This window comes from Lepidothrix coronata, unplaced genomic scaffold, assembly GCF_001604755.1.
Source record: "Lepidothrix coronata isolate B3197 unplaced genomic scaffold, Lepidothrix_coronata-1.0 Scaffold198, whole genome shotgun sequence".
Classification (NCBI taxonomy): domain Eukaryota; kingdom Metazoa; phylum Chordata; class Aves; order Passeriformes; family Pipridae; genus Lepidothrix; species Lepidothrix coronata.
In genome coordinates, this window is record NW_016690378.1 from 1,535,424 (window position 1) to 1,603,632 (window position 68,209).

Below are 68,209 nucleotides of genomic sequence, written 5' to 3' on the forward strand. Positions count from 1 at the left end.
ACAGAAGCCAGAAATCAGCACTACACTCATTCAACACTCCTGATATTAATTCTTACAATGTACTGACAGCAAGAAACACCTGATCCTGAGATATCACCAAAATTATCTTAAAATAGTCAGAGAGAGCAAACACAAACACCAGTGACAGTCTGACATTGGTTCTGAGAAGCAGATGGGAGCTGGGTTTTAACTACACATCTCTGTTCAAACCAATCACTAATGCATCATTTACTGTGTCTCATTTGCCTAATTAAGCAAAGCTGGATTTCCCACCCCATGAATCAGTGTTATGGACATGCAATACAGTCAGAAAGGGGAACTAAACCACTGGCTTTACCCACTGGCTTTACCATCAAAGCATCAGGCAGAAGAGAGCTGACACAAACGAGCACACACACACACTGAGTCAGCCTTCAGCAGGACACACAGCTGCCCAGGTTAAAGTAGCACGTTCCCAAGTGCCAGGAATGGGAAAAAATATAAATCCAGGCCAAGCCTACCTCCAGGAGCAAGGGACAAGCTGTCCCAGAGCCCTGTGCCTGCACAACAAAGTCCAGTATCTGTATTAGTTTGTGCCTTAGGACAGCCCTGGATATACTGGGACGTTACTGGGAACTTTTCCTTTACACATTTTGAGCCCCAGATCAGCAAAGGTCTCACCCATCTCAGTTCTGCTTCGTCTCCTTTCCAGACACCCCCAATCTCAAAACGTTCCCATTTTCCTGACCCACAATCCAAACAACCCCAACACACCACCCCCAGCCTCTGTTCTCCCTGGAAGTGCTGATCCCAGCACTGGCTCCATCACTGTCCAAGTGCTGAAGCTGCTTTAACACTGGAGGAAATGCAGTTTTCCAAGCAGTAAATAGATGAGTTCCTTCACAATGCACCCCCAGGTGACATCAGTCACCCTCCTGCATGGAAGGGTGCATTATCTGGGATTGTGTCACACACTACAGGACAAAGCCACTGTGCAAAACCTCGTTATTACACTATAAAACATTCCTGTCTCCACAAACTGCTCCTCACAGCACGGGGCTGAAAGGCAGCTCGTGCAGGCCTGGGAGTCATCACTGCTCCAGAGGCTGTGCAATGGAGGGATGTGGGGGGACAGGAATTAAGAAAAAGGAAAAGGTTCCACAAACAGGAGCATTTTCAGTCTGTTCCAGCCTGCAAAAAAGGGCAGGATCACAGAGGCCAGAACCAACCCCCTGAGACAAACCTGGGTGAGGAGGGGCAGCGTCACCGACTCCTTTCACCTGTTCCTAGGGGAGAAAGAGCCACAATCTCACTTCCAATGCTTTCACAAGTGTAAGAGACTGATGTATTCCCAGCTATCAAGAGGCATTTTGAATTCACCTGGTTCCCACCTGCATCCAGCAGACAGATTCACATCATTTACTGAATCTACAGCAGCAACTTTTCTGTGATAGAGTGGAGCAGACCTGCTGTAATTTATTTCAGGATAAATCAATAAAAGGTTAATTAAGGTTAATGTTTAGTGTTTTGGGCTAGGCAATGTAGTAAAAATGTTGAATTTGCCCTATTCAGTTTAAAATTTGGCAGCTAGTGTTTTATAGTCACTTGATTAATCTCTTTTAAAATTAGTATTTCCAATAATGGAAATCACATTGCCAGTTCCATTCACTTCACCCTACAGATGCACAACTCAAAGCTAAACTAGTCAGTTTAGCTTTTCATTTCCCATTCCAAGTCTTACATTAAAATTTCATCATCTTGCAATATTCCTGTCTGCTTAAAAAAGTCTATTCATACATTTGATTCAATAAATAATGTATTTGATATAAAAATAACAGTGAATGCCAAGAAGCTGCATAAACCATTTCTCTCTGCAAAACCATCCTCTCAAGTCAGTCCCAGAAATACATTTGAGGAAGGAATTTCTGTTTCAGAAAATTCAAGGCAAAATAAAACATCAGTTTTATTGGTTTTAGGCAAGGAAAGTAAGATCAGTCCATGAAGTTCAAATTAATTGTACTATGAAATGTATTTTGTTTTGGTACAATTTAAAAACTCCAGAATGTTTTTTGGTTTATCTCCCAACGAACTTGCAAAAGCAGAGGCAAGCACAATTTGCAAACATTTTAAGGCTTTAACATTATCTAGCTTGTTAATGAATAAAATCTCATTTTAACATGTTTTTTTTCACACTCATAGTTACTCTGTAGCTACACACATTGCACTGAAAATAAATAGGATTTTTTAAATTTTAACTGAATTATTCAGGAACTCAAGTTTAAGGCACTAGAAACTCAAGTGTCATGTTTCAAACGTCTGGAAATCACCATATTCGTGTCACTCCACTGAACCAGGCCCTTCACAGGCCAGTTCCTCCCCTGGCACTCAGGAGTTGAGTTACACTGGTGGTGACTCGGCTGAGGTGGCAGGACTACCATGGCTGTCCCTACTCATCCCGGGCACACCCCTTTAGCCAGCCCCAGGTGGGACAGCTCTCAGGAGCAGCTGCAAGAGGCAAAAAAGAGAAGTGAACCCCCCCACTGGACTGCACAAACTCCCGCACCGGTCACCGCGCGTGGCGGAAACCCATCGGGCAAAATCTGTGCCAAGATTCATTTTTTTATCCGAATGGCCTCGTCTGTGAGTTGTTCCCACGTGCTGTGGCCACCCCTTCCCCCGGGCAGACAAGTCTGTGGTTCACAGAGTTGAGGTTAAACCAGCCTGGTCTAACCCGGGAGCTGCTCTCCGGCGTCCCCGCCTGCTCTGCTTCCTCCGGGGGGAGGCACTGCTGGACCTGGGACGTGCCGAGGGGGGCAGGGGCTCCTCAGCTCCTCTTGACACTCTGGGCAGCGAGTCCTGGAAGCCAAATGAAGAGGGTATTAATCAAAGAGTGCCACAGTGACTTTGATGAACTCTGGTGAGCTGAACAGGCGTTTTGCCCCTTGTTTTTTTGTCCCTGTGCACGCTGGTTGAGAAGAAGGAAAATGTTTCCCAGTGGTGATAAATTTTCGTTTGCTCAGCCCTTGATAATCATCAAACCCTTTAGAGGTGGGACAGCAATTTCCATCTGTGCAACTCCCAGCATCTCCAGGGACTCTGGAGGCTGTGCTTACCAGGTGAGGATGGGGAGAAGGCCTCTCTTCCAGGGAAGCTCTCAGATCCAAACTGCTGAGCCTGGGGTTGCTTGGGGGGATGATGTTTTCCCAGCCAGCCAGGCAGTGCTGTGAAAAGAGATGGAAATACTCTACCCTTTTGTATCTATTGTGGCCTAAAAATAGTTCTAAATAATAATTTCTGCACAGGGAAGCTTTAGCAATTGTTAAAATAATTAATTAATTTTTGAGGAGTCTTATATGACTAACAGGAAAATGATGAAATCTCTAATGAAGCAAAACTGTCCCTCTCCTCTTCCACCTTTCACTGGCTGGTTACTTCTAAGCTGATCTCCTGCTTTGTGAACTCAAGCACCCGACCTCTCTGAACCTGTCTCAACTGACTCATCCAGTTCCCTAAACCTCAAAACTAAGTTTCCTCCCACCTCTTCCCTGGAAATCTTGAGGCCAGGGTCAGATTAGCAATACCACCTAGCACTGGTTACTGGCTGGAATACAGGACCAGCTCTACAATAACAGTTTGAAATCCACCCCTTGTCACTACTGATCACACTGTGTATGCTTCATGGATGCTCTCCTTCCAGACTCCCTCACACCTGTGGAAGGAAACACAGGCACTCTTAGGTGTGGATCACCACGTTGAGTCAGTCAAATCTGCCCCAGAAGGACACAGCTCCACGTGGTACTTTCCTTCATGCAGTGTAAAGCACTGGAAGTATGTCACACACTCTGTGCCACTTCCACAAAGGCACTAACTCAGAACACACCAATGGGTTTGCTGCCTCAGTGACACAGGTCAGAAATTTTAGTGGAAACCCTGCCAGGGCAATGAGTCACAGATTTTCTTTCCCTCTCAAAGCAATGCCCAGCCTGGGCTGTGCCACCAGCCAGAACAGCAACTCACCGAGGGTAAGGCCAGATCGTCTGCTGGCTCAAAGCTCCTCCTGCGATGGGCTTTGTACTTGTGGGCAGGCAAAAGGGTATTCCTGGGAATGCTGACCCTGCAACCACACAAGGGAAGTAAGTGCCTGCACCTCTGACAAGGCAGAGGAAATCTGCCTTCCCCACTCAGAATCCAAGGGTCTAATCCCAAAGTGAACCAAGTAAAACAGTTTTGGATCAGGGCATTAGACACTTCATGTTCAGACTCTGAACCAAATTTGGTTTAAACAGGCATTTCTCATTGACTTCAAAACTGTTTGTGCTCATGGAAAAGATCAGTGAGGAATTTTTAAGCAAGTTGTATCTCTGCCTTGAGAACAGCAACCTTCTACAGAGCTGTTGTGATGCTGTTTTCTCCTTCACCTGATCAGCTTTTTCTTCCCTATTGTTTCCTTGAGTTCTGCATGTTACAAGGCAGTAACTCCTATTTACCTGACATGGGCTGGCTCTTCCAGTGTCCCTGGGGGCTGGTGGGCACGTGGGATCTTACACACAGGGCAGGCAGATTCTGGATCCACAGGGACAGGGAACAGGCGCTGGTTTAACCGGTAACAGTAAAAACCTGCACAGAACAACAAACCACCAAACTTCACATTCCTTGTTTGTCAGAAGGTTCCTCAAACCAGCCAACAAAGCTGTGTTCTACCACAGTGCCACACCTGCATTCTATAAGAAGAGCTGCCTTTCCTCAAATATCTTTTACATTTCCTGTTCCCAAGTAAGTTCCTAAAAAGCAAAACCAAAACTTCAACCTCAACCTAAAAACAGAACATTAGCCAACTATGAAAAACCCTGACAGATTAACATGACAGTGATTGAGAGAAGACTCAAGTGCCTTTGGAGTAGGAAGTTGAATCTGGTTGAAGAGCTGTAGCTGAAAATAACATTCTTCCTTGTCTTGCATGATGTGCTGCTCTCTCAGGATGACAAAGACTGCACAGTTGTTTTTTCACAGAAATTGGAGTAGGAAGAAATGTGATCTTACACTTATGGGAACTGGTTATCAAATCTGGTTCTTGTTCAGGAACTGTGCAATCCAGAGCCTTGGGCCTAAAGAAACACACAGAGAGATCAGCTGGTGACAGAGGGGAGGGTCCTCTGAGCAGCCCAGCCTTTTCCAAGCACACATTTATGCCTGGGAGGTAAATAAAGGCCCTCAAAGCCACCCTTACAATGTCCCACTCCAAGGCTCTCATTACTGCATTGCTGCTCCAGCCCTTCCCCATCCCCACTTACTCCAGGTCCTGCTCATCAATACAAGCTTCTCTGTTGGCCTGTCGGAACTGCTGCAGCTCAGCAAAGTATTGCTCAGATTTTTCTGTTACTGAAGACTTTGTATCAAGGAGCCCTGAGAAGGCCAAGGAGACAGGAGAGTTCAAGGGTTTATCAAATTTTGGAAAGCACCAAACCCAGCCTCACAAAAAGCAGTCAGAACAAAATAATGGTAATGAGAAGAGCAGGCCATGATGTCAAACCACAGATTAACTGTGTGGTTTGACTTCCTTATTTCATTCCAGTTATTTGGTATCCTCCCTGACCCCACGAGGCTTTGCCATTTGCTGCCTGGATTCTGGATTCTCTCATACCACTGCCACTTCACCATTCCAGGGAAACACAGGTCATGTCTGGACAGGAAAAAGCCTCTGACAGAGCTGCAGCCCCTCTGCTGACACTTTCTGCACGGACTCGAGGACAGCAGTCCCACCACTCCTCAACTTAAAGGGGTCATAAACTGTGTTTTAACTCTTCATACCACCCCACCCTGCTGAGAGCTTTGCTTCAGGGTTAGGATTCACCTGCAATCCAGTCATAGCCCAGGAAAGGACGGGCAGACCAGCTGCCCACTGGTGTGGCATCTTCTTCAGGCTCAGGCTGAAAAGTCACATGATGAGCTTTCTTCTGGGAAGAAAACAATTCATAAAGACTTCTTAGTCATTCAGTAGGACATTCAAAGGTACAGCTGAGGAAACAACTGGCAACTGCTCAAATGGGACAGCTGTGACTTAGTTTGAGGCTGGATTCTATCTGTGCCTCTACCAGTGATTAGCTCAACAGCCCTTTGCCTTCTCAATAAATACAACAGAAAGAGGGGACTTGACAAGGTATAAGGCAGGATTTTTCAGAGCTTTAAACAAAATACTGAGGCCCCTCAATGCACATCCCCAAAGATTAGGCAACCTGTGCTGCCCTGGAGGATGATCAGGGGCAGAGCCTGCCCTTCACATCCGGGGGAACAAACTCTGCAGCAGCAGCACTGCCCCTGGCTGTTCTCCCTCAGCACATGGATCACACATGCAAACACAGGCAGTCTCACAGTCAAGTGTGACAGTTTTCTGGTCTTCATTTCACTGGCTGAGGAAAGCAGGGCCTGAACAAACTGCCAACAGCCCCTGGCTGCTACACCCAGGAACAGTTCCAGCCCCAACTTCCCATTTACACAGTGGGAACGGGGCAAGTCATGTTCTCCTGGCCCTTCTTCCCCATCCTTCTGTTGACTCAGGAAAATAAGCAAAGCACTGGTTTGACATTTACCTTCAACTCTTTGGCCCGGGATGTCACCAGGACTGATTTAGGCATCGTGGGCTCTCTGCTGACCACGTGCTGCTCACTGGGCTCTTCATTTTGCACTCTGCTCAGTGATGGGTCTGGATGATTCTTCTCATGGAAACCACGGAGCAGAGCAGACTGTTTTCTGTTCTCTCCAAGTCCCAGGAGGAAGGATTCCTTCTCTGGACTTCCTCGAGCATGGCCATCCCCATCCACTCTGGAGGCTTCTCTGCCACATGGAATGATTGCAGACACTGGAATAACACTCTTCTCTTTCCCAGGATAGCTGGAATCCAAACCTGCTGCTTCCTGTGCCTTTGCTTGTTGTTGCTGTAGCTCTCTGTCCCTGCTGCTGTGTTTCAGAGGTGAACTGAGGGCTGCTCTGGCTGTGCGTGCTCTGGGTTCCACAGACACCACCACTCCAGGGTCAGCATCCACCTGATTCTCCTTCTGTAAGGACAGAGACCCTCACAACACATGGCATCAGTCACATTACAAATACCTTTCATTAGGACATTTCACTCACTAAGTGAAAAATTAACCTCTCGTTCTAGTCTGCTCACCCCTTTAAATTCCTGAGGGATAAAAAGAAAAATCCTACTGTTGATTTGTGAGACCTTTTTATTTGGAGAAGAAAGAGATCCACTTCCAGCTAAATGCAGCTTTTCCCAGTTTGAGGAACCACGAAACTTTCAGCCCTTTTGCTTACAAGAAACAAAAGGATTTTGTTCCACAATGTTCATTCCTATTTTAGATGAAGAAACCTGCATGTCTTAGGCAGGAGCTGAATTATTTGCAAGGAGAACAGACTGAGACCACAGGATAAACAACAACCAAAGGGCAGCTACTTTTCTAGCAGACTCCCTATTCCACATTCCAGTTTCTACCAGCTCCTCCATGTCCATATGACTCCTTTCCCACACCACAGGCAGAGCTGCTGTCCCAAAAGGCCCATTTGCTTCCCAGAATTTCTAGCACAGACACCACACATACCCCTCTCCTGGGCCAGGGGACAGATCCCTCAGCAGTTCTGTGGCAAAGAACAGATGCTGGAAGGAGTGGCTTGCTGGGAACTCTTTTCCTGATCTCCTCCTGCTTTGTTGTGAGCCTTTGCAGAAGGTCCTGGTTGGCCTGACGCAGCCTCTTCAGAAGCTCTAAGTCCATCCTAGACAACCCTTTTCCTGTAAAGCCAGAGGAAGGGGGAACCACACAAATGGAAGAATTAAGCGAAGAAGCAGACACGGGAGAAACCACCTTCAGGGGATTTTTCCTAAAACCCACTTACAGCTGTTGAAATGTTGGAGTGTTGATCCCTTCTCCCGAGAAATCAGCCAAACTCCTTATGCTAAGAACCAGCACCTCCTCAAGCTTCTCTCCCCTCGGATGGACCGTCAAGTATTTTGCACTCAGAAACTGGGAGCTGACTGAACAGAGACAAGAAACTCTGACAGAGGAAACAGCACACATGAAAAAGTCACATCAAAAAGCTAAATAAGACACATTTGGTTCAGAGGCTGTTAATTAGGATATTCTTATGCAATTCTGCTTTAATGTTCTTTTGAACATTGAAATTTGTATTTTGATAAACCCAGGATGTTCATAACTTCAAGATATGACTAACCAACATGAATGCATTTGCTACATCCAAAAGAAATACTGAGTCAAAACTCTCCTCCATATCCCCCGGGCAGGAAGGCTCCAAAAGGCTCCAAAAGGCTCAATTATGACTCAGGACAAGGTCTTGGGCAATTCCAATCCCATAAATTAACTACCTTAAGTCCCACAAGGGGGTGAAAAGGAGTTAATAGATAAACAAATAAAGTCTAGTTTGACTGGAAAGCTGTCACACTGTTCAACATCTTCACAACATCACAAGCTCCTCTAAATTTGCAAAAAGCGGATTTTTAAATAAAGCAGAAGCAAACCCTAAACCCAAACTCCCACGTTGCTTTTGATCAGATTGATGAATTATGTTCTCAATAAAACTATATGGTTTTCTAGGACATTTCATTCGGAAAGATCCCTAAACCCTTCTCCAAAGCTCATCTGATTTGTTTTTGTGTTTGCTCCCTTGGCAACCGGACACGGAGAATCAAACGTGGTACAAGGGCACTAGGAGGAGTGGAGAGCAGCGCTAACAAACAACAACATATCTTCTTGCTACAGGAAATAAGTGAGAGGTGCGGTACGGGACAGAAAATAGAAATATCGCTGTTGAGGCACTAAATTTGAGAAAACTTGACAAGAACCAGCGGTTCTCGCAGCCTCCCCAGGACAAAGCTGACAGCTTTGATGAGCACCCTCTCACCACCGCTCACCGGAGAGCAAACACTCCGAAAACAACACCGGCCAAGGGACTTTCTGGAAGGGTTTTACCAGATGAGGTCGACTCTTGGCACAACCTACGAGAAGCTCAAGTTTATGAAAACCTGCTCTAGCCCGAATCCTCTGTGAGGAGGAGCTTCGCTTCCCGCAGTTAAAGATCAGTGACGGTTGTCTCGGGAACCGAGACCGAGCTTCCTGCGCGGAAGCTGTCCGGCCCCGCGGGCTGTTCCGGGGCAGGGGCGCTGGTTCGGCTCTCCCGCGCCCACGAGGAAGGGGAGGGAGCCCCGAGCATTGCAAAATTCCCCTCCCTCTTCCAGAGGCCGGGCTGGCAGCGGCGAGCCCTCCCTCCTCCCCCCGCCCGTCCCGCCGCGTTCCCCGTCCCACCTGGGCCGTCCCCGCCGCTCCGGGCCCCGGGGGCTCCGGGGGCTCCCCCGCCGTGCCGGTCCCGCTGCAGCCGCCGGGATTCCCCGTTCCGGGCCCGCCCCGGGCTCTCCCGGCATGCGCGGGGCCGGCACCGCCCGCCCGGGCCCGCAGGGGAGGCTGCCCCTCGTAAGGCGAGAGAACAGAAGGCACTGACCGATACAGTCGCTGGCCGTTGGTTCCTCCGGTGTCCTCGAGAAATCGTCGATTCAATACCGACAGTTTTAGTGCGACTAAAACTTTCAGTGTCGTCGGTGTGAGGATAACACGCAGCTGCCGCCGAGGGCTCAGGGGAGACCTCATTGCTCTCTACAATTCCCTGACGGGAAGGAGGTTCTTCTCCCAGGGCTCTTCTCCCAGGCAACCAGCAGCAGGACAAGAAGGCACGGCCTTAAGCTGCGCCAGGGGAGGTTTAGGTTGGACATCAGGAAGAAATTCTTTCCAGAGACAGTGATGAGACACTGGAATGGGCTGCCCAGGGAGGTGGTGGAGTCACCGTCCCTGGAGGTGGTTAAGGAGAGACTGGATGTGGCACTGAGTGCCATGGGCTAGTAGGCAAAGTGGTGCTGAGTCAAAGGTTGGGCTTGATGATCTCAGAGGTGTTTTCCAACCTTGCTGATTCTGTGATTCTGTGAAAGGCAGTGGAAGGATTGTAGGAAAATTTATTTCCAAAGTCGAGAACACTGGACTTAGGAGAACATTAATCCTAATGGCACTTCAAACACCCTTCTCAGGGCTTTTACAGTTTCTGCCCCTCCCTCTGTGGGGGGGCCTTTGTCATGTGTGCAGGACTTATCTTTTTCTCATGCCAGGGAGTCTTTCTCGGGAATGCAAGAGGAGAAAACATCTAAAACTGTCTCTGGGGAAAGATGCCTCTTCTAGGCAGGAAAGCTTCCTTAAGCAAGATAAGCTCTAATCTCCTCCCCATAATTCTTCAAGAAGGGTTTTCTAACCTTACAATCAGTCTCCTTGTTAACTTTCGAAGTAAGAGCACAGAAGGTGGTCACTGGTGGCAAACATGCACCTCAGTACCACATGGAACACACCTGAAATAGATGTACTTACACTGGAAGACTTTGTGTGTGTCACAACACTCAGGACACGTCAGGAGAACTGTTTTTTCCAATTCATTTTTATTTTGGTTTCCATTGTTTACAGCACTGTTACAGGACTAATTCATGCAAATTTATCACCTTAAATACAGCAGAGAATAAACTCGCTGGTAAGAGTATTTTGAAGAGCTCCATCAACGTAACGCAACGGGAAAAGTAGCAGCAATAAGATAAAAGTGCATTTAGCTGACCTTCTTTAATGGGAGTTTTGGGGGAGACTGTTTTTGGAATTACCTGTTTTACAGATTAGTTTAGCCTTCCTTATTAAATCAGAAGAGAACAGCCTCCTCCCGACAGTGTTCATTCCTCCACCACTCTGAATTAAAGAAGTGCAGCTGTTAATGTGTTTCAGAGGAATCCAGCTCATAGGCCTGTCTGTTAAAAGTTTGATTCTCTATCATTCAGGCTTCTAGGGACAAGGGTTACACACATATTAAAAATTCTTCTCTCCCCTGTTAGCAGTTTTGCTTCTGAAAAACTCCACGTGGTTCTTTCCCCCGTTCTGCAGGTTGTGTCAGCTCTGCAGTGAGAACACACCACCCAAAGCTGAGCAGCATCAGAGGCACACACAGCACCAAGACTCCAGGTTCCAAGAACCCATCAATCTCTTTTCCCTTTACAGATAAGACACTGGCTTAAAGATAAGCTCATTTATCAGATTTCCCCTAAAGGCCTGCTGAAGAGATGCTGACAGGTCTTCAAAAGCAAGGTCAGCATTTCAAGTAGTCATGAGCTGCTGAGCAATAGTACATCACCCTCTGCCTCCACCTGGCACTGACAATTTCCTGGTGTATGAGGGATGTGCTTAATGTTTTAACTCAGCAGAAGAGTACATAGCTTATAACTGTGTATGTGATAGCTTGAGAGACCAGAGATCCAAATTAATTCAAATAATACCTCCAGCAGAGTAAGGGATGATCCACTTACTCCAGTATACTTCACCACACGCCCAGAGCACAGACTTCCAGAGGCAAGGACTCAGATTTCTTTCTTGCTCGTTCTCAGATCTGATCCAAGCTATATTTATGTCCTGGTGGCTACCTGAGGAACCCAGCCAAGGCCAATGAAGCCTTCTGATAAAAACAGCTTTTTATTTGAGCTGGAGTCGAGGCTGTCTACTGGAAGGGAGAGGTTTGTTTTCTTTCTGCATTCTGGACACATAAGAGTCTCACCACCAGCTCCAACACAAAGTACTTCAAGTCTTACTGCAAATCTCAGAACAGCCTTACCTAAGATGTACTTACTGACATTTCACTATTTTTACTCCCTCAAGTATCAGGCAGCTTCTTTCTGGACCTTCCATGACACAAGAAACAGGGGACTTGTCACAGGCACACCTGAGCAGGAATGAGAAATCCTAAGGCCATTTTCAAGGGAAAAGTCTCATTGTCAATAAGAACACCCCACTGCTCAGTAGTTCTAAATGCAGTCCATATTCTATGTGTGTGATGCTGAACAGATTTAGGTTGTCACTAACCCTAGAACTACAGGATCCGATTCTGGATTCCTCAGGCATTTTGTGGGCAACAGAAAGGTTATACCCAACACATGGCAAAATACTGACCCACAAAGAGGAAAAGAAACTTTCCAAACAACAGAGGAAACATATCCTACTACTCCTAAAATCAGTGAGAATTTCTTCTCTATCAATTTCAACAGGAAGAGACTCAAATCCTTACAATTCCCAAATCTTATATTCCAAATTCATAACTGCTTCAGGGCAAAACTCAAAAATTCATTTCATCTCTTTGCAAATAAAGAATGTCTTGGGGAAAAAAAAAAAAAAAAGTTGCATTAACCCATTCTTGCCCTGGCATGAACTACAAGGGCCACAACTCCCCCCACCCCCGAGGAGCTGTACCTGCCAGCTTGTTCTCATACTTTTAACAGAAGAGAAACATCATCAAATCCTATTGCTGCCCAGACTGAGACATCCTGTGGGAACTCTGCATGAAGCAAAATCTCTTACAGCGTGTAATCCACGTGCTGTTCTTGTGGCCAGAGAGTGGTAATGGAATTCCAAAGGCCTGCTTCCAGAAACACAGCTGTGCATTTCCAAAGAAAACCCACATTCATTGACTTAGCTCGTAAGGCAGTTCATTACATTCTGTCAACTGGCTTTTCCTTCCTAGTTTCCTTCCTCAACAAGCAGCCAAATTATCGGCACTACCTCCTTCACAGGAACTAGTTCTGTCTTTGCAAACTACTTGTCCGTGACAGGAAATGGGCCAGACTGTTATTAAAGAGCTCTTAAGAGGAAGAAACTAACTCCAAAGCCACTAAGCTTACCAAAGCAAAATCTTAATCCCTCTTTCTCTGGAAGAGGACTGGGTTTTGTTCAGAGGTTTAAGCATACTGACAGCAATAAACCTTTCTATGAAGGGACATTGGGATTCTGTGTCAGGTTCTAGAATAACAGAATATTAACCCAGGAGACAGGCCTGTGTGGGCTATAAATGCATTGTGAAACCACCACCACATCTGTGTGCATGTTTAGACAAACAGCTGCTTGTCACTCACACCCCCACCTGGGGCTTGGAACTCAAAAGCTCTGTCTTTATGTAGTAAAACAAATGACTCCATAAAGAGGTGTCAGAATAACTTTTTAACCTGATAAAGATCTTTCTTGTTTGCTTTAAATTTGTTTAAAGCAAAATGAAGTGCAGCAAAAGCCCCCTGTAAATGTATGAAGCACACATTCCTCCTGAAGTAGCCTGGTCTCACAGGAAGGAAAAAGAAGAGTTATTAACAGCTAGTGTTTAGAGGTGGGACACAGAACAGGGAAGCAGAATCCTATTGTTCACACAGCAACTGGAAACATAGCAATAGGCTCTTGCTCATTCCCTTTAGGGAATTCCATCACCCACCATGTTCTCTGCAGTAATTAAGAGAGCACTGAAGGGAAACTTTTTTTTTCTCTCCTTCCCACACTATCTGCTTTGCTGCAGGTACTGATGTGTGAACATGTTGAGTTCGCTGTCCAGCCAACCCGCTTTGTTCCTGCAAGGACAGAAAGTCTTTGTTAGGTGAAGGAAACAGCTCTTAAGCCAGTCAGAAAGAAGTGCCACTAAAATGAGTACCCAGCAAGGCATGGAGTGCCAGAGATCCACTCCAAAATGCTGTTGCCATTCCTCAGGTCAGGAGTGCTTGCCTGCTTTGAAGTTCAAACTGAGATCTTGGACACAACTTCAGATCAATCTTACTGTGTAAGTAAGGAATGTTTGAAAAAGTCTTCCTGGCAGCCTTTGCAGTGTAAAGAAATCAGCACACAATTGTGTACAAAGGTGAGGGTGAGACTTATTTGCATGATTTTGTAACAGCTGAAGGCGTTTGAGGAGTAGAGGACTGTATGTTTTGATAAATGGAAAGGAACTGTAATTCCAAACAAATCGAAAAGAGGAAGGAAAAGATATTTTGTGAGACAGAAGCTTTAAATGACTGTCCATGGGAAAGTACCAAGAGAAAGAGAACACGAGTTGGTAGGGAAAGGTCTGCACATCAAACACTGTGACAAAGACAGAGTGAACTCAAAACTACAGCTCATCTGAACATCCCGGGGCAATCACAGGAAAAACAGTCATATGGAATAATCAAATCTCACCTGAGCAGTTTTGCTTTGCTCTGCAGTGAATCCAGAACTTCGATTTTTTTATTCATGGCAGAAATTTCCTGCTCAAGGTTCTCCCGTGTGACATCCACTTGCTGACACAAATGAGCAAACGTTCCAGCAAGCTCCCTAGGAAACAAGAAGAGTTGGGTGTGACAGAAAGTAAGATCAAGCAGCAAAGTCAAGGACTAAATCCTTTTGATGTATAGTGCTGATGGTGCTGGCTCAGATCTTCATCCTACCACCTCTGCACAAGAATATGTCAGGGCATCTTGATTTGAGACACAGAAATACATTAAGCTCAATGCTTAATAGCACCCAACCACTACAGGTTTAAAAAAAAAGCAGTATTCTTTTAAAACACGTGTCGTTACACATTTTTAAATGTGGAATTCAGAATGAAGACTTGTTTTAACGAGGAACAGCATAAAAAAACCCCAAATAACTTAAGGTTTTATCTGAATATAGGCAACTCACTGTTGGACTTGGTGGCTGCAATTGGAGCCTGTGTAGCTGACAATGAGCTGCAGTTTCTCCCCAGCATACTCCACAAACTGCCTCTTGAAAGCTCTCTCCTTTGCTTTTGTGGTCCAGGTGAGGCGCTCATAGACATAAAGGAGCCCATAAAGGCCAAAAGAGAGAGCAATCAGTCTCCAACCCACAGCCTTCCAGACCTAAAAAAGCACAAGGAAAAACAAATTCCACAATCATCATCTCAGCTTGATGCTGACTCCTAACAGTGCTGCACAGAGCATTGCAAAATCAGCTCAATATCTATACTCCAATGGAAGAGCAAAGGAGAAAGTATTTCCCTATCTGTGAACAGCAATTATCTACAGGATTCAGCAGTGCAAATGCTGTTCAAGTCAGTGCTCCAACTTCAGGTACATAAATGCTGCCCAGAAGGCCAACATACCACACCACCAACCACGATGATCCCCATGGAAGTCCGGGAAGTTAAGGAGGCCAGGCCAGTCACCATGGACACCATGAGCTCTTCCTGGGTCATAGAGCCCTGAGGCAAAGGAGGCAGACTGGGATTTGCTGGTGTTAAAGGGCGTTGAACCTAATTGGAAAAGCAAGGACAATACAAAACCAAAGGACAGATAAGAGAAGGCAAGCCACTGTTCTTCTCCCCCCACCCCCCAAACAACCTCAGCACCACTGAAATAACAGAAGTCACATCTACCCCAGTACTCAACAAGGTATCTTACCTGGTCATTATAGCCCAACAAGGTATCTTACCTGGTCATTATAGCCCAACAAGGTATCTTACCTGGTCATTATAGCCCAACAAGGTATCTTACCTGGTCATTATAGCCCAACAAGGTATCTTACCTGGTCATTATAGCCCAACAAGGTATCTTACCTGGTCATTATAGCCCATCAAGGCCCGACGACCATTCTTTGGTCCCAAAAACCTGTTCACCAGCATCGTCCATCCAAGAGAGAAATGGAATTCTATGTCCTCTTGGAAGTCAGCACAAAGCTTGTCACAGTTCAGATCATAGCTGAGCATGAAGCACTGTCGGGGAATTAACATGTCTATCTGGCCCCGCAGGGAGACTGGGAGGAGGGGCTTTAAACCATCTGCACAGACAGAAAAGAAAAACATGGAAAAACAGGGCTGTTGAGTTCACAAGAATTAACTGCACTTGTATTCTGCAATCAGGGTGTTTATGGCTTCTTCCATCCTCCACAGCTAGTTTCCTTAGTATGTTAAATTTCATAAGCCAAGCATGTTGCTAGTGTTGAATTACTATTCAATTCTAGGTTCTTCAGATCAACTCAGGAGGAAATCTTTCCATGGACCCTCCAAAATTCTTACAGGTAGCTGGTGAAGCTTACAGATTACCAATACCTTGACAAACAGAATCTGAAAGCAGTTATAAGTCTTTAGGCACCATACTCCCATGAAATCCCATATTGAGACAGGCACCTAGTTACAAGTCATTCCTGTTTCGTTAGGATTTGATCTGAGAATCAAGTTTCCAAAGCCAAGATTCCTCTCTGCCATGAGGATTATGCTGACTGTACATATTCAATAGCAAATCACTGCACCAGTTCAGGCCCAGAACTAGTCCTCTACACAACAGTATTAATCAAGATGGAAACAAAGGTGATACCAGCCGACATCAGCCATCAGATTAACAAGGAACCCAGAACACCGACCCAGTTATTTTCCAAGTCAATTCAAGGAAAGAGAAAGGGGAATATTGCCAGTGGAACTGACCTATCATTTCTTGCTGCATTGTCTGCAGGGAAGCTGTGATTGCGTTGGAGCAGCGCTCTGACATGTTACGGCCCAGGCCTTCCTCGATGTGCTTATGCAGCTCCTGACAAAGAAAGGGTTATTGAGATTAGAATAAACATAGGTAAGAGGCAGGCTGCAGGTGCTAGAGCTTGCTAGTTAAAAAAACCCTCCCAGAACAGGAGCACACGTTCTGTCTGCCCACTGTTCTAATATTAATTTCATTTTTTCCTCCCTTTTTCAGTGAAGAGGAAAAGGCAAATCAAAAAAATCTCACGTGCACTCTTTAGTCTAGGAAAAGTTCTGTTCGGTCTATATAATGTGATACATCATATGGGTATCAATTTATCACTGATATTATTAAAAAACTAAAGCCTTAGCTCGTATCCTTGTTGGAAGGATGTTAACCATCCCAGTGAGCTGGCATAATTACTGACTCAGAGCTAAAAAAGGCCTCTTAAGTTGCTTAAGCAACTGGTAAGAAGCAAACATCACTTACGGTCTTGTACACTTTAAGAACTACTTGAGATGGATGGAAGTCTGCCTGGTATTCATCTACCAACACTGAGAGCCGTCTGATTTCTTCTGCCATGGCGTTTGACACCTAGAGAGACAGCACAGGACAGAAAACAGAGCTTCTGAAAGCATTTCTTCTCTTCCCATCTGTAACCCCCACATTTTTAGTACTTCAAAGCTTTGTCAGCACTGTGTATTCTCCCCACCATGCTGTTTCAGACAATCTAGTTTTCCACAGTCACTCCTCCTTACCTGCCTCTCCACTTCTTCTGTGATCTGTTTGATTTTCCTCTTGTAGTCTTGAGTCAGGAGCTCCAGCTGTTTGTCAATAAAACCTAAACGATCCTGTCGTTCCTCTCGCATTTCCAGACAGTAAACTCTGGTGAAAAAACAACCCTGTCCATCAAAGTGTCAGAGAAATGCATTTTTGATCTATAAATATATTTGAATTTCAGCACTAAGACAGATTCTCCCACCCAGTAACACGTCAGTATCTGCAATACATTATACAGCTCAGGATAAAAGGTCCTCTTCCCAACACCTTCCCAGTTCACCAGTACGTGTCCTTCCCACTCCCAAACAGCTACGTTCTGCTTTGCATTTCAAATGCTCATGGTTCCCTCAAATGACTCCCAGAATACTTTAGTTATGGAAGCACCAAGCCTCAGCTCTCCTCACCGTTGTTCCTGGGCAGCAACATGCACAGAGTCCATGATGAGCCGAACATCCTCTGCAATCTGCTTCGCTCTCACCGTGTGCTGCTCGAATTTTGTTTTTACTGCTGACTGGGAGATACATTCCTGTAGACAAAAGGCAGCCCAAGATCAGCAGCACACTGACACAACTTCTCCTTCCCATTTGATCTGTTTCCAAAGTGTGTCCCCACCAGCACAACATAATGCTCACCTCGAACCTTCTCTCGAAGTTCTGAAACTCAAGCATTCTTACTTGAAATCCATCAGCCAATGCTCCACCTGAGAGAAGGAAAGCACAGAACAACCACTTCAGTTTTGCAAAAGCAGTCAGGTGCTGGACGTCAAGAAATGCTCCTGCTTTAACACTGAAGCCAATGCAAAAGTGCTGCTAAGTCGCCTCTTCGATTGCTCTATTATTAATTTGGCCCCAATTTTATTCATTCTTTGGAACAAGATATTCTCTATTTTCCTCAAGTTAACAGAAAATTTCTGCTAGCTTTCCTTACCTCCCTCTGGCATCCCTTGAGCCTTCTGAATCCTGGCATTCAGCACTTCCTTTGCAGACACAAAGAAAATGCGATCCCCCGCCTGGGCTCGATCCACCACCCCCAGCTCATCCACCAGGAAGCTGGTGCAGCGCTCCATGTGCTGCCGGCGCACCTGAGGGCCCAACAGGACAAACGACACAGCCAGTTAAATCTGCTTCATCCACCCCCTAAAGGTCAGGCCGAGCACCCACATGCCCTCTGCTGGCCTAAACTGCCAACATAAAAGAGCAAGGAAAAAACCTTTCCTATTCTATGGAATTTTCCAGAGGTTGTCTAAGTGATTTAACTTCAAAAGGCCCCTGTAAGAGTTGTGCTCAGACATTTCAAGAGTCATGTCCTGATCATTAGTTTGTGCTCCCCCTAGTCTCCACACTAAGGGGATAAAAATCCAAACTGTAAAACGATCACACACAACACTGATTGTACCTGCAAAGACCAGAGTCAAAAGACTCCATAATATCCATGAAAAGAGAAGTTTAACCACATCACAAACCTCTTCCATGTATTCTGGTTCAGAGGCAGATGCATCCCAGCGGTTATTCAAAATAAATATATTGGGCCGAGACAGACGTTCGTTCACCTTGTGAAAGAACTGCTTCTCCTAAGGAAAATGAAACAAAACCTCTTCAGATTAATATGTCAAGTATTTTTAACCCTCAGCCAAATTCCCTGAAGTGGACTTGCACATACAGTTTGCATCAACGTTGATTCAGAATTTGCCACCAGGACAAACACGTCAGCATCGAGACAGAATTTGTCAATCCAGCTGTCCAGCTCTGTGGTTACATCAATGCCAGGGCTAGCAATAAAGAGAAATGAGACATTACTGTGCTGTGGAAACAGCAAAACCAGAATTACAAAAGTTAGTAAGAGATGTGTTTCAGCTTTTCAGGGCATTAATTTCCCACGTTTGAGCTGCACTGTCCCGAGGTGACAAGAGTACAGATTCAAAGGAAGTACTGACAAGAAAATCTGACTGCCAACTGCAGCAAAGGACTTTGGTCACTGTCACAGATTAGAACAAGGTCAATCCCTTTGATGTTTGTTAAATAGGTATTTGAAAACATTTCCGTAATCAGTCTGTGATAAGCAGGAAAGGAAAGAAAACTATTTCTCACCTGTCCATCAGCACCAGGTCATCCTTTAAGAGAGAACATTTGGAATTGGGCCACATTACACTGACCAGGCTGCCAGCATTCAGATGTTCATCCTGATGAAGGGCATGAGCCAGCTGGTTTACTGTCTATGAAAAGATGGAAATAACATTTCCTGGGTGCCAAGACCCACTAACACAATTCTTTCCCCTTCAGAGCTGTGCACTGACAATTTAAGATAAAACCCAACTCCAAATTACTTTCTCCCAGGGAGGTTTTCCATATAAAACCTTTTTGAGTGTCCTAGTCAAAAGACAACCACTAATGAGAGTTTATGAGAGATTTTTTCTGTCAGGAAAAGCTACTGAGGAATTATCAGGAAGTCTGTGATTCTGCCAGTCACACAGAGCTCAGAACTTCCTGAGTCATTGCTCCCTGCTGTCACCGACAAATACAACATATCGTCTTTTTCACAAAATGAACAAGTTCCATCCTGTGACTTGCTTCATTTCTCCCTTCCTACATCTAAAAAGACTCATTCTTCATCTCCATTCCTTTAATGATTAAAATCCTTAATTGTGAAATTTGCTCACAGCACTTTAATTTTCTTGTTCCTTCCCTTTTCTGCCATTTCTGAAGAGCCTTTATGCTTAAGAAAATTATACCTTAACACTCTTCTTTTCCTCTGAGCCTTCAGTCAGCAGGAAAGCATCATGTCCATCTGTCCCTTCTACACGCAGGAAGCAATTAGTGGTGTGCCCAATTCCTGAAGGAAGGACTTTGTCCCACAGCATGGCATTTATCACAGTGCTCTTCCCATTGCTTGTCCTGCAGTCAGATTAAGAATGGTGTAGCAGGGTTCCAAGAGCCAGATTTTACAGAAAGCAAGTTCTCTACAGCCCAGCTGTACCAGAGCCATTAACAACTCAGGTGCCAGAGGCAACCTGCAAAAAGACTTTGCTAGCCCCTTATTGTAGGAATTCTTCAAATTGAAGAATGACATGATACAATATTTCTTTCCAATTTACAAAGCACTAGTGCCAGGGACATGCACGTTACAAGCAGAAGCTAAAGCACTAGTGTTTCTATAAATGTTCTCTACTGGCTGCAATCCTCAAATGCTTCACTGAGTGGGGAGCGTAGGCAACACACACCCACGTGACTCACCTCCCAAAAAAAGCAACTTTCATATGTCGTCTTGCCAACACTTCGCTAATACCACTGACTTTTGACAGGTAGCCTTTGACTTCCAGTACCTGCTCTTCTGTGGTGACAGGATCAAGCTCTCCATTCTTGTGTGTTTCTAAAATCAAAACAGATCACGTCTCTGAGTTCCAGGAGCCATCTGGGTCAGTTCTGGATGCCACCCCTCTCTGTGATGGTAACACACAGAACTGAACATTTCTCTGTCCCACAGCCCGTGTGGGTGATCTCCACACAGGCAATGACACCCTGAGGCAATTCTGCAACAGCATTTATCAGCTGGTCCCTTCTGTGTATCTAAAAACCATCCCCGTCCTTGGGACTGCCTTAAACAGAACAGCCCACACTGCAAACACTCCAGCACCCTTAAAGAAAAAAATCTGCCTGTGCCTTAAGCTGTTAAAAGCCAATTACTGGCATATGTTACATGTCACTAACAGTGATGTGTCCAGCCAAGAACACTGAAAGGATTATAGACAAAAAAACCCTAAAGGGGTTGTGTAATTAATTAAAAATCTCCCAAGCAACATAAAAATCATACATAGCTCCCTAACTAGCTCAGTTTCCTAACATGCATGAAATTCTCATCTTCAAAATATGAAGCTGAACACCTGAACAAATTCAACAAAATAATTTTCTGTTTTTCTTATAAACATGAATACATGAACAAGACACACATGTATAAATAAGCACAGGTCTAGCAGCACTATTTAACTGAATGAGGAGGTTTGGTGTGTCTGTTTGGGAGCATTGTTTGTGGGCAAAGCACTGTCACACACTCATAGTTCCAGAAGTGAGCTTACCTTCCAGGAACGAGGAGCTCTCGTTGATGTAAGCAGCCAACTGTTCAAAGATACCATTGATTTTCTTCTTTGCAGTGACAAAATGTTTAAGTGGAGAAGCATTTACGTCAGCCATGTGTCTTTTATCCTTCTTCACTGCAACTATTGAGTTGGAACGAGTGAACAACAGGGACATTGCGCTGCAGGGAAAAATCCGGTAAAGAACAGTGTCACCAAGTGCCAACAGCTATCCAAGGGTGTGTAGTGATAAGGGGGAATGGCTTCACACTGCCAGAAGGCAGGGTAAGATGGGATATTGGGAGGAAGTTCTTCCTTGTGAGGGTGGGGAGGCCCTGGCACAGGTTGCCCAGAGAAGCTGTGGCTGCCCCATCCCTGGGAGTGTCCAAGGCCAGGCTGGATGGAGCTTGGAGCAACCTGGGCTAGTGGAAGGTGCCCCTACCTATGGCAGGGAGAGAGAACTGGATAATCTTTAGGGTCCCTTCCAATCCAAACCATTCTGTGATCATGATTCCATGACCCAACTAAGCATCCTAACATGAATTAGATAAATACATATTTTAAAAACAATCTTCTTTTTTCCACAAAGAAGTTGTTCCACTTTATACACATGAAAACTACCCATATATCAGAAATTAAAAAAACCTGCCTTTCCCTCTCCCTTCCAATAAACAGCCCCACAGCGATCACGTCTCCCCATCTTCCACTTACTTTCAGGATGAGTTACGTTTTCACCAGTCATGCATGGCCAGCTCAAGGCCCTCTTGAAGACAAAACGGCAGCAGTTTCCCTGCCTTCTCCCTCTCCTCGGCCGGACTCCGTCCCCTCCCCTCCGTCCCGCAGCTCCTTCAGCGACGCCGAGTCCAGCCGGTCTCCGTCCCTGCGGCAGAGGGGCCGGGGATGAGGGACAGGAGCTCCGTGAGGGGCCGGGCTCTGCCCCCCACGCCATCCCCATGTGCAGGGGATGCTCGAGGCTCTGCCCCCTCCGCCGTCCCAGTGTGCCCAAGGGATGCTCCGGGCTCTGCCCCCGCGACACCCCCATGCCCGAAGGATGTTCCGGGCTCTGCCCCCGCAACACCCCCATGCCCGGAGGATGTTCCGGGCTCTGCCCCCGCGACACCCCCATGCCCGGAGGATGTTCCGGGCTCTGCCCCCGCGACACCCCCATGCCCGGAGGATGTTCCGGGCTCTGCCCCACCGCCGTCCCCACGTCCCGGGGATGCTCGGGGCTCTGCCCCCGCGGCACCCCTATGCCCGGCGGATGCCCCCGCCATCCCGGTGCCCAGGAGATGCTCTGGGCAGACGCTCCGACCTGACACCGCCGCCCCCCCCTCAGCCCTCACGGGGCGGGAAGCGCCTCCCTCGCGCCCCCTCAAGACCCTTTCCCGGCGGGTCCCACCCTCACCGCTGCCGCCCCTGTCTCTGCCTTTGTTCCCGTCCGTGCCGCCCGGGAGGCGACCTCCCCCCGAAGCACTGACGCGGCCTGGAGCGGCTCTCCCCCGCGCCCTGGGCCGGGCACCGCCCGGGGCTCACCTTCACCGCCGTTCCCTCGCGGCCGCCATGTTCCCCCGCGCCGCCGTCAGCGGGCGGGTCAGCGGCGCGCGCCGGGCGCGGGGCACGCCGGGAGCTGTAGTTCGGGGCCCTCATGGCGGAGGCGGCCCCCGTCACACCCCGCCCTCCACCTCAGGAACCGAACCGAACCCGCCGACACGGGAAAGGGTTTTTAATGCGAGTTTCCCCCGTACAGCTCGTTAAAACTCCGATCGCCGAACCGGCGCGAGGAAAGACACAACAAAATAAGTGGGGAAAAAAAAAAAAACAAACAACAAACAAAAACCCAACTGCTGAATAAATACATAATACACATTTTTGGACATCTCAACGTTTGGCGTATCAATCCCTTCGTTTGGTAACAGACAGCTCTGGCTTTCACCTAACAGGTTTTATTACAGTTTTATTTCTCAAATGATCACCCCGCCTGGATTTTTCTCCCCCAGGCACCTCTGAGTGTGTGGCCTCAAAACAGACCTAAAAAGCTCATGGAAAGCGGTGGGAAAAGCTCTCTGTCACCTTCCTCAGGCACATTCCAACCGCAGGCAGTTCCCTGCCCGAACTTACACGTGTAAGGCTGTTGTGCCCACATTAATGTGACCCGTCCCAGAGGAAGGGGCTCTGCCCCTCACAGTCAGGCAGCAGAAGCTGCAGACACAGACAATAAAGAGGAAGGTGGTTTTTTTTTCTCCTAAGGACAATCATGATGTGAATTTACTGCTTGTGAAACGCCCTAGTCTGGCAGAGCCAGAGGATAACAGTGTGGGATAAGCAGAGCAGGGATCTCACAGGCACAGGCGGAAAAGGTTTTTCCCCTTCCCTCTCTAACCATGGTACTACTCTTGATAGATTTTTACACCTACTAGTTCATCACAATCTCTCAGCACTTCCCAACCACTCATTTCTATCAGCCTCGACCCCACTGGAGAACTGTCTGCAGTGGAGTGTTTTGGTTTGCAATCTTAAATAATAGAAACGCTGAATAATTATTTCCCCTAAGAACCAGAGAACAGCTCTTTACACCTAATGTGAATGGGCCATCAAAGAAAATGACCAAAACAATCTCTGACAATTGGAATGAGGCCACCAAACACCACCAGGACCTCTGGGATGTTATCCAGAGATTGATCAGAGGTTTTGACAACATGGTAAAGAACAGAGACAATTCCACAGTGAAGCCCTTCTGACTGATGCAGTTGTTCCCAGACTTCCCTTTCTTAGATCTGATCTTCACAGACTGAGATGGTCTGAATTCGTGTGGGTATCCCTGTTGCTCTTAGCTGCAGAAACAAAAGGTAGGGAGGCTGTTTTATCTCTTCAGTCTAATCCCAGAGGTAAAGCATCATTAGAGGACCTTCTTTCAGCTGATCAGAAGCACCTATATTGCCACTGCTGCTGCTTTGAACTTTGTGATAGGCTTGCAAGGACTGCAAAGAGGTAAGGAATCAGATGATCTTCAGGCTCTTACTGCTGAGTTTCATCTGATGTGACATTTAACTCCTATGACTGCTGGAGTCAGCTCCCTGATTGCTTTGTATTTGGAATAGTGTCCAGGAATTATTGTCTAACATCCAGTCCTGTATATGCTGTAGATGAAAACAGGCTTCCAGCTTGTGACTTGCCTCCAAAAAGCTGGATTTCCAGTCCAGGAAAGCATTTTTTAAAGCCAACCATTCCGTGATAGAAGGTTCAAGTAAATGGCACTTCCAAGAAACAGCGGATGAGGAGCAGAATCAAAAATGAAGGCACAAAATCTCCTTCGCAATTCTACAGCAATATTCCTAGATATTACCTGCAGTATCAGAGAGGGAGATCTTCCAGTAGTGGAGTCTTAAAATACCATTAAAAATCAATATCCAAATACCTTTGAACAATGCCTTAGAAACTCTCAGCAGCATTCCCTGTTTCCACTCAGAGTCAGCAGTGAGCAGGCCAGGGAAAGGTCCTTGCTGGGAAGCAATGCTCTAGGGGTCAAGAAAGGACACTGCGATATAACGAGTCCCTTTGGTGGTTGGGAGCCCTTCGTGGTAGTGGGTCAGGCGTCCTGGGTGCATGAGGGTCCATCCTTTCCGTGGAGCTCGGATGGAGCAGTTGTAGCGCAGGAACCGGCAGCCTCCTCCCTGATGGGAACACAAGAGACACGTCAGCTTGGAAGAAGCACCTCAGGGAAAGGGCCTCTGCCTTCTCCTGGCAGCCCTTCTGAAAATGTGAGAAGGTGTTTGGAGAATCCCCTGTGTTCTGATGCATTCAGAATTCTCCTTCCTACCCTAGCCCAGTCAAAAATTGCAATCCTTAGTGTGAAGAAGCCAGATGTGGAAAGGGTTTTCAGCTGCCTGGACTGCTCCAGAGGCTGTGCTGCATTCCTGCCCCACTGGCACTCACCTCATAGTCTATCCCAACTCGGTTCAGGGCAATGTTGATGGTGAAGGTGGAGGCGTCATGGTGGGGCATCAGGGACGGCTGCTCGTCGGGTTTGTAGCGAACCACAAAGGCCAGTTCAAACTGAGTCTGAGGAGAGAAGAACAAAGGGCACTGTTACAGGGCTGTAGTGGTCCTTGGCTGCTGAGCTGCAGAGCAGGGTGTAACACTGAAACTGCATTCCACTGCTAAGGGAGAAAGGCAGCGACCAGGCAGGAGAATGCCACTGGGAAATTGCATATTTCCTAAGGCTCATACTTATGTCACACTCCAGGGTCAGTCCCCCCACACTAGGAAAAAGTATGTGTATTCCTAGAGGATTCTTGCAGTCTTTGCACAAAGCTGCAACTGGAAGAGGTGATCAGAAGCTGGCCAGTGCACATACCTTGGTGTAGTATCCTGGGTACAGTTTCTCTGTGATGGGTGCAATATAGTCCAGAAGAAACTTATACCATTCTCTTTCAAAGCCAATTTGGTTCATGTGTATGTCAATAGTTGGGACGTTCTCATATCCTCCTTGTATTCTGCTGTCCTGAAATAGAATCCCAGAAATACCCATAAGGATGGGAATCCTGGAGTTCAGGAATGAAAAGCACTTGTTTCTGGTAACTACAAATAAATAGGATGTTTATTTTATCACAGTGTGCAGGATGGAAAACTCATTTCAGACAATAATTAAAACCTAAGGGAAATGATATTGCCATTATGAAGTCTGAACACTGTATTTTCAGAAGACACTAAAGAGGACTCAAAAATTAATTCACATTTAAGAACAAAATTAGGGTGTTGTCTCCAGTTTCCTGGTTTAACTGTGGGATCTAATGCCTTCTCATAGGAGGCACAGCTGCCACCGAATATGCACAGATAAAAGCAGGACCCAAAACTCAAAGAGCTCCTGCTTTACTTACCGTGTTGTCACCTGTGGACCACTGGCCATAATGTTCCATTTCTTCCACCAGCTCATCACAGGCAGTGTCAGTGAATATGGGGAACCAGTAAACATCTGGGCAGGGCTGCAGAAAGCAAACAGGTGAGAACAGCAGAAACAAGGACAGGTGCTTGAGGCAAAAGGAGTAAGGCTAAACTGAGTGCAGACTGAGTCACTTCAAGTGGAAAGACACTAAAATATTGAGGATAGAAATTTATCTTCTGATTTATGTGCCCCATTTCCACTTAAGAGAGCTGGAGATGTACTTCTAGGAGAAGGATTTGGCTCTAAAAATACTTTCAAGGTCATGCTCCCTGTGCTGAACTGCTTCTTCCCAAGAATGACAATAGTAATGATACAAACATTGTCCCAATGCTGATCTCCCATTGTGATGGATAAGAGTGATGTTTTCTTACCATTTCTACCAATTTCCCCTTCAGAGCTGCTGTGTAGTTTTCATGGATGTACTTTTCTCTCCAGTCCTGCAGACAGAAGATAAGCAAACCAGTCATTTCTGTGGGGCCTGCTTAAAGAGGCAATGAAAGGACAGGCACTCATACAGTATTCACAGGCTTTGAAGATCCAGATGCTGTGAATCTCATAAACACCCTCTCTTTAAATTCTGTGACTGTGCTCCTCATCCCACCTGAGAGACATCATTATTACAAAGCCTGGACCTCCCGTACTGGTGAAGCAAATCATCAGATATTCCCATTCCACAGTGCTGTGCCTGCTGAGCATGCAGGTTGTCTCACCTCAGGATTGCTGAATATTTGCCAGAGGTCGTTGTGGAGGTGAGTTGTCTGGTAATTCTCCAGGGACAGGATGTGTCCGAACTGGTGCCGGTTTGTCAGGTACATAAAGACTCCCTGTAGGACAGAGGAAGACTGTCAAGGCCTTGCATTTCTGTGAGCCACCATGAAATATAAGCACTGACAGTTCTCCAAGGTGTTAATTTACTCATTCTTCCTGCTGTGGCCCTTCAGTTAAATTTCCACCCTGGATATGAGGAGCTCTGAAAGGCTATAGCCAGAGACAGTAATTCTGTCTCTTGTCAGCCAGGGCTGGAGGCAGAGCAGAATAGCTGCTGTGAGATTAGGTTCTTCCTTTTTACCGTGTCATTTCCATTTAGAACAGACCTGAATAGGCCCAAGAACAAAAATGTTATCCACATTTAGTGGTCCCTGGCTTCGTGTGGTTTCACAGCAGGACAGAAATCCCACACTGTTCCAAAGTCTGCCCAGCACTGACTAGTGCCAGTTCACCCCGTCCCCTGCCCGGCAGAGCTGAATGCCTTGGAACTCCTTAATCTTGCACCCTCCACCTTGGCATGCAGCTCTCCCTGCCAGCCTCTCTCCTGGACTGACCTGATTCCTAACGTTGTGGCAGAAAGCCATGTCAGCATCCAGTTTGCCACTGTGGAAAAGATCTTCCTGGTCAAGCTCCGAGCGCAGCGCCTTGGCTTTAACCATGTAAACACTGCTGATGTAGGGAACGTTCCAAAGCCCCCTGAAACACAGGGAAAGCACAGTGAGACCTGAAATACCACTAAGACAGAAATTGCTGGACTTGACAGGATGGCAGCCAGACTTGCCTGAAAGAGCCAACTCAGAACTGTAGGGAGAAACCATACCGACAGGGATTGTCATTCCAGAAAAAAATTGCTTATATTGCTCAGAGCTTTTAAGCTGCACAAATGCTAGTCCACTGTGAAAGCAATGAATTGCTACTGTGTGCTTTTGCTGGGGACATAATTAATGGCTTGAATCTCTTCCCAGAGAGATCAACATATTTTTTCCAGTGATTTAAAGAAACTGAACTGGCCAAAAGTGCATAAGCTGATTTCCAGCATGTATTGCACATATAATGGCCTATAAAAAAAAAGGCCCCTCAAGAATATGAATGAATCAACAATTCTATTTTGTGAATATTCCATTCAAGGATCACATGGTATTTTATGAAGATTTATCTGAAAGAGATTAAACAGCACTTTACAGGATTGTAGGGGTCACACTAACTATATCCATAGGTGGGAAAACATGACATGAGTAAAATGAGGTGATTTCAGCAGAGTCAGGACTCTCAAATCCTTCCTCTGATCATAAGAAATCTCATTATCTCTGCTCAGGGGAGAACACAGAGCAGACACTTCCTTTCCTACACACACAGACAGTTGTGCTCTCTGGTTCTTTGACAGCAGCCAGTTTGATGATCATGTGCTGCAGCAAGCTTTACATCTGAGGGATTATATCAGGGAAAAGCTCTTTGCATACTCACACCCTCCTCCTTTGAACAATATCCACATAATCTTCTGAGCGGGCATAGTATCCATCAGGGCTCAGAGCTCCCCAGAAGTTGGACCACAGCTTCTCATGCCGGCTCACCAGAGGGGCAATCACCAGCCTGGCAGCATGAAAGGAAAAGGAATTGCAGGACGGGATGTTACCACAAGAAGAAAAGGAAAATATTTACAAACCACAGGACTGTAACAGCTATATTCTTCCTCACTTACAGAGCTGGTGTTTCATTAACTCCGCTGGAATAAAATTCCACATAAGAAAGGGCAAGTACGGTCCCAATCTCCTCTCTAACTGCACCCTGCACCAGGTCTCTTAGAATCTGATTTGTTCTACTGACTATATAAAGACAAAAATGAGGATGATTTACATCCCCTAAAATCCAGGGACTACAACTACAATGTAAAAAAACCCCAACACCTAAGAGGTGTTTGTCTAACATTCCATCTCTGACACAGTTCTCCTGGTGCCTTACACATCTCAGTGATAAAAGAGTTCACAGCATTCCTCGTGTGAGATGACCACTAAGGATTGCTCAGACCAAAGAACTCACTTGTTCTGTTCGATCAGGATCCTCAGAGTCTCTGTGTTCTTCAGAACTACCTCAGCATCCAGGCTAAAGTAATAGTCACAGTCAGGATCATTCCTGCACAAATCCCTACAGCCAGAGAAGAGAAAAGTCACACCAAAATCCTCTTAAAACAGAGCAAGACAAGGGACAGAACACAGGAATTCCTTCACCTTGTAGTCTAAAGGTGTTCTGGGTGTTCAGAAAAGTTCAATTTAATGTAACAACCCAGGGGACCAGCATAGCACAAGCACATCAGATTCACTATCCAACAGCAGACAGACACACAGCCAAAATCACATTTACCAAACTGTTTCCTCAGCACAAACTGGGGAGGTTCCCATTTACAGTTGGCACAAATCCACACCAGAGCTCAAACATCTCCTGGTCACAGACAGGAAGATACTCTTCCACTAGCTCTTAGTTTTACTGCTACACTCCTCCTCTCCAGAGATACAAGTGCATATTGTTTGTGATCTATGGCTGGGCATGTAGATGACATGTGGGAGGTACAGGATTATCCTTCTGCCAGAGCAAAGGACCAGTGAGAACTTAGTCTCTGAAAGTGGAGAAATAAAGCTGGTATCAAAGTTGAATTTTTTTCCCAATATGTAAGGGCATGGGAGTTAATGCTAGAAAAACTGAAAGAAAAGGGGGACTGAAAAAAAAGAAAAGCAATCACTTGACAGGGATGATCCTCAGAAAAAAACCCAAATGTCTTAGTTTGGACAGGGGCTGACTCTGCCAGCCATCACATGTGGCCTCTTCACTTACATGCCCAAGTTACGTGCCTCAGCGTTCTCCACCTCATCATCTGGCCCCATCACCTTGACAGAGAGATATTCTTTGCCATGCTCTTCTACAAAAGAGTCCACCTCCATCAAGTGATGTTCCTCCTGTGCCAAAAATAAGGAAAAATGGGTAAGATGGGCTCATCCCAGGCCACTCAGCCTCCTGTTCTTGAAAATGCCAAACCGGATGGGCAACAGCTCTTCCCACTTCCATATCTTTACAGCTGGACAGAGCTATCTTATTGGTGCCATTGCAGATAACTACTGGGCTTACAGAGGCTGGAATTATAGAATCACAGAATCAGCCAGGTTGGAAGGGACCTCTCAGATCATCAAGTCCAACCCTTGATCCACTACCACCGTGGTTACTAGACCATGGCACTAAGTCTAGCCCAAGGTTGCAAAGGTGCCTAGAGTACAGGGAAGGTGTACATTTTCCCTACATTTGCTAAGACCATCACAGGCCATCTTCACTTACACTGTTGTGAATGAAGAGCTGGATTCGTTGCTTCGGGTAATGGAGGTTACGAAGACGTAAGAAAAACTGGGAGAGGAATGGGGTGGGCTGCTCGATGAAAATTCCAATCAGGATCATTGGCAGTGCCTCATCCTGCATTCAGAGAGGAGAGGAGAGAAGTGGTGACTGGAGTTCCACATCAGATCCCATTTTAAGACTTGTCTTTAAGGCTTTGAACAGACACATCAAGCCTTACCTTAAACCCTGTGAGGCTTCGCAGACCTTCATCACACACAGTGCAGCCAGTCTCAAATGTCCATACTTGAGGAATGTAGTTTCCCAGGTAGTTCAGCTGCAGCTGCAAAAGGCAATTTGCAATATTTTATATTACAGGGCAGGGGAGTTTCTTTGTGTGCAACCCCACTGTAAGATCACATTTCAGCTCCATTTACCTTCTCTGGGAACTAAAGAATCTGAAGCACCACAGCCTGAGGGTCCAATTACAAATGGGTCTTTGAACCAGACCTGGACCTGCCATGGACCTGGACCACTTATTATTTCTCAAATACAAGTGGACACAGGGACAGTCAATAAATGTGAAGACAGTAACCAGATCCATCAAGCCTAAAGGGTCACTTTGCAACAAACAGAGACCAAATCTTTCTCTCTAGAGGTCCACTTACCTTGGTGGGTCCATTTCCATGAATCACCACAGGCAGGGTGTCATATAACAAGTTTCTTGCTCTCACTCGTGAGTTTTCAAACTTCATGACTATCTCATCTGGAAATGACATCGCCAGCACGTTAATGCTTTTATTGATAATTAGCAGCACAACGCCTCATTTCTACTGAGAAACCACGGAAAGATGAAAGCATGGATATGGATAACTGTGCACAGGCAGTTTAAAGGTTACAGACCATAACTAGAAAGAAGAAAAAAGTGTTCAGAGTGATCTTGTGAGGTAACAGGATGGCTGGGAAACTGGACAATGATGCATCTTTGCATTACAAACAGTGACTGCTCCCAGGCCCCCCGTGGCTGCTTCTCACCTCCCCTGGCATTCCAGCAGGGTTCTGAAGCGGAAAGACAGGCAAGCCCTGGGCAGGGCTGTGTGTTTTTACTTGCACTGGAAGTCCCTCCCAGTTTCAATCCCCAAGGCTAATGCAATCCGACATGCCTGGAGATCAAAGTGGCAAGGAGGTGTAAGATGAAAAACCTGACCTGCATTCCCTCAAGTGGAGAAGGAATTGCAGTGAGAACCTAGCTGGTCACAGTGGAATTCCAAACAAATCCCAGAACTCTGGCAGAGGCTTTTACTGAAGCTTATTCTGCAGGGACAGGCATTTCTGAAATACAATCCCTTCAGCCACAAGTTTATTTCTGGTATCAATTTGCAGTTTCATTCCAAGGAGAAATGACCTTCCCTCTCCCATCTCACCTAATGCTCCGTCTAGGTTTTGGAAGATCCGGCTTCTTTGGTCTAGACTGATGTTGATGCTTTCCTTTAAAAGAATGAGATAAATAACCTTAATTAGAACACAGGGGGGCATCCATTCTTTACATGCTGAGCGAAGATATATCCCATTCCTATAATCATTTGCAAGCTCTCCAAGCCCTGAAATCTAAAACACTCACAGATAATCATCATTTTCACTCGAATCTGGGACAATTCACCATTTTCTAAAACAATTTGAATATATTCTATTAGGCAAAAACTGTGCAAAAAAAAGAAGACACTTTAAAGCTGCTGTGGGTATATCAATAAATCTCCAGCATATGAATGAAGTGCACCTGCACACAGCTATATAAACCCCACAGATAACACAGAGGAATGCCAAGACAGCAAAACCATCTGCTGTGGAGAGTTTCTTGCCATCTATCTGTAGGGCAAGTGTTACCCAAGCATTGCTTCAGGTACCAGTGCCAAACTAGAGCACAGTAGGGTGCAAGGCCAGCTTGTGCAATCTTTGTTTTTATCCCCTGCTGCAAGTCACACTCTGACTGGGTCAGACTAAAATGCAGCTGTGACTTAACAGAGTTCCATGTCCCTGCAGGCATCCATTAAGAGCCATTACTGGGAAGGACAGCAGGGTGCTAACATCCACTGTCTGAGTGCCAAGGCAGGGGAATTACTCAGCCCTTGCAGGGCATAGGGCCAGAACTGCAGATGAGAACATTAAAGGAACTGTTCATGTTAAATTATCACAGGCCATACTTGGATTTAGGGAACTAAAAAAGTCCAGCTGCTCTGAATTTTCTACCAGCCCTGCTGGTAAAAAACTGCAACTCTTTCTCTAGTCAGTGTGAAAGCAGCTCCTCAATACAAATGTTTCCTCTTGTTTGCAAATTGCTGTTACAGTTTGAGTTCTTAGTTCCTGTGCATTTGTGGTGTCTCAGGGACACACTGGCCTGTGTAATGCACAACTGGGCAGGGACAGCAGACCCAGAATGACCCATGGGCTGGGTGCTTCAGCCAGTGCACCACATGGTGCTGGAATAGCAGTGCTGCTTCCAGGGTCCATTCCAGGCTTCTGTAGGATGTCATATGGCATTTACCTATAATGTACTTGAGTGCTAGGTTGGATATCTCTAAGTCAGCACTGCAATCAGGGGTTTCACATCCCCTGGGAGGAGGCTGGTATGAGCTTCCAGTCATGGAAATTTCAAGTCATCTCTTTTCCCATTCATATTTTAAGCTCAAAGATAAAAACTGCTAATAACAGAACATGGGGATACTGGCTAGAATGCAAATTTTCAGGCTCTCAAAATCTATATACACCTACTCTTTTTTCTGGATCCAAGAAGATGTTTGTATAGAAGAGCTGGTCACTGTCATCATCCTCTCCTTTCCACTCCTCCACAAGCTTCTTCAGGTTTGGAGCATAACCTATGAAGCCTGTGGGAATAAGAATGAAGAGGCATTTCAACCCAGATGACCAAAAAGTGGAATAACTCCTGCATACCTGTACTCTCACTTCTCTCACATGAATTCTCACTACACCCTGTGTTGCAGCAGAGATACACCAGCTTTTAGTTTGTTCACCACTGCTCCCAAGGGCCAAATAGGAGAAGAAAGCTGAAAGAGGTTCTCAGCTGAAAGCAAGCTCTGTGTCTCACCTCCAGAACCCAGGAAGCGCTTTCCATCTCGCACCTGAGGATACTTGGCTTCCAACTTTCTGTCAGGGTAAATGTAGTTCTCTGCTGAGAAAACCACCTTGCTCTTGGCTTGTCTGAACTTCTTCAGCAGCTCTGTGGGGCCCGAAGCAAAGAGCACGTCATAGCTGGAGAAAGAGGCAGACAAAAAGGGACAAAAAGGAATGGAGACAGAAAAACATGTCAGTGAGAAAAGTTTCTAGAAACAGCTAATTCTTTGGGAATCCCTTTCTTTTAGTTCTGCTTCACAGTATTACATTTTTTTGTGAAGTAACTGTAGCTAATTAAAGCAGAGTCTTATTCATACGCTGGGCATATGAAAAGACACTGAGAGTCCAAACTGTCCTTTTTCCTCTTCACTTTTCTCTGGCAGACCAGTTCTTGGCTCTCAGGATTGTGCTGCAGCCTACCTCACCTTATAAAACAAATAATTCTGGTAAGAAAGGCCTGCCTAGTTCCAGAGGAATTGTCTGCAGTTACAGGCAGCCAAATTCCACCATGGCAGGATCAGGTACAACACTATCAGGCAAGAGTTGGAACCAGCCTATTCTGCTGAGACCTTCCCAAGTGCCACGGATGCAGCTCTAAGTGATTCTCAGGCAACTACAGAGAAATCAAGGGGAAAAAAAACCAGAGGTCTGGACACACTTTTCAAAAGCAATCTACTTCACAGTTCACTTCCTGTCCAAACAGCCTTATGATTCAGACCATGGCAAGTTTTTTCCAACCATTACCTGTCTACAAAAAGGATGATCAGGTCCTCCTTATCCCCAAACTGCTTCAGAGCTGCTTTCAGGAGACGGACCTTCTGCCCACCTCCAGCTGGATTCTGGTCATCTCCACCCTGCCACTCCTCATCCAGCCCCAGCACCTGCACAACGACAGGTACAGGGTCACCTGAACAGGGCAATGCTCACAGGAAAGGACCAGAACCCCCAACCTGACCAGTCCTGATAACTGTGCAAATCACAGCAAAAATAACAGCCCCAGGACAAATGGACTATAGACATATATATATATATAATATATAAATATATATATATACACACACACATACATATATATATCAGCTTTTGACCCACTCTCTGGGCTGGCCAGGCAGAGTAACACGTAGCACAATAACAAAGCACTCTGAGCCACAGGGACAGGAGCACGTTCTGTACCGTGTGTTTTGGCAGAATAATGGAAAAGTGCCATGGGGCTCCCTTGAGCAGAGTTATGGGTCTCATCCCAAGCCAGCACTCAGGATGGAATAACAGACTGCTGCAGAAATGCCCCAGTCACAGTGGTTTTCAGCCAGTTCAGTAGGTGTGTCCTCTCCTGAGCTTTTATTTAATCATTTTATGGCCAGGCCTTATCCATTCCACAGTTCAAAATTCCCTTTGACCAAGCACCTCGACATCACCTGGACTTTGTAGTTGAAGAACTGGGCTGATCTTCTGAAGCGCTGGAACCCCTCAGTCTGCTTGGTGGCAACAGTCAGAACCAGCAGGTTTTCTGCACAGGGGGGAAAGCACAAGAGACACATTCAGCTTGTGCTGTTTCCACAACCAGCTGTTTCACACCTAACTTGATCCTGGGTATAAAACAAGAGATTATGGAAAGATACAATTTCACTGCCTGAGTCAGGAGCTAGAGAAAGAAAATAAAAAGTAGTAAGTGGTTTTTTGCCCTGCTAGTGAAAGCTACAATTCTCTTCTCTCACACAGAGTATGAAGGAAATTAAAGTTGAAGATAAAAAAATAGAACTACTACAGAATGCCCATTTGGAAGGCATCCATTTAGTGCAGTATTGGTTTCCTGTTCCCCACAGAGCTGCTTTTTTGTCACTCAGCATTGACTGAGTGTAGGGAAAACCAAAATTAGTCCTGAATGTTATTATTCCCTCTATATGGCTGCTCCTATTTTCTACTGCGTTCCTGAGGTGTTTTCCAGAGTTTTTCATACATATTCAATGTGAATTTAATTGTGCTATAACTTTCATTTGCATTCTCCTCCCAAACTTGCTTTTTATTTCCAGTCCCTTAAAAATGACAAAGCGAAATCCTGAAGTCCTCTTTCAGAAGTTTGTCCGTGGTACCACTGGAATATGATTTTTATGGGGAAGTTCTGGTTTCCTCATTGCAATGATAAAAATGCTATGCTTCACCCTAGCAGTTTTGCTGAAGTAGGAATTTGTATAGGCTCTGGCAACGGTGCTTAAATGCAAATCCTGGCCATCCGATTTAAACATCAAAAAATACCAGGAAAAACTGAAAGCACATTTTCTTGGCCTCAGCAGGCTCTTTTTGGAACAATGATTTTTTTCAATGGATGTACCAGATGTATCTTCCTAATGTACCCAAACTGATATTCTGTCTGGCCTTAGAGAGGAAGGATCTAGGAGCTGGAGTTATAGATGGACCTGGGAAAGGCAGCAAAAGTGAAAAATAAGTGTAAGACTCCACGTTAAGAAGAAAGAGGATATTCTCCCAATCCTGTACCTGCATCAGAATAAAAAGAGAGGAGATTGAGAACAGTCAATAGGTCAGCTCTAATTGTATTTTGTTAGACATGCTCACAAAAGAAGTGACAAATAAAAGAACAGGAATCCTGCATTGGTGCAGATTTAAAGGCACATTTTCAGACACATGAAGTGCATTCCTAATCCAGCTCCTCCAGCACGCTCCAGTCTCTGTCAGAGGGTGCAAACAAATGAGTAAAATATGTATGTCCTCAGGGAATATGTTAAAGCCATTACAGTTTCTAGCCATGCAGAAAGCCACGGCAGCTTTATGAGAGCTCCAAGCTCATGGCTTCTGAGAAGGTGAGGATCATACTGCCAAGGAAAAGGGGGGAAAACATGGGCTTGCCAGACAGGAATGTCAAGGCAAACCTTAAATTCTAGCACCTGAGGGGAGAAAGCATATGATAATGATAAAAGAAGGAACAGGAACGACAGAACTCTGACTGCTATGCAATTATTTCAGCCCCAAATCTCAGGCTTCTCACATTAAGTAAATCACTAATTCATTTTCAGGCTGCCACCCTGAGAAAGCCACACACTGTTTATGATCTGACTGCCAGAAGTTTGCTGGACATGACTAAAGGCTGCACAGATGCACAGGAAGTGGTGTCCTATTTCCAAGGCAGAAAAGGTCCCCCCGTGCAGTTTGTGAACTCAGAGGAGCACTAAAAGCCAGCGCAGACAATCATCATCCCCAGCAGAATTCCAGGTTACAGATTCCCTTCTCATTCCTGGTCTGTGGGGTAGGACTCCGAGAGACACCAAGCTCAGTCTCTGTTCTGAGAACTCTGTAGTAGTAGCGAGAGCTTTCCATCCCCAGAGACATTCCTTCAGCCCAGCACTGGAAGCTTGTGCCGAGCTATGCTGCCTCCACTCCTTCTCCTTTAACCCTTTTTTATCTTCCCCAAAGATTTTGCTGAACACTGGTGCAGCTGATGGGTACTGCCAGGGACAGAACAGTAAAGCTTTTTACTTTCAGTATCACATGCAGGCTTTTTAAAACATCCTAAATCAGAGTGATACTTCCCAATTTCCCATGTCACAGTCACTTTCCATATGTAGAAATGGCAGCCTGTTGAGCTAAGCTGGGCCTCCTGGGCCCAAAGGCTCCCTGGGCCATGCTGACAACTAAAAATCATATAAATACATTTAATAATGGGATGGATGCAACATACAAACACAGGGTGGTTTAGGAACCAGGGGAGTTGCACTCTACTGCCAGCTCTGCTATGCAACAAGGAGCCAATCCAGCTCTCCCTCTGTTTTTCCATGTGTGGAACAATAATAGAAGATATTTACCACTTTTGTGAGGGTTTTAGAGCTCTGTAGATGAAAAGTATCCTGTAGGGACAAAGCACTAGAACAGGAACTCTGATGCCAATGTCACAGTGAAAAGGTTGTGTAAAACTTCTCAGCTTTTATGAAGATTAAAAATCAGTGACAAGTTCAGTAACAAAACAATAAATTTAAAGTTATTTACTTCAGCCCTGAGTCGACAGGGAAAGCACAGCTGCAGCTGCATTTTAGGACAAGGAATGAATTTATTCCTAGGCTGTGCTTTGGGAAATCTTACTGTGCCACTTCCTGTTAAGATGGTGTCCAAAAAAACACCATTAATATGGAGATCAAATAGAAAAAAATCAGTGCACAATTTAGTAGTGGATAATATAATCTCTGCATTAAATTTACTTTACAGAAGTATTTTTTAAAGATTCAATTAACTATAAATAACTATGCTTAGATCTTTAGATCTTACAAAGATCTAAAAGAACATCCAAGAGAGCAGACAGATATCATTACTCTCACGTTACTCTGGGGAAGCTGAGGCACGACAAAGGTGAGGCATTTTTTTCTTTGAGTCACACCAGAAGTGATGAGTTCAGAAAGCAGTTAATTCTAAATCCCTCTTCCTAACCAACATGCCTCATTCTCTTTCCCAGCCCCCAGTTTTTGCTCTAGTGCACTCTAAAACCTTACCCAAACCATGGAAGATTTGGGATGTGCAAGGAAGGCAGGATAGCACAGAGAGATTCTTTGTTTCAGTGATGGCACTATAGCTAAAGAACTCCCAACACTCCCATGGATACATGTAACTGTATTAAGTAATAGATATATAGTAAAGGTAATTATACCAGAATCACACTGTGAAGGGAAATATTCTAGGTAACAAGATTAAATCTCCTCCTAATTGCCACGTCTCTAATGAAGACAGAGATAATTATCCCAACTTCTTGGCAGAGTGACAGTGCGTGAAGCCCTTTGTCAGTGCTGCTGACACTGTAGCTGCCCTAATCCTCTGCCCTTCTACCAACTACTCCAGAGTTTCTACCAACTGATGTTATTTTAGGAGCATCCCGGATCTTGAGTCACAGCGTGGACAGTCAGGGATCTAAAGCTCTCCCTTTACCTTGCTCTTGAACCGTCTAAGTCCAAAAGCAGGGAGAGCTGACCCAGGTGGGATGCAACCCACGGGACCGAGAGTCCTTCGCCGGGCTGAACCGGCGTGCAAGGCTGTGTCCCACAGCCTGAGCTGCCTCGGGACCCGGCGGGAGGCTCGAGGTGCCGCCCAGGGGCTCAGCCTGGGCTGCGACAGCGGGACAGGGGCGGCACCGCGGGGCTGTGCCCGTCCCTCAGCCCTGCCGCCCGTCCCCCCGTGCCCCCGGAGCCCCCCTTACCTTCCTGCGGCGAGGCACGGCCGCCCCCCGCCCCGAGCAGCGCCAGCACCGCCCAGGGCAGCAGCACCGCCGGGACAACCATGGAAGCGACTTTCCCGCCCGGACCCCGCGCCGGGAGCCCCCCTAAGGAGCGCGGGCGATGCCTGCGGGACGGAGCGGGCGGCTCTGGGAGGCTCCGGGGCTGCCGGAGCTGTGCCACGCACCAGACCCGCCCGGCGGGGACGGGCGGAGGAAGCGGGAGGAGGCGGCTCCTCCTCCCGGGCCGCCCCGGCCCCCGCGAGAGGCGGGCGGGCGGCTGGGGCCGGGCTGGGAGCGGGGGAGGGAGCGCCGGGGCCGGGCGGGAAGAGAGGGAGCACCGGGACGGGCTTGACCCCGCAGCTCCGGGGCTTTACCCGCGAGGCGTGCGGGGTACCCCGGCCGTGGGACGCCGGGGAAGAAACAGGCACCGAGCAAACGCGTAGGAGGAGAGGGGTCACTCTCTGGGCAGCTGCAGCTGGGCTGACATGGGCATTTATGTGGGAAAAGCAAACCAGGAGTGGATTGTAACGTTATGCACAGCTCTGGAAACTGGAAGCCTTATTAAATATCATCTTCGCACCTGTTGCCTCCCATATTTCCTTGGTGAACACAGGACCTGCAGGGGTTTTGTTCCCTACACTGACTGGTTTTCTCTGGCCGTGTACAGGTCTTTAAGTCTTACATTTGTCTCTGTGGCCTTGTGCTGGGTTTTCTTGCTCTAGCCCTGATGACTTATCTAGGCATCTTTTTCTAGTTCATTCTGCCAATATTTGAGAACGGGCAAATAATCCCATCTTAAAAAATTACACTTTTTTTAACATTTGCTTTAGGGTCACTTTTACACTTCAGTGAGTGTAAGGTTTAGATGTAGGGAAACCCTTTAGAGCCTGAGGATCTACCACTGACACAGACCTTATATGAGGCCTGTCAGCAAACCAGCTCTTTAAATTAACAGAAATCACAGATATCACAGGATTTGGATTTTCAAAACAAACCCAAGAAGGTATGTTCTTAGAGGAGAAAAAATAAAGCACACTAGAAAGGCCAGACTGTAGCTAATGAATATTCTCTGTGCTTCATAACAGCATCACCCCGAAGAACTCCCATTACAATTTGTTCACTGGGAATATTCTTGGGTGTGTTCAAAGCACTTTTCCTTCCATTCCCTTTCCCTGAAGTAGTAATTCCCTCATAGTTACCAGGAAAACAGAACAGGCCTCGTGCTCAAGTGATGTACTACAGGTAACAACCCAACGAAATATTAGTTCTCTCTAAAATAGTGATTTCAGGACACTTCCTTTTGCAAAGCTGCCAGTTTCTCTAAATAATTTTTTTTTAAATTTAAAAAAAAAAGAAGGAAAGAAAAGAAAAAAAACCCAGATTTTCACTTTAGATTCCATTTTCAATTTAGATTTCTTCAGTACTTTGCAGGCCCTGATAAATCTGTAGCAGCTTCAACACTTTAAGCCAGGAGCCACAGCAAAGATGCTCAGCACTTTCCCTTCAGACCTCAGACTGAGAGCTGGGACTCAACACGGGTTTTTAAAATTGCAAGTTTCTCATTTTGAAGAAGTTAAATCTCTCCAGTCTGAAACCAAAGCGGTTTTGCACACTGGAAATCATGAATGCCTCATTGTTTGTGCTGCTGTACCCAGCCCGACGCTGTGTGACAGCTCTGTTTGTATTCTGCAACTCTGCCAGCCCAGCGAGCGCATTTCATTTCCCCCCTCTGTGTTTGCACTGCTCTGTGCTCTCTGGCTGCAGTCGGTGCCTGTCTTTTTAAACAGAGCCAGCTGCCAGTGCAGATGTTCCATGAGTACGTGCAACACGTGCTCCAGGCGGAGCAGCAACTTCCTAAAAACTGGAAGGCTCGGAGCTCCGTTTTTTGTGCAGCCTCAAAACATACCGCGGCTTCTGAGGCAGCACCAGCCCCACCGAAACCTGCAGGGGATGGAGTCTCACCCACCCTTTTGGGGTTCGAGAGCTCCTTCCAAAATCAAACAGGATTTTGCAGGAATATTCATTTGCATTCATTCAAATATTCATTTGCAGGAATAAATGAAGAATGTGTCTCGTCCGTTACCTTCACTGAGCTGGCTCAACCTGGTCGAGAATTTCATAGTTTTAAGTCACAGTGTTTGTCTGACTTGCTCGAAACTGTGTGTCTTCTTGTGTCGCTGGAGCGCTGTGCAGAATACCAAGCTGTCCTGTGCACATCTCAGTCGCGTCACTAAGTTTGTTCCTCTATTTACTACAGGGTGTGATAGAACATGACTCGCTTTCCCGCACGGTCTCTGCCGTGGTAACGGCAGTGAATGACACTGGAATTACGGAAATCCCCTCCAGGCCTTTTCCATCGGTGCAGTGACCCGGGCGGAGACACAGAACACAGAACATCAGCCCTGGGCTGGAGCTGCCCGAGGACACCCGCGGACATCGCACCGGGAGCGGGGCAGGGGAGGAAATCCGGGACCGGGGGATACCCGGAGCGGGGAAGGGTTCCCGGTGCCGGGGCTCCAGGAGCCGGCGGGGTTGGAAGACAGGGAGTGCACCCCGGTGCTGAGGGGGCTGGAGATAGGGCGGGTCAGAGCCAGAGAGTCCCGGTCCCGGGGGGCTCCCGGAGCCGCGTGGGTCGGAACCCGGGGGGGTCCCGGAACTGAGTGAGTCGGAGCCGGCGGGTCGGCAGCCGGCGGGGTCGGGAGCTGACAGAGGTCCCGGTGCCGGGAGGGCTCAGGGCCGGGGGGTCCCGGTGCCGGGGGGTCCCGGTGGGGCCGGGCCGGGTCTCTCTCCCCTCCCCGCCCGCCCCGAGGGGGCGGCGCGCGCGGCCGTCGCAAAGCGCCGCAAAAGCGCCGCCAAGCGCGGCGGCGATGGCGGCCTAGGGCCGGAGCGGCGGGGCCGGCGCTCCCCGCCGGGGCTCCCCATGTGGCTGCAGCAGCGCCTCAAGGGGCTGCCGGGGCTGCTGTCCAGCAGCTGGGCGCGGCGTCTGCTGCTGCTGGTGGTGGTGCTGCTGGTCGCCTACTGGTACCTGCTGGCGGGGCGGGCGCGGGGCGCGGGGCGCGGGGCCGAGCCGAGCGGGGCGGCCGCGCTGTGCCTGCAGGCGGCCGCGGGCGCCTGGCGGGCGCAGACCCAGCGCGGGGATGCGCTGCCGCTGCCCGAGGACGCGGCGGGGGGCGAGGGCACCGCGGGGCCTGCGCTGGCGGGCAACGGGTGGGTGCTGCTGGATGTGACCGCGGGGCGGCTCTGGGTGAGGCCGGCGGGGGCCCCGGCGGGCCCCGCGCTCGCCACCGAGTACCCTGCGCTGGTGCGGCTGCGGGCGCTGGGCGGGCGCGGCGAGGCGCGGGCGGCGCTGGCGGCGCTGCGGGACGGGGCGGTGCGGGCGGTGCGGTGCGTTCACACCGGGCCCGGCGCGGGGCCCGGGGACTGCGTGACGGTGCGGGAGGACGTGGTGGCCCACCGGGGCCGCCCGCACCTCTACCTGCAGCGCCTCCGCATCGCCAACCCCACGGACAGAGTGGTCGCCTTTGAGGCCTCCTCGCCCCCGGCGCCCGGCGGGCGGTTCTCCAGCAGCCTGGAGAAGGCGGGGGAGCGGCAGTTCGTGCTCTCCTCGGGCCGCCTGGCGCTGCCCGGCGGCAACAAGGCGGTGCTGGTGGTGGTGGCGGCCCAGAAGCTCGTGAGCCGCCTGCAGGTCGCGCCCAAGTCGCACTTCGACGAGACGGTGCTGTCCGTGGTGCACACCTCGGAGCCCACCGAGCCCGCCCGGCTGGAGGAGACCTTCGGCAGGCTGAGGGAGGCGGCCAGGAAAGAGATGCTGGAGGTGATGCAGATGGGGGTGGAAGATCTTTTCCAGGAGCACCAGCAGACCTGGTCTGACCTGTTCATTTCAGGTAAGGAAGGTGATGCTCAGCTTCCACAGAGAGTAGCTGAAAGTTCAATGACCTGGTTGCTGTAAGGGCTCCAGGGGCTCCACTCTTCCTCAGGGTTTGTGGGATAATGAAACAGTTTGGAATCCAGCATGCTTTACGATGTGGAGGACACCTGACTGCACAAAGGAAGTGATGGAAGAACATTTCTGATCGTAACTCTGGGTGTGCTGCCTTCCATGGCTTCAGGAACTTCACTGATTTGTCAGTTGGAAAATAGACTTGACCTTTAGTGACAGTAAAAAGACAGATTTCTGCATGGAAGTTAAGGACTGTCCTTAACAGGACAAGGATGGTTTTTCCTAAGATTTCAAGGATGGTTTTGTAAGATTTTAATGGCCTTGTTGCCCAAGTAATGCAGAACTTGCTATTTTATAGCCAGTAGAAAGAGATGTTCCTTTGACAGATCATTCTTGCAGAGCCATGGTGACATCTGTGTGTAAGAGTAGCTTTGTCTGTATGAGAGCGTGGCTTTCAAACTCCAAGAAGCAGAGAGAGTGATTTGTCTTCTTAGACAAATACAAGGAAACATTTCACTGCAGTGTTTTATGGACAAAGGTTTATTAGATGTCATAAAGAACACCTGGGCAACGTGCACATTTGATCTTCTTTTCCTCCTGGTTAATGCCTTGTTCTTCTTTTGTTCCAGGGATTGAAATGAGGAAGATCACGGATGCTCACACCCCATCCAGTGAGACTGTCAACATGACCCTGTACTACGTGCTGTCCACCATGCCAGCCCCCCTGCTGGACCCCCTGATCAGTGCTGAGGACAGGGAGAGGATGGAGGGCAGCCTGAACTATGCTGACCACTGCTTCAGCGGCCACGCCACCATGCACGCCCAGAACCTGTGGCCAGCCAGGCTCACCAGTGTCCCCCAGATCCTGCAGCTCTCAGACCTGTGGAAGCTGACCCTCCAGAAACGGGGCTGCAAGGGCCTGGTGGCAGCTGGAGTGCACGGGCTCATGCAGGGGATGGTGCTGAGCTTTGGGGGGCTGCAGTTCACGGAGAACCATCTCCAGTTCCAGGCCGACCCTGATGTGCTTCACAACAGCTACTCCTTACGTGGGATCCATTACAACAAGGACTTGATCAACCTGGCTGTGCTGCTGGATGCCGAAGGGAAGCCCTTCCTGCACGTGTCAGTGAAGTTGCAGGAGAAGCCAGTGAGGCTGTATGCCTGTGAGGCAGGCTGCATGAACGAGCCCGTGGAGCTCACCTCGGAGGCGCGGGGTCACACCTTCCCCGTCATGGTCACCCAGCCCATCACACCCCTGCTGTATATATCCACAGACCTGGTCCACCTGCAGGACCTGAGACACACACTCCACCTAAAAGCTATCCTGGCTCATGAGGAGCACATGGCCAAGCAATACCCGGGCTTGCCCTTCCTGTTCTGGTTCAGTGTGGCCTCCTTAATCACTTTGTTTCACTTGTTTCTGTTCAAACTCATCTACAACGAATATTGTGGGCCTGGAGCCAAGCCACTCTTCAGGAGTAAGGTATAAGGCTGCTGCTTTTGGCTGCTGTCCACTGAGTGTTGTCAGCCTGGTGTTCTGTCAGCTGTGCCTGGGCAGGGTCTGTCTTGGACTGTGAGGATTTTCAGTCTCTCTTGCAACAAGCAACCTGTGACCTCTTCTTGCAAGGGGAGGGAATAGGGCAGGGATTGGAGCAGCAGGGCTCATAAATATTAGCAGAGATGAACTCATCATCTGTCCTTAGACATTTGTAAGGCTGCAGGTGGAGGCAGACTCAGCTTTCTGTCCTTTTTCCACACATCATTGCTTGTTTCTAAGCCAGGAATGTCAGGAGATGATGTTTCTTGTTCTGCGATACCAGAAAGCTTGTGAGAGCTGCTGGGCTTGTCTGAACTGCTGTGTGGAGATGTCACACCTGGTCTGAATGGGTGACATGTCACACTGCAACACCCAAATGCAGGCTGGTGTTCTGACTTTTGGGACTCCTGGTCCATGTTCATGGATTTACAGACACTGTGCAGTCCTCCATCAAACCACATTTACCACCACGGTTTGGGGCAGGTGCTGAGTTGGTGTTTCTTCCATTCAGACAAAATTAAGGAAAGTACTGAGTGCTTTTTACTGTGAGTTGGAGGCTCTGGCTTCAAGCTCTACTGCATCTCATTTGGGTGTAAAGATTTTGAAATTCTTGGTTAGAGTTGCCTTAGAAAACTTAGTTGCTAGTAAAAACTAGAGAATAGAAGGTGAGTTCTGCTCTTAGTACTGGGACTTTCTGGCTGTGTGTTGATACAGAGTAGAAATACAAGACCAGACTGGATTTGCTGTGTGAGCTCCCTTGTGCTGTTCAGAGGCTTCCCCTCCTGAGAGCTGAACAGTTAAATGTAGCTTGTGTTTAAAAAAAAAAAAAGGAAATAAAAAGGAGATAGTTAAGTGGAGCTGTCAGAGGAGAAGTTCTAGCTTTAGATTGCCCTGTTATTCCGAATGGTAAAAACAGATTCAATTTTTGATAGCTAAGGCTGGACAGAAGGTGCTGGACTAAACTCAACCGTTGGTATCTAAGGGGTGTTTAAGGAGAGCTGGAAATTTCCCTGTCAGCTCCCTGGCTTTGTCGTGGTGAGCACTGGGGATCAAATCTGATCCCAAGCAGGTCTGAATACCTGTCATCCAATGAAGGAATGAGTGGGAGGTGCTTGTGGCTGGACAGACTAACCTAGGAAGAGGTAGGATAGATGTGTGTCAGACAGCTGCTGTTACAAGCCTCTGATCATGATCCAAACCCTAGTGCAAAAGGAGGAAGGCGTTGGGAGGTGGTGCCAGTTGTTGTGTACACAGCTGACATGTGTCCTGGAACGTGTCCTTGGAATTATGTAATTATGTCCTTCTCTCACTGTTGTCTCTCTGATTGCCTTTGTCATCTCCAAGACTTGCCTTCTGCCTGTTCCCAAGTGACCTGTTGACCGTTGCTGCAGGTGACTGTCCCTGACTCTGCTCACTGAACTGCCCAGAAGCGTCACAGCCACGGCCCAGGGCTGAGCCAACACCCCGGCCTGGACACTGCAGAGCCCTGAGCGACAGCAAACTCTGCTGCCTCCTCTTGGGTGGACCTGCTGAACAGGAAGGTGATGCAGAACTTGATTCCAGAACCAGGGCAGAAGTGGGAGCCAGCTGAAGCTCAGAACCTCTGTAGCAGCGAGATGGATGGTGTTGGAATAACCCCCTGTTCCATGAGCTGAATGGGAACATCCCTGTGTCCAAGTGAACTTAGTCCTGCTTTCAGCCTCTGTTTGCACAAGACATCTGACAATTTTGCAGCTGAGAACAAGGACCTTTTGAAAGCAACAATCTTTTTGTGCCTTGCTATGACAGGAATCTGAGACTTGGAAGGTGTGGTGATTGAAGAGTTTATGCCAGAAGTTCATGTAACAGATGTTTCCTTTTCCTTGTAAGCTGTTCAGTTCCCTAAGAGTAATCCATTTGGTGAACATACTTGAAGATATACTAAGTTCTTTGATATTTTGATTTGAGTTTTGTTGGGTTTTTTTTTAATTCTACAGGAGAATAAAGAATGATGATTCCCTTCAGAGAGTTAACTAGAAAACCTTAGTGTAACTTCCTTTCTGATATACATTTTTTAATTTATTGCTTGGGGGGTGGGGGAGGATGTTGATAATTTTGCCTCCACTTCAGTAACAGTCAATTGATCTGTAGATATCTAAGTGCTGGTAACAGGTTTTTCAGCCTTTATGACTGTAGAGTGCAAAATCAATTTGCTGAAATTGTTTTCTGGATTTACACTTGGAAATGCTGATCTGCAGGTTTCCTACTCTAAGCCTACTGAGACTTTATGCATTGATTTGTTTTGGCTATGGGGAGGGGAAGACATCCCACTTTCTAGTGATTTAAAGGTTGTTTGGTTTTAAAATACCAAAGCTGTTGTTTCTAAATAAATATCTTTCAGTCTAATCTGATTGGTGAAGCGTGGTTGAGTTTTGTGTTGGTTTTGTCTCTGTTCTTTCATGACCTTGCTCCCCACCCAGTTAAAACAAGCAGAGCCTTATGTCACATCTATGGCCAGTATTGACTGCAAAAGTGCTTGGATTATGAGACAATACAGTGTGGAAAGTAATACAGAAATGGATCTAAGCTGGAAACAGGAATTTGGAAGGCACAACTAGAGACAGAACCACACAGGGTCATGCTCATCTCCATTTCCCTGCTCTGTATAACTTTGTTCTCCCCTGAGGAACACAGGCCAAGCTTCAGTTTTAAGAACACAGAAACAGTCCCAGGGAACAATCAAGCAGCAGATTTAATGGCCATCCAGCAAGTAATGACATTGGCACAGTTGGTGCTCCCAGGGGAAAGCTGGGGCAGGATTTAAGTTTGAATTTTTAGGGGGGTTACTCTCTAGTTTCAGATGAAAAACCTCCCTCAGAAAAGCAGACTTCAGTGTATGCAGCTCATCTGCAGACACTTCCACTTACTAATTGGTGCAGCAGAGTTACTGCCCTGCAAGGGAATAAAAACAGGGAGGCAACAGAGTCCGTGATAAATTGTACACATGTACATTGTGCATGGAAGGAGATATTTGCTGTTCTGCTTTAACAGAACATACCAGAAGCTCCTGCTCTTTCTTCCTGCAGTTCCAGGAGCTGCTCAGCCTGTGTGGAACATCTGGCACGAAGATGATAAGAGTTTCCAGGGTGCTGTTTCCAAGCCCCTGTGGTATCAGCTGGGGGCTGAGCCTTTTGATGTTCCCTGGCAGAACTGCCAACAGTGTGATGGCCATGGAGTCCAAGAAAGACTATTTAGACTAGGCCTGGAAAAGATGGATAAGCAATCATTACATAAAGCATGATGGAACAAAAAACCAAAACAGCTTTGAGAGTGTTTTACATTAAATACATTATGAGCACTCCCCCCCATAACAAAAGAACTGTTTCAAAAAAGAGAAAGGGAAAAAACTCAGGGTTTTTCCATTTACAGCATGCAAGAGAGCAGAAGGTTATTTGTGAACAGAAATGCTTAAAGAACTAAACAAAATTCCATGTTTACAAGCACACAGTAAAGCAGGAAAGTTTAAATAGTGATTGACCATCCAAAATTTATACTTTTAGTTGTAATTCAGAGAAGATGATGGCGGCGTGGAAGTTAAACGGCATCATAAAATGTTGTTTAGCTTGTAAATTCAAGGCACTAAGAAGAGAGCCAACTAATTAATGGGGGAAAAAAATTAGAATCTCAATTCTGCACTCAGTTAATCCTGGTTTCTGCTTTTGTCAGATAATAAATACAAGATGCCAGAACAGGGTTTGGTTGATCCAATTTACAATTCAGAATGCGGCTTTTTCAAGTGCTATTGTCTGGGTAGGAAAATGCATTCTTGAGAGGCAGACAAAACAGCAAAGCATTCTATACTTCTGCCTTCCACATGTGTGCTCCAGGCGTCCTCCATCCAAAGCAGTACCCACTGCTCCATGGAAGCCATGGAAATCAGGGATTCTGCTGCTTGTTAATCCTGACATTAAACAGCACATTTAGTTCAGCATTTTTGAGCCCCTGGTTTGGTCTGTGTTTACAACACAGCTCTGGTTATAAAGCTGTGATATTTGTTTCCATTCTAATAAGTTTGCTCCCCAGGCGTGACCTGACTTATGGGCTAGAGATGTTTGGGTTTTAAATAACCTGCAACAGTCTTTCAAGGGTTGGGGGATGGAAATGTGACAGAGGATGGGAAATTCCTGTAGCAGAAGACAAAAAGGAAGAAAGAGCCAAGGGTAAGTGTTGATATCAAGTTATTGATCTCAAATGTCAGTAATAAATCACAGAATAAGCTGAATTAGAAGGGACCCACAATGGTTATGGAGTCCAACTCTTAGCCCTGCACAGGATCATCCCCAAGAGTCACATCCTGTGCTTGAGAGTAGAATTAGGACACTTCTTTCTGTGGCAGCAGCTCTGGAGGGGTATAAATGCCTGCTCTTGCTGCTTTGTCCTCAGTGGAAATGCTTTACTCCTTTCCATGACCAAGCTCACGCTGTTCTGTCCCAGATCTCACTGCTTTGGGGTGTAAACAATCCCTGTTCTCCCCCAGGGCTGTGCCACTGATCTCACAGAGGCAAACAGGAAAGGGATGAAGTCTGAGTCACCACCCTGACCAGGGTTTCTCCACCATCCTGGACAGCTGGTTCTTCGTATGGCTTGAAACACGTTCCACTTCCAAGTGATCACAGTCTGGTTTATTGAAGAAGTCTGGTGTGCTGAACACACGAAGTTTGATCTAGAAAAAGAGATGAGAGACAGCTTTTCAGCCAGTACAAAGTGGCAGATGCCATTCACTGACAAAAAAAGCCCCCAGACCAGAACAAAATAAAATTTCAAGCAATCATAGAATTATACAATAATTAAGGCTGAAGGGGCCCTCTAGAGATCAACTGATCCAACTGTGCTGACATGTCTGAATCTATCAGTGTCTGAATACATCAGACACTTACTGCTGACATATCACCAAGTGTTAAAAAAATTCATTCAACATTTTCCTTCTGAGGACACCTTTGTGATGAACTTTCGAGGCAATGGAAATGCAAACAACTTCTACAGTTAATAAGCAACTAAAAGTTGTTGATATAGCCTGGCTCCAAGGTCCACCTAGACAGGGATTTTTTAGCAACTTGTGTATATAAAAAATTATCCCACAATTACACAAGTTTTCCATTGGTACTGGAATAGCTCTGCATTGTAAGTCATGTGTCCCAGAGATAAAGGACACCATAAAATGGCTTGTGGAGGGGAGCCTGCAGCACCCAGGAACCAGCACCATGTTTGGAGTGCTTTTTGCTGTGTTGACTCTGGCACCTGCAGGTATGTGTCCAATTCCTGCATTACTTTTAAAGGAAAAAGTTAATTAAAATCTAGAAACACCTTTCCTTTTTTAGAGAAAGTAGAGCAGACAGTGTAGGCAGTTCATTGCAGTAACCAGGGGCTGTGCTATTCCGTATCTTAAATTTTTTACTACTTTTAAAACACAAATCCCGTTTTGTGTGTCTTCCAGCCTTTGGCTGTGGGGTTCCTGCCTACCCACCTATCGTGTCAAGAGTTGTTGGAGGGGAAAATGCAAGACCCTACAGCTGGCCCTGGCAGGTTGGTTGTTCTGTGCTTTCCCTGGAGCTGTTGGGGCTGTGCCACCCTCACACAGCACAGCTGAATAAAACCACCTCTTTCATCTCCTTTGATGCACCTTGCCTGTCATGAGTTAGGTTTTGACTATTCCATTCTGATCAACCCCAAAATCTTCCAGTCTCTTTAAGAAAGCTCTGAATGTGCCACCTCTTGCTGGCTATGCAGGTTTTCAAGTCAAGTCAAGTAGATCTATTTAAGTGAGATACCTTTAAAACCTCAAGCTTTTGGATGATGGGGAAGGATGGAAAGCTTTTCTGTGGCCGGGAGTCGGAAACTTGTTGCTCCAAAGCCTTCCACCATCTCCCAGCAGCGAGTTGTGTTCTGGGTGCAGGAACAAAGCACAGCAACGAAAGATCAGTAACAAAAATCTGAGCCTCACTCGGTTCCTTGATCCCAGGCCTCCCTGCAGTACTATTCCAATGGCAACTGGCGTCACACCTGTGGGGGAACCCTCATTGCAACCAACTGGGTGATGACAGCTGCCCACTGCATCAGGTAAGAAAAGGAGCGAAATCCGGACCCACGTGAGCAGACAGAGCTGAAGCAAACCCACATCAGAGCCAGTTCTCCCTTTCTCAGTCAAGAGCTCGGAGTTTCAGATCATATATTTTGATTATAACTAAGAAGTCAGAAGAATGACACCTTTTCATTTTCTTAAAATGGAAGTGAAAGGCAAACCCCCCTCATAATAATATTATGATTCAGTTACCTGTATTATATACTCTTCATTTTCTGTAAATAATTACAAACATCCTTTTGTTTTCAAGTTGCTATTAAAATTCAGCCTGTGTTGCCTGTTTCTGTAATAAACATGTCAGTGAGATTCACAGATTAACTAATCAGTCTACTCCCTGAAGAAATAATCACAAATGTTTTGAATGCATCAGTCATTTTCAGTAAACTCTTCGTGTTATGGGGCAGTATAACAAAAAATGATCAGGTACAGTTCTGTCCTTTCACCATCAAAACTGTTTCCACAAAGACAACCCCATTTTGCTTTGGTAGCATGTGGTTATTGGAAAACTATGTTGTAGAAAATGTCCTAGTATGAAATATGAAGGATTGGCTGAATGTTATTATTATAAATTCTACATATTGTATCTGTCACATAGTTGTTTGTTAGTGAAGCTGTTTATGGCTGTCAAAAAACCTGTTTATTGTATTGAAGAATATGAGCTGAATCCTGCAAAGACTGGAGGCACCTTCAGTTTGTTAATGAAGCCTTGAGCAGGAGCTGACAGGATGGCTCAGAGATGAAATTATTATTGAGCCTAGAACAGTGATTAACAAATCACTGGCTCAGCTCCAGACACATCATGGGAGATTACAGTCAAGGATATTCTTTTTTGAGTCTCTCAGGTGGCAAAGCTGCAGCAGCCTGAGCAGCAGCTGCATCACTGAGTGTTGATCCTTTCCTTGCCCAGTTCTACTCTGACATATCGAGTGTTTCTTGGCAAGTACAACCTGGCAGCTGAGGAAGAAGGGTCAGTTGCAGTTTCTCCAGAGAAGATCATTGTCAACGAGAACTGGGATCCACAGAACGTTGCCAATGGGTAAGTTGGTGGCAGGTACTTTGACAGTTTTTAGACCCAGGGCAAAAATCAAACTGCCTGAGTCCCACCCACCCGGAGTTGTGGCAGCACAAACACTCAGAGCCTCCTGTTACACCTTGCAGTGGTGCTGCTAAATGTTTGCTCATAGATGAGAGCTGAGCCTCCAGTTTATACTTTTCCCCACTCAAGAGAATACAAAGCAATTAACAATATTAATTATTTATTGATTAGTTGAGTTTTCAGGTGCCATTTTCCATTCCATGCTTGGGTGGGAATCTGTTCTGTGCAGTGATATCATTTGTACATAGTGAAAGAGAATCAAGTGTTTTATACAACACTCTTTGGAGCCCTCCTACCAACACCATACACATAGTATTATTGATCAGTGGCATTAATATCTGTAATATCTAATAATTAATATTCTTGCTGAAGGACCCCCATGACCTGCTGCAGGGTAAGATGTTAGCAAAGAAATCCTCTCAGTTCCAGGTCTGTGGGGTGAGTCCTAGCACATGCTTGGTTTTGGTGAAAAAAAGACAATTTTTCCAGCAGGAAAGTGGACAGTTCTGCAGGAAATATCCCTCCAATCCATGGATTTCCCCATTGCTTTAGAGGTGCAGGAATCTTTACTGCCCATTCACTGGCCTCCTTGCTCCCTTTCTTCTCTTTGGAACAGGCCAAGTGCTGTGTAATTACTAAATATTCCTGCTGTTGTGTCTGGGCCCATTTGCAAACCTTTTTACCCCTTCCCTTTCTCTCCCCCACTCTCCCACGTGTGTGTGACCACAGGTATGACATTGCTCTGATCAAGCTCTCCGAGCCTGTCCCCTTGGGTGCCCAGATCCAGCTGGGCTGTCTGCCCCCTGCCCAGAGCATCCTGGCCTCCAACACTGCCTGCTACGTGACAGGCTGGGGGAGACTGCAGAGTGAGTACCCAGACTTTTCCAAAACTGTGGAACAAAAAAAAAAAAAGCAACTTTCAGAAGTGCCTTCTCCTCTGAGATTGGCAAAGACTGTCCATGGTGCTCAAGATCCCCCCGAACTCAGTGTAGTGAGGTAGTTTATCACACTGGGCCCCACTTCACTCACACAATATGATTTTCCCCTGCCTTTCAAGTTTATTTTGCTTGTGACAGGGCTGGTGATGCACCACAGGGGCCTTTACTGAGCTTTTAGAGGCTATTTTAACACAAATGTTAAGTGTGCAGACAGGTACTTTTGCTAATCCCAACACACCTGCTGAGTATCTGAAAAGACACGTGAGGGAATAGATGTGAAGTGAGGAAAATCTCAGGGACTTCAGCAGAATTGTCAGGAGAAAACCTCAGAGACTTCAGCTCAGCTCAGGAGGCAATTCCTAGAGGGATAAGTAAATTGCAAACTCCTGAACAAAGAGCAGCCCTTTATTTCTCTAACAACGAGACACTTTTTAATGGAATGCAAATTTTGAGTAAATTAAGGACTTTTTTTTTTCCTGTATGAAAGAATGGAGCTAAGAAATGGATTATACAGTTTTTCCTTTAATACAGCCCCTGTGGAGTGTCTTGCCTGGAGGGATGGTACCCAGACCCTGGGGGAAACTTAAGTTTTGCTCTTCCTTCAGTGCCAGGTGATGCTTTGACCGCTCTGTTTCTGTTCCCTCCCAGCAAATGGGCCTCTTCCTGACGACCTGCAGCAAGGCCTTCTGCTGGTGGTGGATTATGAAACCTGTTCCAAGCCTTCCTGGTGGGGAACGATAGTGAAAGCCAGCATGGTCTGTGCTGGTGGGGATGGAATCATCTCCAGCTGTAACGTGAGTCCGGAGAACACCCCGCTCAGGGGGTTCAGACACAAACAGGCCTGATGGGAAGGAAAGCTCAAAAAAAAACCCCACAGGGGAGCTGTTCACACTACAGCTGCCACTGACTGTTTTCCCCTTCCTCCCAGGGGGACTCTGGTGGCCCGCTGAACTGCCAAGGGGCTGATGGCAGGTGGGAGGTGCACGGCATCGTCAGCTTTGGCTCTTCCCTGGGCTGCAACTACTACCACAAGCCCTCTGTCTTCACCAGGGTCTCTGCCTTCATCAGCTGGATCGAGAAGGTGAGGCTCTGGGTGCTCCTGGAGAACGGGGACACTTGGATTTGCTGAGGTTCTCTCTGACCGGGATTTCTGCCCCCTGCTCAGGGAGCTGGACCACTGTTGTTTCAGCCCTAGCCAGTCAAAAGTATCCTCTCCTTGAACAGTTCTCCAAATTACTGTCACTTTTAAATAAGTCTTGATAGTAGGAATGCATTTTCCCTGTATCCTAGAGCTCTATTTGTAGACATAAAGATTTTACTGTAGATTTCAGAAGTGATTACACAGATTTGCATTCATCAATACACTGACTGTTGCAATTGCATCCTAGAAGGCAGCACGTGCTGTTTAAGTCTGAGATATCAAATGTTTTTAAATATAGTATAAAATTTGAGAACCACAATCTTATTTCAGTTATTTAAATCCCACATCTCGGATGCAATACACCCTGCTCACAAATTCCTGTGTCTCGTGATCTGATTTTTCACTTGTTTTACATTTTTTATAGGTTATAGCAGACAACTAATCCAAAGAGAACAGGATGAGAGACACCAAGAAGGAAAACAGTTTGAATAAAGTCATAACCACGACACCTTTGATCACAAAGAACCGGGAAATGACGCTTTTAACAACACAAGCATTAAACCCAACGGGAACGCAATAAACAGTACTTTTTGCAAGATGAAAACCAAACATGTGTCCCTGTCACTCCTTCCTGAATGTATTTGTATTTGGGGATAATGGTGGAGATTTTTCACAGCCTGTCCCTGCAAGGAGTGGGCAGTGGGAAGAGTCAGAGCATCAGCAAACACCTCCTGGGGAGGGTCAGAGGGAGGGGGAAAGGGAGGCACTGCCTGGAGGCAGCAGGAAGCTGTGGGACCCCCGAGGCTCCAAGAGGGACCCTCCAGAGCCAGAGTGACAATGCCCAGAGGGAAAGGAGCACAGGGGCCAGCAGGTCCGTGCAGGTGAGTGTGGGAGCACTGCAAAAGGCTTTTGGAGATGTTTGAACACCCTGGGATCTCGGGATCTAGGAAGGAGAAGGGCAGGATCCAGCTGTGAGCGCAGACCTGCCTCCTCCATGGCCCTGTCCCTCATTTTTAAGTCTTTCAGGTGCCAGTGAAGAGCTGGGAACAGTCACAGTCAGCCCCCACCCAGGGGATTTTTTGCAAAGCACGAGCAGAATCATCACTTTTAACCTGGTACTAAATTAAAGCCCCTGATTATATCTCTTTCATTGTAACGAAAGGTAGACAGTACAGAATCATGGTGGAATTGTGTTTTTCTTCTCCCCTGGCAAATATTTAAGAGTAAAACAAATAATGAGACTAAATAAGAGTAAAATAAACGATTAAAAATGGAGGGCAAGTGACCCAAAGGTAAGGAGTAAATAGAATAAGGAAAAGGTTGGAAGATAGTTGTGAGAACAGAAATGCTCAGAGATACATTTTTCAGGCTTGCAGTTCCATTCAGTCAGATATTTTGCTGTCATTACCTTTGGACTGAAAATATATAAATATCTTATTAAATTAATGAGAGAAAACATGGCTGTATGTCATCTTTGGGGACTGCACTGTTATTATTTGTTTCCTAATTTACAACCATTATCCACCATTCTGCTGTGGGGAGCCCAGCAGGAACTTATTTTGCCTAACACCAGCCTCTGCTGAGAAATAATAGGCTTTATTGGGTTTTATTTACCTTATCAAAAATGTGATTTCATCTGTCTGAAAGAGCAGGAGATCCGAGGAGGGTTTTTTCAATCACCTTTACTGCAAAGAGGTTTGTTCTTGATCAGTGGAAATAAGAGTTGCCCAGTTTTTCAGGTGTCACCAGCTCCAGCACAACATCCTGACTTGTTTTCATGAGTACCATCAGTGTAAGATTGTAAATGATGGACTAACAGTCCTCAAAATTAAAATCATTAGAGGTTGCTTTGCTGTTTGGAGCACGGATGTCAATTATGTGCAGCTGAAAGAGAGACAGAGAGGTAATCAGGAAACTCAAACAGTAAAAATTAGATGTGCTGATGCTTCAGTAAAAACTGAAACCAAACTGAAATTTGATTAATTTCCCTTCTGAAATATTTAGACAATATCTCGAGAACGACTGAGCTCATTTGAACATGTCAACAGAAATTTTTCATCATCTGGAAAGGCCTACTAAAAACAAATTCTCAAATTTTGATTAAAAAATTCAGCAGTTCCAGTTTCACCGGAATAAGTAGCCCATCTTTGCATGGCCTCCCTTAAGAAGTACCAAAAAGAATAAGACCTACAGCAAATTAATTTATTGTCCTTCATACTGACAGAAAAAACATATAATTTCATTCCTGTGATTTTGCAGCTCAGAGTGTGTCAAGGAAACGGTCTCTTTGCTACACCTTTTCTTTGAAAGTTGATGTCAGGTGGGACAAAATATAATAAAATATGTTTTTCAAAAAGGATTCAGCCAAAGTACACTCCTTGTACTTTGTTTCAGAATGCATGGGAATTGTTAAATAGCACTGCTAGATCCAGTTATGGTTTCAGGAGCTGCAAGAAACACTCCAGGGATCAGACAGCACCACTGTTGGTTTTTAAATATTTTTTTTAAATCCTTTTTTTTAGATGTTTTCCCTCCTCCAGTGCTGGTGGTAGAAAAACAGTTCAAAGGATTTTGACAGTGTGCACAGTCTCCCTCTGCAGCCTCCTTGGAGCCATTTCTTTTGATTTGAGCAGCAGCCTGGAAACGTGGAGGAGCACAGGGAGAGCCCTCCAGGAATTCACCTCCTGTGAAAACCTTTGGGCTGCTCAGCTCATCTCTCTCCTGCAGGAAGAAAGGCACAGCTGGCTGTTCCCAGCAGCAGACAGGAGGAATAGATCATTCCATGCTCAGCTCTTGGGGAATTTAAACTCCCTCTGCACAGCAAGTGGAGCAGAACTGCACTGTGAGAATTGCCAGTGCAAGGAGGAGAAAATCTCCATCTGCAGGTTTTACAGCACTGACTTGAGACACAAGTTAAATGTCTCAGGGGATGCTGAAGCCAGGCAGGTTCTGTCCAGTGCAATCTCTGAACTGCTGGAGCGTTTCAGGAGTCCCCACGAAGATCTCAAAGCCATGAGACACAACCCTGACTGGGCAGACATAGCAGCTTTTAAACTCATCCTCCAAACAAGAGAAGCCGTGCTCAGAGCTCAGTCAGTGCCAGAACACCCCAGCCTTCAAACAACACTGCCTCAGCTTTTTGCCGTTCTGAACTATGCCATTTTCTCCTCAGAGACTGCTCACAGGTGCTGGGTGGATAACGTCAATCTCTCACTTCATTTCACCCGTTATGAAGGAATCTCTTTCTTCTCCCCGTTCCTGGGCTCGGGTGACTTTGTGTCCCTGAAAGCCTTGGGAAGGGGATTGCACTTTACACAGAGCTGCCTGCTGCAGGAGGGACAGGAAAAGCTCAGCAAGAAATCTAAGGAAATCCTGTCCACAATGAGCCTTAAGATCAGCCTGTTAGTGGTAGCCTGCCTCGTTTACCCCATCGTCCTCATGTCCTTCAAGCAAATGACAGACTGGATCCACAGCTACGCCAGGAACCTCAAGGAAAAGACAGAGGACTTGAAAAGGGAGAGGCAGCTGGCTGAGGACCTCTTGCACCAGATGTTGCCAAAGTCTGTGGCCAAGCAGCTCAGAAAATGTCAAAAAGTTGAGGCAGAAAACTATGATCAGGTTAGCAAATGGAAAGGGTGCTGACACCAAGGGCAGAAAAGTACTCCCCTGAAATAGCACCTACCTTGGTTTGAGGAACCTGCTTTTGCACCCACGGTTGTGGGTGTGGATGGAAATCCACATATTCCCAATGGAAAGAGCTGTGCAATGTCCTGTGAAGCACTTGGGCTGAGGGAGAAGAAAGAAATGCTGAAACCTCCCCAAGTGTAGCTTTAGATGTCAGAGATCCTGTTCTGTCTTCCTTGGGTTTCACAGCCCACCCGTGAGGGGCAGCCAGCACCACGGGACCACGAGCACAGGGGAGCAAGAAATGAGTCTCCTTCTTGTAAAATGGGAAAAACAACAAAAAAAAATTGCTGCTGTCAATGCTGAGTTGTTCAGCAGCTGTGCTGTACAGCCCACAGCCCAAATCCTCAGGCTACAGCAACTGCAATTCTGTTCACTCTTTTTTCACAGACACCCCCTTACCTTCAGCTGTGAAAAGCAATAATAAATGTTTGCATTTCATCTGTAGGTGTCATTATCAAAACAACAACCTGTAATTGCGCAATTAATTATAATTCACAATAGTCATGACATCAAAAGTAGCTGAACTAAGGCAGGGAGTGAAAAGGTGGGTCTTCTGGATTAATTGGTATTAGGAAGGATTATTTGAATTTAAACATTGACACAGTTCAGACAACACAGAGAACAAACTCTTAATTCTTTGCCAACAGCTATAATACATATTTCTCTTCCTCAGTTCAGTTATTATGGTTTCTCTTGTTCTTTCTTTTATAAATTTGACTTTTCTTAAAAAGTCAATTTCTCTCTAAATTACTTGATCATAACAATGTCAAACATCAATAGAAGAGACACAAAACCCCATGTTAATATTTCCTAATTCAACAAGAGCAGAGACAGCAGATGAGATTTTATTGCACAGTTTGTTTGGGTACCTGATTTTGATCCCTATCACAGCTTAAGTCACTTTAAAAGAAAAGTGAAACCCTACTATAAGAAGTCTGTTGATCACTGCTCAGAAGACTGAAAGCATTTGACTTTCAGTCTCCCATCTAGCACGAGGTACTCAGAGAAGTGCAGGTGATAAGAATAATTTTATGTGTCAAAGCAATAGAGAACATTTAGAGCCAGAGCCTGTTAATTTAGGATTTTATGTACTGAGCTGTGCAAGACTGGCTCTACATGCAGCAAATCCCCAAACTCTCCAGAGGCTCTGCCACTGTTGCCTGGAGCCCTTGGCTTCACGCTTTCCTTCTCCCTGTGACAGGTGACCATCTTTTTCTCGGACATCGTGGGCTTCACCAGCATTGCTGCCTCCTGCACCCCCCTGCAGGTGGTCGAGATGCTCAACAACCTGTACGTCTGCTTTGACACCAGGATCGAGTCTTACGACGTGTACAAGGTGAGCACAAACCCCCAGACGAGGACTCTGGAGGCTGCTGAAACCTTTCTTACTCTGTTCCCTGGTGAACATCAAATACCCCAGGCCAGAATCCATGAAATCCAAGGCCTGCAGGGCCACGGCTGAGACAGATTTCACTCTGATTTCCTTTTGGAAGGAAAGTTCGGTGTCTCCCCTCGGTGACATGTGCCCCTTCCCCTCAGGTGGAAACCATTGGGGATGCCTACATGGTGGTGAGTGGCCTGCCAGAGAGGAATGGCACCAGACACGCTGATGAGATTGCCAAGATGTCCCTGGATCTGGTGGCAGCCGTGCACCAGGTGGTGATCCCACACATGCCAACGGGCAGGCTGGAGCTGCGGGCTGGGATCCACACAGGTACCAGGGGAGGGGAAGGCAGGAGGAAAAGAGAGCAGAGCACAGTCTAATTGCCTGAGGAGAAAGGAATTCTGTTCCTCTGGATGAGCCACTGCCTCTCCCCAGGACCTCAGGATGAGTATTTCACCCGGTTCCAGCAGGAACAGTGGAGTGAAATTACTTTTGCCTGTGTGGAAAGGGCTGGGAAAAGATTTGGTATTGGGAAAGTGCATCTTCCCTGACACCAGCACCAATTAGCACAAATGACGTATGAAGCCCTGCTCATGGATGATGCCTATGAAATAGAGCTGAGAGGAGAAATTGAAGTCAAGGTAACAGCTAATCAAATCATGACTTCTCTCTTTAAGTAAATGCTGTGCAGCCAGGCCCCAGATGCACTGCACTGGTATTCCCAACTCCCACGGCTCCCTGAGGATCCAGAGTGACCAGCAAAGGTCTCTACATTCAACACCCCTGTGCACTTTTTCCACATTTTTCTTGCTGGGGTCTCTCTGCCTCGTGTTTTCTCAGGACCCTGCGTGGCTGGAGTTGTGGGGTACAAAATGCCTCGTTACTGCCTTTTTGGGGACACTGTGAACACGGCCTCCCGCATGGAATCCACCAGCCTGCGTAAGTGCCCGGGGCAGGATCCAGCCCTCACCACCAGTCAGGCTCACACCTGCACTCTGCATCTCTAAAATACTGCACTGAAAGGAAAACCCCAAACAACCCCTCACATTTGGCACGTCCAGGTGTGAAATAAGGCCTGTGCAGGAGAAGGAGTGTTCTCTGGGCACATCCCAGGCCAGAGAGGTAATTACCATCAACCTAAAGCACGGGGATGACCCACCACCCCCACTGTCCCTGTGCACACAACAGTTATCAAACAAGCAAGAGAAACCCTTGTAGATTCAAGTGGAGTCACATCCCTTATGCCAAAGGAGGAGGTGGAAACACTGGGCTGATAAATGCAGGAGGGCTGGTGTGTGGTCTCTGGGATTAGGGGAATCATTCACTTCTGCTCTGTTCTGGGTCCTAGCACAGAAGATCCACATCAGCTCTGCTACGTATGAAGCCCTGCTCGTGGATGATGCCTATGAAATAGAGCTGAGAGGAGAAATTGAAGTCAAGGTAACAGCTTTTCTGTGACTTTGCAACAGCAAAGGCGTTTAATGGGATAGGAAGGAGATGATGGATTTGGCCATTGCTTTTCTGTGAAACGAAAGTCAATTTTTAACCGTGTCCCCAAGGTTATTTTGCTAATTCAGTAGGAAGGGGCTATACATAACTCCTCATAATGGATGAAGAGGTGTTACTGTGTGCTTAGAAATCCAGCTGCTGTGTCTGCACCTGCATGGAACTACATGAGTGTGGCCAAAAGTGACAGGTAGGATTCAGCTACAGACACAGGGTTCAAAGCTGATTTTAAACCTTCAGCGAGACTGCCAGTGACCAGCAAGGCCTTCCTCTGGATTGAAAGGATTATTAACACCCAAACTGCATATAAACTACAGTTCTTTCCCCAAGCAGCAGCCAAGTGTGAGAGAAGGAGAGATAACAAATGCAGTACAGGGAGTAGCCCCTGCTCTGCTTCGTATCCCGTGGAAACAGCTGTTTTCTGCTCTCTCTGTTTCTTGTCCCAGGGCAAAGGGAAAATGAAAACCTACTGGCTTCTTGGTAACAAGAACTACAGTGTCCAGAATGACAGCCTGGTGTGTCACTGGAATCCAGCAATCTCCAAGAAAAAGAAGATGGAAAGTAGCCAGGGATCTGTCCAACAAGTAAGGAGGTGAACGTTTGGCAGGGTGAGACTTCCTAGATAACAAGGCATTGGTCTAAGGGCTGGAACATGGGGAATTGCACCTTTGCCCTGCAGGGAGAGGGCTCTTGTGTGCAAATACAGCTCTAACGTGTGGTTTTGGCTGTCAACAGCCTGGTGTGGGAGCAGCACTGGCTGCACAGAGCCCTGCCCTGTCCTGGGATGAGCTGAGCCCAGACACTCACTCACAGAGGAGCTCCAGACCAGCCTGGAGCCCTGAGAGTGCCACCCATGGAGTGAGCCAGAAGCAGAGGAATGGCTTTCATCACAGCTCCCAACAGAGCATCCAGGAGAACCTCCCTTCTCTGGGCTCACCTGCTTTGAGGGAAGGTGACAAAAGTGCCAGTTTAGAACACAGGGCACGTGGTATTAAAGCAACACGGAAAAATGAGCTGCTTCCAGGTTTTGTAGCTGAGATGTGACAGGATAAGAAGTGATTGGATTGCCCCAGGCACAGACAGCTCTTTTAAATAACATTCTCCTTCTGTTCCTAGCCACAACTGACATTTTTAACTAGTATGTTAAACGGGAATTAAAACACCAATAGACACATAGGAAGGTGTCTCTAAACAAGGAGAAGCTACAGAAATGCAGGTGGGGTTCCATCAGGAGCACGAGTGGTAGGTACAAGATGTACATCAATGTGACCCCTTCCACTTGAGCAAAGCTATTCTAGATTTATATTTGTAGGTGAGACAGAATCCAACCATCAAGGTCCAGGTACAGTGAGGGCACTTTCAGACCCTCAGACCCTCTTATTCCAAGCTGGTCTGTCCAGCTCTCCAGGGAACTGCTGCCTACAAAATGTAACTGTAGATAACAAGAGATGGAGTAGCAAAACTGATGAAAGAGAAGTTAATAACTTTTTGATTATTGTTTCAGAGATACAGATTAAGTGAGAACAACATTAAATTACTTCTATTAAGTCTCTGCAGCACTTTGTCTTTCCAGCTCTTCACTACAGAGGAATGTCCTCTCCATAGGTGTATTTTTCCCTTGTCAGTCCCCAAGGGGTTGGTGGTGAGGCAAAGGTGCAGTCCAGCTGTATGGAAGATACCAGAAGGACAAGCTATTTCTCCCACCAAATTGCAATTTGATTTTCTTTCCTTGTTGGAGGAAAAGAGTCTCTGAAGTGATGAGCAGGGGACAGTAAATTCTTCTTCTGTGACTCAGAGGAATCAAAGCAAACTGAATTACTTCCTTATGTTGGCAATTAGTAACTCTGCACAGAGTTCAGTTCATGTGTAAGAGGGTTGTACATGTCATTAACCCCATCCTTACAGTCACTCCTTTGAGCAGTTCCAGAGTGAGGGAACCATTCTGATGGGAGCAGAAGCACAAGTGTGGGAGACAGGGTTTGGCCTGTCCCCTTTCCCAGCTGACAGGTATATGCAGAGCATTCCTACTGCATCAGGGAGAGACTTAGCAGATAAAGGTCTTTCTAAAGGAAGCAAGGCAGTGCTCACTGTTTGCAAAGGTAGCACAAATAAAGGTATGTATTTAAGAGGAAGCTGAGCTTGAAAAGCTGCAATTGGTCTTTGTTTTTAATTTTTTTTTTCTAAAATAAAGCAGCTTTATGAGCTTCAAAGGAAGCTGGTGATTTATCTCTTTGTCATTCAATTTGCCACAGCTGAAAAACCTCACCTAAGCTGTCTCCTCACAGAATGAAAGCCAAGAGCTGCTCCTTTCAGTCAGCTCAGAGAAAGTGGCTGCAGGAGTGTCTGTGTGGCTCCAAGCTCAGCCTGAGGTAGGGAGGGCAACCTGGTCTCAGGGGCTGGGATCTCTGAAGGCCAGCTAAAGAACTATTTGGCCTTGTAGATAAATAAATCAAAACTGGAGGCTGAAATATTCACAATAAATATAAATGCTTATTTCTTCATGAGAAAGAATGAAACACAGAACTAACTCCAGCACTAGTGTCTTGTGAATCAAAATCAGGTGTTGTCCTAAAAATATTCACCAGTTCAAGCAAGAAATATTTCAAGCAAATTCAGTGCTTCAACTTATGCAGGATTTTGCATCAATGGCCGCAATGGTAACTCCAGTCTTACAACTTAATAAAAAACCTAACATGGTATTTTGCCCAGCTCGAGCACGATATCCCTTCCCACCTCCCCAGATCTCAGAACTTGTCTCCACAGAATATTTACATGTGTGTAAACAAAATTTCATTTCTGTTAAAAGGTATCTGCAGGCACGTGGTTGAGATTTTTCCATTAATGTAGCTGGGAAATTGCTCCAATGCTTTCACACCAAAGAAAAGAAAGGTAAATCATATTACAGCAAAATGCATCACAGAAAGCCATGAGGAAAGCAAATCAAACACTTTAAAAACCCCCAAACCGAACAAACAAGAAAAAAACCCAAATCCCTCCTGTTTTAAAGCCAGTCCCTTGAATCCAGGGGGATGGTGGTGGGTTAAAATGTTTGAAGATGGTAGTGCTGGGGGTGTGTGGAAGCTGCACCACACAGAGTTAAACAAACACACAATCCCATGTGTTCAAACCCATATTTATAAATCTTGGTCGATGCCCAGTATTGACCACAAAAGGCTGGAATCTTCTCATCTGGTTCCTGTCAGCACCAAGCAAGTGGGATCAAATGTGGGGAAAAAAAAAAAACAATCAGGAAGGGGGAGACAGAAATAAATGTGGTTGAAGAGCCACGACTTTCAACTCAGAGCAGGAAAATGCCTCAGGTGCAGATATCCCTCCACAGCCAGGCATGAAAGGGACCCCACGGGGAGAGGGACAGGGCCAGCTGGGGACCACAGAGCAGCTCAGAGCCACAGCAGCCCCCCGTGCCTCTAATTGTTATGAAAATCCTGGGTCAAGATCAGAGGCAAATTATTTGCATGGAAAATTGAGCCTGTTCTGATCTTCATCTCTTCAGAGGCTTCAGTGTGGATTTCTAATTTAGAAAATAGTAGAAAATGGCCCTGTGTGCTTGATAGAGGGCAATTAGTGCTCATTAACAAAACATGCTTTGGTCCAACTCGGAGCAGTCCCTCTCCAGGGGGGAAAGGGGAGGGGATGAGCTGCTTTCTGTGCATGGGGTGGATGCTTTGATATGGTGGCTTGGTCTCCAAAGATTTTGGGGTTTGTCTGTGCCTAACATACAGCGAGCCTTGGTCTGGATGAGGGCTGGGGCTGTACCAGGTTGGCTGGCCTGACTCTGAGACTGGCTTTGGCACCATGAAGCCAAAAGCCTGGCTCTGGATCAGACTAAAAAAGTCTGGAGTTTGGATGGGGCAGTGGATTTCAGTGCAGCCAAAGGCACAGAGATGTACCTTTGATTAGACAAGTCCTGCAGGGATAAAAGCAGTTTCCAGCTCTGAGTTTGACATATGGTTTCTCCACAGCCTTCCCCAGTGTCACTCCAATTAAACCTCATTTCCATGAAGATCATGTGGGTCATTTTAGCCACCCTTCACCAGCCGTATTGCTGAGTGATGTGGGATGCAAAGTCTGGACAAAGAGCTGTCCTGGTCCTTTCAGCAGATGGAGAAACAAGAGAGACTCTGGTCCCCCCGGGCTGTTCCCAGCTGGATTCTCCCAAGGGAACATCCAGCACTTCCCAGACCGGGCGCCAGGTGTCGGTGCAGGTCCGTCACTGCAGCATTCCCAGCCCTTCCAGCATCCCTTGGGCCGCTGGGATAACGGCGGGCTGCACTCACACACGGACACGAACAGGGAAAGGAGGAGAAGGGACTGTCACTGAGCTGCCACAGCATTTGCCCCTCGAGATGGAGAAGGAAAGAGGAGCTAAAAGGGAAAAACAAGTCTTTGAAGACAAGACATACCCTTGAAACCAGAGAGCAGGGAAAAAGGGAGGCAGATTAGTAAGCACATGTTCTGGAGTATTTGTCGGCTTGTAGCTCGTCCTTATTCCCAAACACACTCTGGCAGTGACTGTTCCCTACTCTCACATATTTCAGAATAGTTGGGATGATCTTTAGGGCCCAGGTGCAGAAATGCAAGCCAAAATAATACTCAGGGCCAAGCACTTGTCTTGTCTGACATCTTGTTCAACGACCACTTCAAATTATTCCATGACTAGTCAGGTGAGTTATCTGACCTGTGGGTTCTGCACAGCTTCTCAGGGTGTTAAGATGTTTGTTACTCAAGATGTGACAAAATGAGAGGGAGGTGGGAAGCTGGAAACAATACCAGTTCGCTGAAATCAGTTTGACAAAGTTCTGGCCAGTAACATTTTGAAGATCTTGGATGATTCTGCTAGAGAAGAGAGCAAATGCTAATCCAGCCCATGCAGGAATTGGGGTAATTCAAGTGTTCACCCAGAATGGAGAAGTCGTGTCCCCAAAGCCCCTTCTGTCCTTCCAACACCAACTGGTGTGCTCCCAGCTCCTGCTGGGATGCTCAGCACATGAAGCCCTAGTGCCACTTCTGTTCTCATCCATCGAGGCCCAGCTGGAGCCAGGGGTTTGGCCTTTGGAGTGTCCAGCAACACCAAGCACTTTGCACTCACCTTATGTGAGCCAGCAGTATTTTTAGTGCTCAGCTGAATGGTGGCAAGCTGGGCACTGCCCTGGCCAACAGCCTCCCCCCCTGCAGGGGCTGGGCCACTTCACCATGACCCTGGCACACCCTGGGCTATCAGCCTTGGGGCTGCTCTTCTTTGCCTCATGTGCCTCTTTGCCCAGAAAAGGCTCCATGCACAAGTCAGGCCTGGATCTGGTGAGACCCAAAGGGCTTTTTGTGTGCCTTTTCCTGTTTCTGGATCTGGTGAGATCCCCAAGGGCTTTTTGTGTGCCTTTTCCTGTTTGTCCTTTAAGATGTGGTGTATTGGAGACCGCAGGGAGTGCATTAGCTGATCAACTGACCTGCAGGTACAAGGAGCTGCTTAATTAGCTGGTTTAAAGGAACATAAGGGATGTGTGTGTCACTCCAAAGAGAGAAACATAAAGACAGCAGCTGCTTGAAAACAATTTTTCCTTTCCTGTTTGGAGAGTTCTTTAAAAACGTGGCTTTTTATACTGTGCTAATTAAAAACAGCGGTTCAGGCTTGCATTGAGCTCAGTACAAGGGCTCACATATTCACATTCATGGAAACAGAAAAAGGCAGGAGCATAAAAAAAGCCTGATGATTTTGTGGAGTTTGTGTTCCTTGTCCCCATCTCACAGTAATACCTATTTCCTCTGTAAGTGCTCTTGTTCTCAAAGCAGGTTGGTGCTGCACATGCCCTTCAAGGACAGCACAGCCAGATAGGAACTGTGGGATCAGACCCAGTTTAACTCCTAGGCCAGTGCTCACCCAGTTAGACCCCAAAAAAGAAAGGATGGGGATCAGAGCAATTGTCCTGGGCAAACCAGAGGACACCAAGTCCACTCATTGCAGTTTTGAATGTCGTGTTTGGCTGCAGCCAGTCCAGAAAACAACAGGTTCTTTCTATTGCAAAGTCCTTGAAGTACAGAACAACTCATGCAGATTGGACCAGATCCATACAAGTTTGTGATGTGCAGCACCTGAGTGTCTGCCTCTGGAACCTTCCTGCCCTGGCCCAGCTCAGTGTGGGTCTGACAGTGACAGCAGCTCCTGGCACAGCTCCTGCTCCCTCCTGGGGCTCACAGGCCTTTGCTGTGCACCCTGAGGACGAGGGACTTTGTTTTTAAACTCTCAAGAACATGAACAAGGCAGGGAGAGAGTCAGAACCTATTTCAGGAAGGTGCTTGTGGCAGTCAGGTTAAAATTAGACCGTTTGTTCCTAAAAAGACTGTGTAGGACGACAAGCGTTTGGCAAGAGGCTCTTCAGTGGGGAATGTGACACAGGAAGCGTTTACACTGTTGGCAGTGATGTCACCCGGCTGCCCAGCATGGCAGGGCCCTGGGAAGCTCTGGGATGGGGCACTGGAACTTGTTCAAGCCACTCTGTATCTGTGGGCAGCTGGGAGAGGAGCAGGCGCGAGGCAGACGTGTCGACAGGTCCCGCCGCCCGGCGCTCCCGGATAAGGGAATCTGGAGCCAGGGCAAAACTGGGATTCTTGCACTATTTGTCAGGGGCTCTTCACCCTCCTCTTCCTGTCATGTTCCCCAGCTTCCCCCCCTCCTCTTGCTGCTCCAGGAATTCCTGCCTTCCGAGCTTTCTGCCTTCCACACCTGGCCCATCAGCACTTGTGCTTCGCAGCCCTGGGCTGGTGGGATCGTCAGGGAACAAATTGGTGGGCACGGGGCCCAACAGCTCAGCCTGGAGGGACAGGACGTTTGGTTGCCTCAGGGAAGGTACTTGCTTTGATGCCTAGTGAAGGGGCACCAAGTCAAGCTCTCAGAGATCTGTTCTGAGGTTTAAAGTACAGTAGTGCAAAAAATAGCCCAGGAAAGCCACACAGTGTTACAGCTGGGAGGTATAGAAGTCTTAAATGCAGACTTTCTCCTCCAGTGGAAGCTTTCTGGTCCTGAGGCAATTACTGAGTACCTGCAAAAGCTCTCATTCATTCTTGCTGCAGAGCTGCACAGACAACAACCTGGTTCAGACCACAGGGGAGCATCACACACATTCTGTGCAGGGGAGAAATGCAGAGACAAACACTTGCTTAGACAGCAGGTAAGATCCTCAAAATGATGCACATTTCCACTTCTCAATCCAATACTTAAATACACTTACACTGGCCAATCCTATCCCCTATAAAATTACAGAATAAAACACCTAAAGGCACTAACTGACTCTTAATTTAAATCATCCTGCTCTCAGTGCTTGACACAAGAAAACAAGGAGGGAGATGTACAGAGAGAGAAATGTGCTCTAGCAATTTAGAGAACAGATCATTTCCAAAACCAGCAGCAAGGCAGTGTGAGATCTGTTTGAACTTTAACAGAGATTTTCTGTCCTGTGGGCAAAATGAGACCTCCATGACCCAGCCCAAAGGTTCATCTTGGCTCTGACTTCAGTGATCAGTCCCATGGCTGGTGGAACCTTGGACCAAAAAAAGCCCTCAGCTTTGTGAAGCACTAAGTAAGACCTTTTTTTTTAAAAAAAAAAAAATTCTTTAAACTAACCAATCCCCTTCTGGTTTGCATCAGTTAAAAAGTAATTGAGGCTATTCAGTTTACGAACTCAAATTTATAATGATTTATTTTTGCAAGGCACCGTTAAATTTTCTAGAAAATGCAGTTTGCTGGTTTTCTGCTATGACCACCTTCCTTCCCTTCCACCCCCCAAAACAACCACAGCCACTAATAAACATGTCTTTCCTCACTGGTAGTTTTGATATGTTTGGAGGAAATTACTGTTCTAGCTGTGATTAGAGACTGGGACCCAGAATCCATTTTAAGCCTCCCAAAGTTAAAGGAAGGTCAGATTTGGAGCAGTCTATCTGTTCAGGCCCATATTCCCTTTACTCCTTACTGTCTGAGAGCAGCTCTGGTTTATTAGTATGTCATCCAGAGGATTTGCACCCTGATTCACCTCTGCCTCTCCCAAACCATCTCTCTGCACTAAAATATCATCATGTGCTAAAGTGTGAAAGATCTCCTTGTCCTATTACACTTGTCAGGTGCACCTGACCTATCTGGGCCAAAGAATGTTGCTGTATCATATCCCTTCTCTCCTCCATTCATTCTTCCCATGGCCAATATTTTAGGCCTTCTTGGTCATTCATTTCCTGCTCTGCTCTGTCCTGAGACGTGATGTCATGGCTCACAATGGCCTTCACACTTCAACACTACGCAAAAAATGTGCTGTTATCCTCAGGGAGGTGACATGGTAAA

The 68,209-nt window shown here is 46.7% G+C and overlaps 5 protein-coding genes across 14 annotated transcripts; 2 read left to right on the plus strand and 3 right to left on the minus strand.

Moving 5' to 3' along the window:
• Positions 1–1,917: 1,917 nt before the first annotated feature.
• On the minus strand, positions 1,918–9,530 carry MIIP (migration and invasion inhibitory protein). Of its 9 annotated transcripts, XM_017832003.1 has the most exons (12): positions 8,900–9,074; positions 7,867–8,005; positions 7,575–7,762; positions 6,567–7,031; positions 5,831–5,933; positions 5,271–5,382; positions 5,020–5,084; positions 4,467–4,596; positions 3,997–4,093; positions 3,093–3,200; positions 2,711–2,835; positions 1,918–2,484 (listed from the first exon to the last, which is right to left on the minus strand). In XM_017832003.1, exons 3-12 carry the CDS (start codon positions 7,743–7,745, stop codon positions 2,475–2,477), a joined length of 1,386 nt encoding a protein of 461 aa, XP_017687492.1. In that variant the 5' UTR covers positions 7,746–7,762; positions 7,867–8,005; positions 8,900–9,074; the 3' UTR covers positions 1,918–2,474. The 9 variants fall into 9 exon arrangements, with proteins under 9 accessions (XP_017687492.1, XP_017687490.1, XP_017687487.1 ...); XM_017832001.1 differs by lacking the exon at positions 8,900–9,074 and adding an exon at positions 9,484–9,530 and having other exon boundaries at positions 1,918–2,835; XM_017831998.1 differs by lacking the exon at positions 8,900–9,074 and adding an exon at positions 9,291–9,339 and having other exon boundaries at positions 1,918–2,835.
• A 911-nt stretch (positions 9,531–10,441) lies between these two features.
• On the minus strand, positions 10,442–22,749 carry MFN2 (mitofusin 2). The gene is made up of 19 exons (XM_017831991.1): positions 22,686–22,749; positions 21,864–22,032; positions 21,156–21,334; positions 20,317–20,452; positions 19,815–19,977; positions 19,174–19,298; positions 18,746–18,854; positions 18,549–18,656; positions 18,014–18,167; positions 17,719–17,786; positions 17,491–17,612; positions 17,065–17,191; positions 16,796–16,900; positions 16,279–16,381; positions 15,415–15,635; positions 14,962–15,111; positions 14,523–14,719; positions 14,040–14,174; positions 10,442–13,438 (listed from the first exon to the last, which is right to left on the minus strand). The coding sequence occupies exons 3-19, from the start codon at positions 21,328–21,330 to the stop codon at positions 13,369–13,371; spliced, it is 2,268 nt and encodes a 755-aa protein (XP_017687480.1). The 5' UTR covers positions 21,331–21,334; positions 21,864–22,032; positions 22,686–22,749; the 3' UTR covers positions 10,442–13,368.
• A 644-nt stretch (positions 22,750–23,393) lies between these two features.
• On the minus strand, positions 23,394–41,283 carry PLOD1 (procollagen-lysine,2-oxoglutarate 5-dioxygenase 1). 2 transcript variants are annotated; one of them, XM_017831993.1, is made up of 19 exons: positions 40,599–41,283; positions 34,722–34,813; positions 34,051–34,187; positions 33,281–33,444; positions 32,947–33,059; positions 31,602–31,665; positions 30,846–30,943; positions 30,419–30,520; positions 30,184–30,315; positions 29,689–29,810; positions 28,900–29,004; positions 28,327–28,452; positions 27,417–27,558; positions 26,805–26,918; positions 26,466–26,531; positions 26,030–26,134; positions 25,507–25,653; positions 25,086–25,211; positions 23,394–24,823 (listed from the first exon to the last, which is right to left on the minus strand). In XM_017831993.1, exons 1-19 carry the CDS (start codon positions 40,633–40,635, stop codon positions 24,668–24,670), a joined length of 2,148 nt encoding a protein of 715 aa, XP_017687482.1. In that variant the 5' UTR covers positions 40,636–41,283; the 3' UTR covers positions 23,394–24,667. The 2 variants fall into 2 exon arrangements, with proteins under 2 accessions (XP_017687482.1, XP_017687481.1); XM_017831992.1 differs by lacking the exon at positions 40,599–41,283 and adding an exon at positions 38,498–38,594.
• Positions 41,284–41,435: 152 nt separating this feature from the next.
• KIAA2013 (KIAA2013 ortholog) lies at positions 41,436–46,382 on the plus strand. The gene is made up of 3 exons (XM_017831965.1): positions 41,436–42,399; positions 43,085–43,938; positions 45,384–46,382. Exons 1-3 carry the CDS (start codon positions 41,436–41,438, stop codon positions 45,408–45,410), a joined length of 1,845 nt encoding a protein of 614 aa, XP_017687454.1. The 3' UTR covers positions 45,411–46,382.
• A 2,768-nt stretch (positions 46,383–49,150) lies between these two features.
• On the plus strand, positions 49,151–53,884 carry LOC108505733 (chymotrypsin-like elastase family member 2A). Its single transcript, XM_017832016.1, has 8 exons — positions 49,151–49,275; positions 49,466–49,554; positions 49,991–50,088; positions 51,018–51,146; positions 51,936–52,072; positions 52,793–52,938; positions 53,073–53,225; positions 53,710–53,884. Exons 1-8 carry the CDS (start codon positions 49,233–49,235, stop codon positions 53,725–53,727), a joined length of 813 nt encoding a protein of 270 aa, XP_017687505.1. The 5' UTR covers positions 49,151–49,232; the 3' UTR covers positions 53,728–53,884.
• Positions 53,885–68,209: the final 14,325 nt, after the last annotated feature.

What these genes read in the sequence shown, in the direction of transcription:
- LOC108505733 (XM_017832016.1), top strand. Translation starts at nt 49,233, where the DNA reads ATGTTTGGAGTGCTTTTTGCTGTGTTGACTCTGGCACCTGCAG. An exon ending in ACAGCTGCCCACTGCATCAG is followed by an intron (nt 50,089 to 51,017) that starts GTAAGAAAAGGA and finishes TTCCTTGCCCAG; the next exon opens with TTCTACTCTGACATATCGAG. An exon ending in CCACAGAACGTTGCCAATGG is followed by an intron (nt 51,147 to 51,935) that starts GTAAGTTGGTGG and finishes GTGTGACCACAG; the next exon opens with GTATGACATTGCTCTGATCA.
- KIAA2013 (XM_017831965.1), top strand. Translation starts at nt 41,436, where the DNA reads ATGTGGCTGCAGCAGCGCCTCAAGGGGCTGCCGGGGCTGCTGTCCAGC. An exon ending in GTCTGACCTGTTCATTTCAG is followed by an intron (nt 42,400 to 43,084) that starts GTAAGGAAGGTG and finishes CTTTTGTTCCAG; the next exon opens with GGATTGAAATGAGGAAGATC. An exon ending in AGCCACTCTTCAGGAGTAAG is followed by an intron (nt 43,939 to 45,383) that starts GTATAAGGCTGC and finishes CCGTTGCTGCAG; the next exon opens with GTGACTGTCCCTGACTCTGC.
- MIIP (XM_017832001.1), bottom strand. Translation starts at nt 7,745, where the DNA reads ATGGACTTAGAGCTTCTGAAGAGGCTGCGTCAGGCCAACCAGGACCTT. An exon ending in TCCCCTGGCCCAGGAGAGGG is followed by an intron (nt 7,032 to 7,574) that starts GTATGTGTGGTG and finishes CTGTCCTTACAG; the next exon opens with AAGGAGAATCAGGTGGATGC. An exon ending in ACGATCTGGCCTTACCCTCG is followed by an intron (nt 3,201 to 3,996) that starts GTGAGTTGCTGT and finishes CTCTTTTCACAG; the next exon opens with CACTGCCTGGCTGGCTGGGA.
- MFN2 (XM_017831991.1), bottom strand. Translation starts at nt 21,330, where the DNA reads ATGTCCCTGTTGTTCACTCGTTCCAACTCAATAGTTGCAGTGAAGAAG. An exon ending in AGGAAAAGAAGAGTGTTAAG is followed by an intron (nt 19,299 to 19,814) that starts GTATAATTTTCT and finishes ATCTTTTCATAG; the next exon opens with ACAGTAAACCAGCTGGCTCA. An exon ending in CAGAAGAAGTGGAGAGGCAG is followed by an intron (nt 16,901 to 17,064) that starts GTAAGGAGGAGT and finishes CTGTCTCTCTAG; the next exon opens with GTGTCAAACGCCATGGCAGA.
- PLOD1 (XM_017831992.1), bottom strand. Translation starts at nt 38,579, where the DNA reads ATGGTTGTCCCGGCGGTGCTGCTGCCCTGGGCGGTGCTGGCGCTGCTC. An exon ending in TCTTCAACTACAAAGTCCAG is followed by an intron (nt 34,188 to 34,721) that starts GTGATGTCGAGG and finishes GTCGTTGTGCAG; the next exon opens with GTGCTGGGGCTGGATGAGGA. An exon ending in TCTTGGATCCAGAAAAAAGA is followed by an intron (nt 31,666 to 32,946) that starts GTAGGTGTATAT and finishes ATTCTTTTAAAG; the next exon opens with GAAAGCATCAACATCAGTCT.